Source organism: Fundulus heteroclitus, unplaced genomic scaffold (assembly GCF_011125445.2).
Source record: "Fundulus heteroclitus isolate FHET01 unplaced genomic scaffold, MU-UCD_Fhet_4.1 scaffold_269, whole genome shotgun sequence".
NCBI lineage: Eukaryota > Metazoa > Chordata > Actinopteri > Cyprinodontiformes > Fundulidae > Fundulus > Fundulus heteroclitus.
Window position 1 is genome coordinate 1 of NW_023396678.1, and position 71,287 is coordinate 71,287.

Here is a 71,287-nt window from a genome sequence, read left to right on the forward strand (position 1 = left end):
CTTCCTTCTTTTCCCCACCCTTCCTTCTTTCATTCCTTCCTTCCTTCGTTTCCCCTTCCTTCCTTCCTTATTTCCTCCTGTCCTTCCTGCCTCCCTTCCTTTCCTCCCTTCTTTTCTCTCATCCTTCCATCCTTCCTTCCTTATTTCCTCCTGTCCTTCCTTCCTTCCTTTTTCCGGTCCTTCCCTCCTCCTTTCTTTTCTTCCATCCTTCCTTCCCACTTGTTTCCTTCCTTCTTTTTCCCAGATTTTCTTGTCGTTTAGTAAACCAACCAGAAGGCCCGTTACTGCCACCTACTGGACAGGAATGTTCTGCTCAGCGCTCTAAGGAACCCAGCAGAACATCCTGAGGAACCAGCAGAACATCCTGAGGAACCCAGCAGAACATCCTGAGGAACCCAGCAGAACATCCTGAGGAACCAGGTGTTCCTGCTGACGGTATTAAAGGACCCAGACAGGAAGGAGTCCCATCAGGACCGGGCCTGAAACTCTACAGCAGGCAGCAGAACCCGGGTCCGTCAGACCGGTTCCTTTTGTTTCAGACACGAAACACCAAGAGGAGGTCAGGTGACCAGGAGGAGATCAGGTGACAACCACACCTCAGCAGGAGGATCCGCTGCATTCAGAGCAAAGATCTTCAGGTTTCACCTCTAATGAGTCACAGAACCTGATTTATTTCTAATGAAACTCTTATTTCTGTATCATCAGATCTTTCACTTTCTGCTGCATTTTTACAGCCTTAAAGAAACTAAAACTTATTGTATAAATCCTTTTACATCAATACGTTAAAAACATAGCAGGTTTGTTAGCATCCATGTTCACTTCAGTGAACATATAATAAAACACACATGGATATTTTCTCAAATGATGAACTTAAGTCATTTGAAGACCTTAGCAACATTTACAACTTGAATAAAACGGGACTTTTGTCGCTTTTAAAAAATAAAACATCACATTGCTGATGGTACAACATGAAATATCTGCTGTTTCAACAAAAACTGAAATAGTGTCTGAGCTCTTTTATCGTATATTTAAGGATCTGTCTAAATGTAACTGGTGGTTATTATAGACGGGGAAACATGGGATTAAATCTGGTCTAATGCAAAAAAATAAACCTGGAAGAGCAGTAAAAGATCAATTAGAGCTCAGGTTACATGTCTCTCCTCCTTTTGTCTTAGATGCTAAACTAATGTGGGAAATCCAACTCATGTTTCTGGTCATGTTATAAAATTCAGACATTCTGGTCCGAGATTCTCTGTGAAATAAAGAAAATATTTAATGTTAATACTGAGTGGGACCCGGTTACTATGGAGCTGAAACAGTGACAGCTGCAGCGACATTAAAAAGAGATTTGGCTTTTTAAAATTTAACTTTGTAAAATCAAACAATGAAAAATTATACATTGAAAAGTCAAACATTGTTAGAATGTAAACTTATGATGATATTATAATTTTATTCCACAGCTTTTATTCAATTAGATGTTTTCTGAGTCTCTGCAGAGCTCCTTCAGCTACGATGTCACTACAAGCTGATTTAGGTAGCAAGGCTATACTGAAGACCCCTTCATGGACCCTCCGTTTTTCCAGTACTCATCATTATTTACCTGCAGTGAACTTATGGAAAGCTCCGGTCAAGTACCGCTGCTCGACCACAAGAAAGGGTTTTATTTTCATTAATATTATCATCATCATCATCATCATCATCAGCTGATTCAGCTAATGACTGTAGTGACATGGAGCTAAACCAGTGACAGTAGCAGAAAAACGAAGGGTCCATGAAGGGGTCTTCAGTTTAGCCCCGCCCCCTAAATCAGCTTGTAGTGACATCATAGCTGAAGGAGCTCTGCAGAGACTGAAAACATCTGATTGAATAAAAGCTGCAGCATAAAATGAGAAATGTTAAGTTTTTACTTCCTAACAATGTTTGACTTTTCAGCGTTTAATTTTACAATTTAAAATTTTTCAATGTTTTATTTTACAATGTTTTATTTTTCAATATCTAATTTTACAATGTTTGATTTTTCAATGTTTGATTTTACAATGTTTAATTTTACGATGCTTAATTTTACGATGCTTAATTTTACGATGTTTAATTTTACGATGTTTAATCTCTTTTCGAAGTCGCTGCAGCTGTCACCGTTTTAGCTCCATAGTGACCCGGATCCTGGGAAAAACATTCTCCTCCAGTGGATCAGAAACAAAGTCCCAACTATAAATAAATTATTTCCAAAGTGATTCCCTTAGAATATCTTCCCAGCATCATCCGTACCAGCTCTCCAGAGAGTGGCGGCCATTGTTGGACCTCGTTCTTTTAAAAGCTCTTTAGTTCAGATCGATGTTGTTCATGAATGTCACTTAAAGCGTCGGTCCAGCCCACCTCCCTGTTTAATGACTCGTGTCTTTTAGAGCTGAAGCCTTATTTTGTTTATGTAAAGTTAAAACTACAATCAGAATACTGCAGGAATAAAAGCATTACCTGGGAGCTGGCCAGGAACACCATCACGTCTCCTTCCTCTCCGCGGCGGTGCAGATCCAGCACCATGTGGCAGGCAGCAGACGCCGGCTCCTTCCCTGACGACAGCTCCCGGTACATGATCTCCACTCCGCCCGACGCCTTCATGTCCGCCCCCCGCCCGTCCTCCTGGTCCGGGGGCTCGCCCCGCAGGCCGTCCAGGGAGAGGTGGGGGACGGAGGGCCCCAGGAAGGCGGCGAGGCGGGGGGCGAGCGTGGGGTGAGCGAGGAGGACCACCCGGAAGCCGTCGGGCCGCTGCCGGCAGACGTCGCAGAGCAGACCCAGCAGAACGTCGGTGGGAACGGTGCGCTCCTGCAGCTCGTCCAGGATGACCACGCCGTACTGCCGCAGCAGGGGGTCCGACATCATCTCCTCCAGGAGCAGAGCGTCGCTCACAAACCTGCAAACGATCCAGAATCAACCGCCGGGATTCAGGAGGGATGAACATCTGGATCAGAGACCCTGCTGTGTTCATCCACGACTCCAGGATGGAGAGAAACCGTCAGACATCAGAGAAGCTCGGCTGGGAAGAGGTTCTAACTAAACGACTCCATCTCTGGGTCACATCTGAAGGCTGATTGGGTCCAGATCAGTCGACTTTACCTGAGGATCCTCACCTGAGCGCGGCTCACTGAGGTGTTCACAAACACTTATATAAAATCATAAAATGGTCCTTCTATCCTGAATCTCCTCGTCTACTGGTACATACCGTCATTCTGATGGACTCACCTAACATCAGTCTGCGTGCTCGTTCCTTCTTAGTTTCTGCTTGCTAGCTGCGCAGTTCTAGTGCTTATGTATCCAGTTAGCTTAGCAGTTAGCTTAGCAGCTAGCCTAGTGATTAGCTTAGCATTTAGCTTCGTGTTAGCCGTTCATTGTAGCTCTGCTGCTCTCACTGTAGACTTTGAACATGGCTGAGAGTCGCAGGAATCAAAATGAATTCATGTTTATGAGAAGAAGAGGAAGACCTCAGTAGAAGGAAATAAGACCAGAGAGGATTTGGGAGATTTTTAAGATGTGATCCCCCTGAGGAGCAGAAGATCAGGTAAGACTTTCTCGCTCTTGCGAAGTTATTCAAAAAGGGACTTGGGGAAAACTTCTGGAAAAATCGCTAACTCTGGATTTTAGGACAAACTTGAGCTTCTGAAATGTGAATATTTCCCCTAGAGGAGCTTATATGGTCGTCTGTTCCCAGCGTAATCAGGCTGTTACACTTAAATCTGTTTAATCTGCCGCATTTAACAATAATATGGATTTATTTTCTCTGGTTGCTGCTGAGCTGGACGCTACACTGATTCAAAAGCAAACAGATAAAAGCCTCTAAAACGTAATTAAATGTCTCCTCCTGTTTTAACATGCCGGCTCTTGCCACCAATCAGGTGCCTCCTCAGGCCTGCAGACCCCTTACCTGAGTAAGGTGTCAGGTGTGCAGCTGTCGTCGTGCGGCACCCTGTAGCCCACCTCCAGGCCCAGACTCAGGTCCATCTCGTCGGCCACGCGCAGAGCCAGACTCAGCGCCGCCTCAGGGTACGGCTGGGAGCAGCAGACCAGGCCGTGGGAAAACTCAAAGGACAGAGCGAACTCCACGCACCACTGCGCCACCTGCAGGGGAGACCACAGGAGAGAGGGGGCGCCGCTGAGCACAGGGCCCTTCAGATCCTCGTTAACCGGACTTAGAAGTGATGAACGAGCTGCTCTGGAGGCTTTAAACGGGTTTTCTAGGGAATCTGAAATAATTCAAACACGTCTGGATCAGAGCTGTAAGCTCAAAGAGCTGAACATCACAGGATAAAGATTTTACAGCCAAAGGTCTGAGTTTAATGAGCATGAAAGCCGAGCCGGTCCAGAGTCAATATTTAATCAGAGATCAACCACAAGGCGTTTCCCTGAGAGACGACAGACAGAAGATCTGACCTCAGTTAAACTGCAGCTCAGCTAAAAGGGAGGAGATGAGACAGGAAACGAGGTCAGAGCGAACCGCCTGGGGGTCAAAGGTGACGCTCTGGTCCTCCTGATGTAAAGGGAGCAGGAAGGAGGCGGGAAGGAAGGAGGCAGGGAGGAAGGAGGCAGGAAGGAGGCAGGAAGGAAACAGGGAGGAAGCAGGAAGGAGGCAGGGAGGAAGGAGGCAGAAAGGAAGCAGGGAGGAAGCAGAAAGGAGGCAGGGAGGAAGCAGAAAGGAGGCTGAGAGGAAGCTGGGAGGAAGTAAGAAGGAAGCAGAGAGGAAGCAGGGAGGAAGTAAGAAGGAAGCAGAGAGGAAGCAGGGAGGAAGTAAGAAGGAAGCAGAGAGGAAGCAGGGAGGAAGTAAGAAGGAAGCAGAGAGGAAGCAGGGAGGAAGTAAGAAGGAAGCAGAGAGGAAGCAGGGAGGAAGCAGGGAGGAAGTAAGAAGGAAGCAGAGAGGAAGCAGGGAGGAAGCAGGGAGGAAGTAAGAAGGAATCATAGAGGAAGCAGGGAGGAAGCAGGGAGGAAGCAGAGAGGAAGCAGGGAGGAAGCAGGGAGGAAGCAGAGAGGAAGCAGGGAGGAAGCAGGAAGGAAGCAGGAAGGAAGCAGGGAGGAAGCAGCTCGTAATGAAAGCAGAGAGTCTGTGACTGAAGGAGCGTGGGCAGTAAATTAAATCCTGGCATCCATGAGCCTGAAGGAGAGGAGCCTCCATCTTAGTCAGGTCATCCCAAGACAACACAAGACTAGTTAGTCTAGTTAGCTTTAGAAAAGTAAACTACTTCAGATCAGAACCCTTAAGCATTTACTTAATTTCCTTCTTATTATGAATGGAAACAATTTACTGTTATTTCATGCTTTCTGTGTTTGTTAATATAAAAACAGAAACAATGAAGCTGTGAATGTTGGAGCTGAAGCTCCTTCCAGTGAAACTAAAGAAGTTTACACCTCTGTTAACGTCATCTCTAACATTTCCCTCTGTAATGAGGTTCTGTTCATGTTCAGCACTTTGAATCGTTTAGTTACTGAGAAATAATCAGAAATAAACCATCTCTGCCTTAATTTCCTCCAGCTGGCTGGTTTCTCCTCTCAGCTCCAGCAGAGGAGCTCATAGAACGGTTCTACCTTTATTATGAACTACAGGTTTCTGTAACACGCAGGTGTCTCCTCCACTTCCTGCTCACCTGGGTGCTCTTCCCGGTGCCGCTGGGCGCGCTCAGCAGAACCATGTTGTGGTTCTCCAGGTTCTCCAGCAGACTCTGGCGGAGCCGCCACACAGGAAGCTGCCGCCTCTCCTCCAGGAGGGCGTAGTAGCGCGAGGAAAAGGGGAGACCGTCGTAGGGGTTGACCTCCAGATCTCCCAGGCCTTCCTCCTCGCCTCCTGGTCCTCCATCGTCATCATCGTCCAGGTCCCCAGACAGGAGGGAGGAGACGGAGAGGGAGTCCAGCGCCGGGGAGGGCTGCAGCTGGGAGGAGGAGGAGGAGGAGGAGGAGGAAGGCTTGGCTGGAGGCGAGGACATCGTCAGAAATGTGGAGGGATCAGTTCAGAGGACGGAGTCGACCTGCTGGGGGGCAGAAAACAGGAATGACTGACGGAGAACAGCGCCGCAGGGGCTTCTGGGAAATCCCTGAGCGGGTCCTTCATCCAGACGACTAAAGCGGTTCTATAAAGGTTCTAAAGGAACAACGACCTGACAACTTTACATGAATACATTTCTTGTGAACAAATAAAAAGAAAGTTTAGTTAAAATAAAAATAATTAAATAAATTAAAGTTTTAACAACAGAATCACTGAGACGAGAAACATCATTAAATTATTATAGAGAACCTTCCCTCCCCGACCAGAACCTGTAGAACCGGCGGCCATGTTTGGTATGCCGATGGAAGAGGGAGACCCTTGAGGATCCGTTCGCTGCTGCTTCACGGTCACGACAACAGAACCGGAGACCAGAACCGTCTCAAGCGTGTCCAGCTCAGATAAACTGGGGGGTTCTGTTTGAGCGGATCCACCGGGTCATATTATCATTGGGAGAACTCTGGGCTCGGAGTTGGTAGGTCCGCCAAGAGACGCAGACCCGGTTCAATAAAGCAACAAGACCATGAAGTGACAGAAAGATGGCCGCCGTAGGAGGAGAGGAGGCAGAACCCCGGAGGTGGAGAACATCAAACCCATAAACTGAAAACGGGTCTAAGAGGTTCTGAGCAGCAGATTAACGTCAGGAAGAAGCTGCTGCAGAACCACGGAGAACACATCCATGGAGATCAGCAGCAGGCTGGACCCGAAGAACCCAAAAACACCAGAACTCATCTGTTCTGACAGAACCGGGAGAGAATAATGCACAGAACGTCCCAGAGAGTCCATGTGGACCCAAAAGCTCCTGCAGAACATCTTGATGATGGAGATTAAGGACGTCTGAGCTGATGGATCGCTTCCTGTTCCGTTACGCAGCCTTTGGACGCCATGATGCATCATGGGAAATTGGTGGAAGCGGTCTGATACTCTGTTCTGCTGGGGAACCGACCGACCCAGAGTCTGACGCCACCTCCTGGGATCTCATGATGTTCTCCAAGCCCAGCCTTGGTTCTGGTCCACCTGGCGGGTCCACCTGGCGGGTCCACCTGGCGGGTCCACCTGGCGGCCCCCCCCCCCCCCCCCCCGATCAGTCTGGACCTCCTGCAGCAGACAGGTTGACACCACCGCTGACCTTCAGCAGGTCCAGATGGGACCCAGAGCTGAAGACCTGGTCATAATGTTTTGCCTGATGGCGTGAGAGTCCGTGATGCTGGTCAGGGTGACGTGGACGTGGGAGTGTCACCTGATCTGAGCGGCCAAAGGGTGGAGCCACATCATCACAGCCAGAACCCGAGATGTGCCGCTGGCTGCAGAGTCCAGGTGACCCAACGAACAGAACCACGAGTTCTGATCAGCTGACTGTCACACAGCCAACCAGAACCAAACAGAACCAAACAGAATAACCCGGAAATGAGCACAGCCAGCCTGTCAGTCCGCAGCGCCCCTACCTGCGGTGAGTCATACCCGGGAGACAGGTGAGGAAACCCGGGGAGACGCTCCACCTTCAGCCCGCCGCCGCCGCCGCGTCAGTCCGCCGCCAGCGTACCGGAGAGCCGCTGGAAGAGAACCGGGAGGGACGCAGGGGAAGCGGGCATCTGTTGTCCGGGTCGTTCCTTCGGGTCCTGGCCGCTGCCGGAGCTCCACCTGACGGATCTCAGAGACAACAAGAGACGGAGGAGCTACCCGCCGCCATGTTGGCTCTGCGCTGCGTTCAGGTGTCCTCGGACACTTCAGTGTCGGCACCGACGGGGCAGCGCCTCAAAGGACACTCCTCTAACCATTTAAACATAAATAAACCATGAATACATACATGTTTTCCCTACATTAACAACTTACCACGTCTTTAAACTGCCAGCGCGTGAAACCAAAGGGAAATTACTTATTTATGAACACAATTTTGACCAATAAAGCAGATTCTGGTGAACCTTGATTTACAATAAATTAGATTTATACACGTTTATTGAGAACACGCTTTATTTGCTTTTTGTGCAATGAATATATATATATATATATATATATATATATATATATATATATATATATATATATATATATATTATTATTATTTTTTTTTTACAAAGAGTCAGGTTGGTTTATATAGCTTTTCCACCACAATAAATGACAATAAAACTCCCTTTTGTATTTAAAATGGTCAATCAAATTTGCTTTATCAGCAGAAACATTCAAAGTGTGACAAAAAACACCTAAGCATGAGAAATCAGCAGGGGAGGAAATACTTTTTCACAGTTTTGTAACAGCTTTGCAAACAGCACATCTCACAATGATTGGTGAGCTCTTTGGACCTTTTAACTTTTAGTTAATGTTCATCTACTGGAGATTTAATCATGAGACGTCTTGTTTTCATCTCACAGTTTCCTCAGATTGCCAGGGACAATGTCCACCATGCTGGGAGGTGCCATGTTGTTAGATAAATAGATTTTCAGTCAGATACAGCAGATTGAGCATAAAATCAGAAACAAAGCAGCTGTCAGATCCTTCCCAGAGTGCTTTGCAGCAAAATTATCTCAAAGATCTTTGTTGTCCCTCCATCCTGGCACCATGTTCTGGTCTGAAAGACGTGTCCAACACGCCAGAACACAGAGAATACAGAGAAACACAGATGAAAAACTTGCAGCTGTTGCCTGGATGCTTTCATAGAAATGATTAAAACGGATAATTATGAATGCTCCCGGTAATGAATGCAGTTTTAAGTGCTTCATAATTCCTACGGACAATTTCCTTCACTGTTTCTGGAGTCTTTGCTAAGTAATAAGATGGTGTGATGTGTGTAAACTTGTTCATTCCAGGTTAAAGAACCTGAGGATGTATTTAACATCCTGACAGATCACACTGTGGAACAGAAAGAGGAAACACTTTTAGAGAACCGAATAAAATTGATTTATTGTCGTAATGAGATCAGGACAGCAGCAGAAATACAAAAGTCTCAAAGAACAGCAAAAGGATCAATTTTTATACAATGTTAATTATATGAAATATGCATTTTAATCATTGCAATATTATTATTATTGTAATAATTATTACAGTTGTGCTGTTATTCCTTTGCTCATAAACATGTGAATTAGTTTTATTGAGATGTTTAAAAAACGTTTAACATTGCAACGCTTTAACAGCCGGTGTTTAATTGACGTCCCTCGTTAAGATTTGTTTGATGCTTTGATGTCTGCTGATCAGGAGCAGCTTTATGACATCACTGTTCAAACAGGCGGGTCACATGTCCACTCAGGACAGAGTCCACCAGAGACAAGAAGACGTCCATAAAAACGTCTTTATGGAGTCTGGGCGTAACAAACTCCTCCGTCCTTCCTGGTTCTGCTCACTAACTGGATCCAGCGCCTCAGTTGGTTCTCCCAGTCCGTGCACCAGTCCGGGCTCCTCTCCAGGTTCTGGTACCGAGCAGGTAACCGGTCCAAAGCCAGCACAGCCTCAGGAGGCTCATAGGGCAGACCCGCCTTCTCCACGGCTGCCTGGAACTTGGCTGGAGATGCTGTAGCAACGTAGCATCTGCAACAGAACCGACCCACAAACATGACTCAGCAGCTCCAGCTGGTGCCGACGGGAACCGGGCTCTAATCAGGCAGCTTTAATAGTGTTTAGGTATTTATATTTAATGTAATTAAACAAAGAAAATCAATAAAAAAAACATGTTTAAACAGAAAAATAACTGCTGATAAATGCAAACAGAGATAAAAGACAAAAAGAGTAAATTGGGACAGAAATAAATGAAATATGAAAAAAAATAACATCCAAAATAAAATATTGTGAGAACACTTATTCTAATTTATTGAATCAAATCTAAAACAAAATAAACAAAATCTATTTAAAGAAAACAAAACTGCTGATAAAATAACCTTTAAAACAATTGAAAACATATAAAAGACACATGGATATGTCCTAAGTGGAAAGAATTAAAATATAAAAATAAAGCAAAATTAAATTAAATATGAAAAGAAAAAACAAAAAATAAGCACCAATAACAAAATATAGCACAACTAAATTTACAGATAAAAGTTTTACCAGCTCAGCCATTTAAAATTCACCATAAAACATTTAAAAACCCAGAACTAGACAAAATAAAAAAGCAAATATATATGTTTTATTTTTTCAAACTAATAAAAGCGGACCCACCTGTTGATGGCGGGCCTGTGAGGACAGTGGTAGTGGTGCCATGCAGCCACGGCGGTGTGAGGACACAACACATAGCGGTTCTCCTCCCAGCACCTCCTCATGGTCTCCAGGATCCCCTCATCGCTCACGGCGCCGGTCACCAGAACCTCCGACAGCTACGGGTTCAACAGAGGAGAGATGAGGCTGAAGATCGACGTTCTGGATGTTCCCACCGACCCTGAGAGAGCGGTACCCGTTTACGGCAGCTTTCTGTCAGCGCGTGGCGATGGGAACGCTGGAACTCCTCCATCATGGTCTTCACTGCAGCTCCGTCTCTGCCCAGCAGCAGCCAGAAGATCCGCTCCATGTTGTACGGGTCCTACAGAACCAGAAGGTCCAGAGATGCTGATGGGTCCGGCTGTATTCACTTCAGTTGTTACATTTTATTTAGAAAGCCGGTTTACTACCAACCCATCTGAGCACGCTCAGAAAAATCTATCAGTATAAACAGAAGTTTAATAGTTTAATTAGACATAAATAAAAATATGGTTTGATTAAAATGTCAAACAAACTTTTACTGAAGAAAACAAACACAAAATGCTCATTAAAGCCATTTAAATATTTTTTTATTAAATCCATAAAATACATAGAATAAATATTAAGAAGATGGAAAACAAAAGAACATTAATTCACTATTTTTTTACTGTGTTTTTCTGTCCTGGTTTTCACTCTTATTTTATCCTGAAATTATCCTCTTTACGTCCTTGTTTTAAAGTTAAATTAAAGAAAATAATTAAATTAATCATAAATAAATAAAATACTAAATATAAAGAACTTATTAAACATTTAATGATTAAAACTAAAGAAGGCACATTAATAAAACTATTCATATTAAAGTACTAGTATATTATTCAGTTGTTTTAGGATAATAGAAAGGTTCAACCTGATTTCTTATAAACCAGAACATAAAGATAAATGAATAATATATAACATAAATCTAAAGAAAGTGGTGGTGTGTTCAAGGTCGTTTTCTGGCTGCCTAGCTGAATGTTAAAATAAACCTAAAGAAAGTGGTGGTGCGTTCAGGGTCTCCTAGCTGCCTACCTGAATGTTAAAATAAATCTAGAGGAAGTTGTGGTGCGTTCAGGGTCTCCTAGCTGCCTAGCTGAATGTTAAAATAAACCTAAAGGAAGTGGTGGTGCGTTCAGGGTACCTACCTGAATGTCTATGGCGGGAGCCAGAGTCTGGGTGACGTTGGTTGCCATGGAGAAATCGCCGCTGGTTACCGTCCTGTGGATGATGTCATTGGAGTTCACCATGGCAACCAGCTTCAGAGGCAGCCCCATCTCCATGGCGATGTAGGCGGCTGGCGGACACAAAGCAGGAGAAAACTACAAACATGGAGCCTATTCTGCATCTGCTGCTGCCACAGAGACAACATTTAACCTTTAATTCATCAGCGACGCATGTTTGTGTTCTGGTTCTGATCCGACCCGCTTCTGCTGACCCGGTTCTGCTGACCCGGTTCTGATCCGACTCGGTTCTGCTGACCCAGTTCTGATGGTGGAGGCAGGAACCATTTACATTACAGCCTGAGGGAAAACCAGCGCTGAAGGAGCATCCCTCCATCCATCCATCCATCCATCCATCCATCCATCCGTCCTTCCATCTCTCCATCCATCCATCCATCCATCTGTCCGTCCATCCATTCATCTCTCCATACATTCATCCATCCATCCATCTCTCCATCCATCCGTCCGTCCATCCATCTCTCCATCCATCCGTCCGTCCATCCATCCATTCATCCATCTCTCCATCCAGCCATCCATCCATCCATCTCTCCATCCATCCATCCATCTCTCCATCCATCTGTCCATCCATCCATCTGTCCATCCATTCATCCATCTGTCCATCCATCCATCCATCCATCCATCCATCCATCTCTCCATCCATCCATCCATCTCTCCATCCATCCATCTGTCCGTCCATCCATTCATCTCTCCATACATTCATCCATCCATCCATCTCTCCATCCATCCGTCCGTCCATCCATCCATTCATCCATCTCTCCATCCATCCGTCCGTCCATCCATTCATCCATCTCTCCATCCAGCCATCCATCCATCCATCTCTCCATCCATCCATCCATCCATCCATCTCTCCATCCATCTGTCCGTCCATCCATCTGTCCATCCATCCATCTGTCCATCCATTCATCCATCCGTCCATCCATCCATCCATCCATCCATCCATCTCTCCATCCATCCATCCATCCATCCATCTCTCCATCCATCCATCCATCCATCTCTCCATCCATCTGTCCATCCATCCATCTGTCCATCCATCCGTCCATCTATCCATCCATCCATCTGTCCATCCATCCATCTGTCCATCCATCCATCCATCCATCCATCCATCTGTCCATCCATCCATCCATCTGTCCATCCATCCATCTATCCATCTGTCCATCCATCCATCCATCCATCTGTCCATCCATCCATCTATCCATCTGTCCATCCATCCATCCATCCATCCATCTGTCCATCCATCCGTCCATCCATCCATCCATCCATCCATCTGTCCATCCATCCACCCATCCATCCATCTATCCATCCATCCATCCATCCATCCATCCATCTGTCCATCCATCCATCCATCCATCCATCTATCCATCCATCTGTCCATCCATCTCTCCATCCATCCATCCATCCATCCATCCATCCATCCCAGACCAGACGGGTATATCGTCCCTCCAGGGAGTTCTGGTTCTGACCCGGTTTCTCCTCCCCGTCTGATTGGTTAATTGTCTCCACCTTATTGGTTTGCAGTGATTAAGGAATTTAGACTTAGACTTAGACTTAGACTTTCTTTATTGTCATTTTGTAGCACAGAGTGCATACAGAACGAAATTTCGTTTTTTCATACAGCTCAGAAAGATTGCAGTAACTCTACAGGATACCTTGCAGTGAATTTACAGTACAGGATAAGAAAAATGCAGTGGTAAATCACCGTCAAATACAGGATAACTTTCAATTTAACTTTCGGATAAGGTGCAGCAGTGAGCAGTAGGCAGATTTAAATGTAAAGACAATGTAAGCAATGTAAACAAATATGCAGTAAGGTGCAGCAGTGATTTAACAATAGACAGTTGCATTGTAAACAGTTTTGCAGTACGTTTCCGGAAAAAGTGCAGCAGCGATATTGAAGGATACATACATATGTGCAAATTAGCGGGTCGAGTGTGGTACACAGTCCGTTTTTATACTTCAGCAGTTCAACAGTCTGATGGCAGCAGGGAAAAAGCTTTTGCAGAACCTGGTGGACCTGCAACGGATGCTGCGGAACCTCTTTCCAGAGGGCAGCAGGGAGAATAGTCTATGGTGGGGGTGTGAGGGGTCCCTGATGATGTTACGGGCTCGAGACACACAGCGCTGAGATGAAATGTCTTTAATGGAGGGAAGAGGAGCCCCGATGATCCCTTCTGCTGTCCTCACCACTCTCCTCACGTTCTTCCAGTCGGAGGCACTGCAGCCTCCACACCACACAGAGAGACAGCTGGTCAGAATACTCTCTATGGTGCTTCTGTAGAAGGTTGTGAGGATGGGCGGGGGCAGGTGGGCTCTCCTCATCCTCCGCAGAAAGTACAGTCGCTTCTGTGCCCTCTTCACCAGTGACATGGTGTTCATAGTCCAGCTGAGGTTGTCTGTGATGTGCACCCCCAGGAACTTGGTGCTGCTGACCACCTCCACAGCTGAGTTGTTGATGAGCAGTGGAGCGTGGTGAGGCCGGTTCTTCCTGAAGTCGACGATGATCTCCTTCGTCTTCTCCATGTTCAGGATCAGGCTGTTTTCTCTGCACCAGCCCACCAGCTGCTCCACCTCCTCTCTGTAGTCCTGGTCGTTGTCGTCTCTGATCAGGCCCACCACCGTTGTGTCGTCAGCAAACTTCACGATGTGATTGGTGGTGAACCTGGGGACGCAGTCGTGAGTCATCAGGGTGAACAGCAGGGGGCTCAGGACGCAGCCCTGAGGGGAGCCCGTGCTGAGGGTGATGACATCAGAGCTGAGGGTGATGACATCAGAGGTGTTCTGATGACCCGGACCGACTGAGGTCTGTTGGTGAGGAAGTCTAGCAGCCAGTTTCGTAGGGGTGTGCTGAAGCCCAGATGCTCCAGTTTTCCCACCAGATGCTGTGGGATGATGGTGTTGAACGCTGAACTGAAGTCCAGGAACAGCATCCGCACGTGCGTGTTCTTCTCCTCCAGGTGTGCCAGGCTCAGGTGAAGAGCAGAGGAGATGGCGTCCTCAGTGGAGCGGTTCCGTCGGTAGGCAAACTGGAACGGGTCGAGTGTTGGGGGGGAGACTGGAGACGATGTGTTCCTTTACCAGCCTTTCAAAGCACTTCATCATGATGGGAGTCAGTGCAACAGGCCGGTAGTCGTTGAAACAGGTGACTTGAGGTTTCTTTGGCACCGGAATGATTGAGGCAGACTTGAAGCATGCTGGCACTGTGGCTTGGTCCATCGAGGTGTTAAAAATGTCTGTGAGGACACCAGCCAGCTGACCTGCACACTCCTTGAGCACCTGCCCAGGTATGTTGTCGGGACCTGGGGCCTTCCGCGGGTTGACTCTCCTCAGAGTCTTCCTCACGTCGGCGGTGTCAAGGCAGAGGACCTCCTCTTCCTGATGGGGAACAGCTTTCACTGCTGGAGTGCTGTTTAGTGCCTCAAACCTCCCAAAGAAGTTATTTAGTCCATTGAGGAAGTCGGCATCAACTTCACCCACCGGGGGGGGGGGGGGCGTGTTGTATTCAGTGATCGCCCGGATGCCTTTCCACATGCTCCTGGTGTTGCTGGCATCGTGGAAAAGCTCCTGGATTTTCTGGCTGTGGTTCCGCTTTGCTAGCCTGATGGCACGGTTCAGGTTGGCTCTCGCTGTCCTCAGAGCCTCCTTGTCACCAGACTTGAAGGCTGAGTTCCGCTTTTAGTGCTTGACGGACCTCCGCAGTAATCCAGGGTCGTTGGTTGGCTCGGGTGATGATGGTCTTGGTGGTGCTGACGTCCTCAATGCATTTGTTGATGTAGGCTGACACGGTCATGGCGTACTCATCAACGTTGATCTTGTCCTCATAAGTTGCAGCAGCTTTGAACATGTTCCAGTCAGAGCACTCAAAACAGTCCTGGAGCGCCTCCATTGCTCCCTCAGTCCACACCCTCACCTGCCTCGCTGTTGGTTTTGCTCTGATCAGCAGGGGCCTGTATGCAGGAATAAGCATCACAGAAAGGTGGTCTGAAGAGCCCAGGTGGGGGCGGGGGGCTGCCCTGAATGCTCCTTTTATGTTTGTGTAAACTAAGTCTAGAGTGTTCTCTCCCCGAGTTGCAAAATCCACGTGTTGGTAAAAATGAGGGAGAACAGTTTTCATATTTGCCTGGTTAAAATCCCCAGCAATGATGAAAACACCCTCTGTGTGTGCAGATTGCAGCTCAGAGATAGTCCGATAGAGAACACCCATAGCATCTTTAGTATCAGCGCTGGGAGGGACGTAAACCGCTGTTATGATAACAACAGTGAACTCTCTAGGCAGATAAAAAGGTCTGCAGCTAATAATCATAAGCTCAATGTCCGGAGAGCAGAGACTTGTGACTAATCTAGCATTTTTACACCAGGTGTTATTGATGTAAACGCAGAGTCCGCCTCCTCGGGACTTACCGCAGAGTTCTGTCTGTCTGTCGGCGCGGAAAGTAGCTAGCCCCTCCAGGCTAACGGCGTTGTCTGGGATTGATGATGAAAGCCATGTCTCGGTCAGAATGAGAGCGCAGCAGTCCCTGAACTCTCTCTTTGTAGAGAGCTCGAGTTGTAAATGGTCCATTTTGTTGTCCAGTGAGCGAACGTTGGAAAGCCAGATGGATGGTAGCGGCGGTCTGAATGGGTTAGCCTTTAGCCTCGCTGCTAAACCTCCTCGGCACCCGCGCTTCTTCAGCCGGCTACACCGCTTCCGCGTCGCTCTCCTCCGGCGTGAGCTGCTCGTCGAGGCCGCCGCTTCACAGGCCTCCGGGGCTGGTACCCGTAGTACGCCACAGTCACGTAAGCAGTCGAGCGTGGTATTTAAAAGTCCAAAAACACAACTTGATCGCAACTCCAACAGGCGCTCGCGGTCAAGTACTGATCGGCTGGGTAGATGAGTGGTTTCCAGCGAGTTTGGCGGCATTTTTATGCATTTTTATGCAAAAAGTCTGCGAGTTGGTACAGAGCTGTGTTCGGCTGCTGCCGCCAGGGGCGCCGCCGGAAGTCACTGCTAATTAAAGCTAATTTTTACTGTAATTATTAATATTTCTGCTCATAATCAGGAGGAGTCCAGCCTTCACACCGAGGAGCAGCGCTGCTGAAGATGTTTAGGATATTTACATCATAACTACTCTGATGAAAATCAGCATCAGAACATTCCCAGGTTCTGATGGGAGAACCTTCCTGCTCACCTGTGATGTTCCCGGCTCCTCCGGTCGGAACCACCACCTCCAGCTCCGGCAGCTCCTCTCCGCTCTCCTCCACGCCGCTGAGCTGCAGGTAGGCGTAGAAGAAGTGGGCGACCTGGACCATGATTCTGGACCAGTTGACGGAGTTGAGGCTCATGAGGCCGTGGCTCCGGACCAGATCCTGATCGGCAAAGAGGCGCCGGATCGGCCGGTCGATGTCGTCAGAGCTGCCGTCGGCTGCAGGAGGACACAGAGCTCAGGTTTCTAAAGCCTGACCTCAGAGCTGAGGGCAGCTTCTACCTGCAAACACGTGGACGTTGTCCTCCAGGCAGGTGGTCATGTGCTTCTCCTGGACCGCCGTGATGCGGCCCTGAGGGTACACCACCAGAACATCCAGACCAGGAAGACCTTTGGCGCTGTGGACGGCCGAGCCGCCCGTGTCTCCTGATGTTCCTGAGAGGAGAAGCAGATCAGGAGGACGTCAGGGTGAGTTTTAGTTAAGGACCTCCATCAGACTTCTTCTCTAACCCTGAAGGTCCACCTGCTGACCCAGAACTATAAAACAATGAATTTAAGCTCAGAGAGGACCAGGAACCCGGCAGCTCCACCAGGAGGAAGCTCACCAACGAGGACGACGGCTCGGCTGCGGTCTTTCTGCAGGAAGTAGCTGAGGAAGTGCACGGTGCAGCTCATGGCCAGGTCCTTGAAGGCCAAGGTTTCTCCATGGAAGAGCTCCAGAACCGACAACCCGTCTTTCAGCCTGGTGATCCGGACGGCGTCAGGAACCGAGAAACCTGAGAGAGCTTCACCTACCAGGACTGGAAGACAGCAGAGAACCAGCAGAGAATGAGCCTCTGTGTGGTTCTGTTGGACCAGCTCAGCTCACTGCATGGTTCTTTAGCCGACCCGGTTCTGTTCCATCACATGTTCCTGTAAGGAACACTCATAACAATCCAGAGAAACTCAGAAAAACTTCCAGGTTGCAGATAAATTGGTGAAAACTGAAACATCCACTTTTCACCACTGACCACCCAGGACGTCCAGCAGGGGGCGCTTTGAGCCAGAAAGGCGCTATAACCATCATCCTGTTTTTTTTGTTTATTTATTATTAATTAATTAAGTTATTAATTTATTTATTATGACTCAGCAGATTTGAAAAAAGCTTCATCCTGTTTTTATTTGTTTATTATTAATTAATTTATTTATTATGACTCAGCAGATATGAAAAAAGCATCATCCTGTTTTTATTTGTTTATTATTAATTAATTAATTTATTTATTATGACTCAGCAGATATGAAAAAAGCATCATCTTGTTTTTATTTGTTTATTTATTATTAATTAATTAAGTTATTAATTTATTTATTATGACTCAGCAGATATGAAAAAAACTTCATCCTGTTTTTATTTATTTATTATTAATTAATTAATTAATTATGACTCAGCAGATATGAAAAAAAACATCATCCTGTTAATGAAACGTCTCCTCCATGCTGCCTTATTAACGATGCTTTAATTAAATCACGTTTGCTGGTATTATTTTACAGGTTTCTGCTCTAAATGTTCAGAAAACACAGAACCTGTGACATAATTGTGCATTAATGTAGCCTCAGATCAATAAACCTGTAGTTTTATTCTAGTTTCTCTCTCCTGAGAGTCTCTCCTTTAGTCGGTGTGGATGTAACGATCATGCAGGACGGGTTCTGGTACCAGACGGGTTCTGGTAGCAGAACTTCTCACCCTCCAGGTGGTCTCTGGGGATCAGCGGAGCAGGGATGAACAGGGAGGAGACCTCCAGAACCAGCCTGGGGTAGGTCAGCCCCCTCCAGCACCGCAGCGTCTCTGGACTCAGCACCGGCAGCGTCTCCGGCATGAACATCCCTCCATCCGGGGCGAACCCGGAGAACAGAACCTCCCTGAAGTCCCGACCACGGACGGCACCGCGGGTGCTGCAGTACTGCATCCTCTGCAGGAGGGAGGAGGCAGAGGAGACATCAACACGTCTGCAGCTTCTTCACCGCATCACAGGAAGGTTCTGCTACCAGAACCGGGCCAAAGCAACCAGGACTGGACTCTACACACAACAGCTGCTGGTCTGACTCCTCATTTATCACATTTAGCAGAAATAATCCATTTAAATCATGTTCCACACTAATTATGGTCACAGCACATCTGCTCCTCTGTTACAGCAGAACCGTTTGGACGGAACCAGACGGGACAGTTAATCAAAGAAGAATCTTTTAAAATAAACTTCCTGCCTGATTTTCTTCTGCTTCACATAAATAACATTTATAGAAGCTACAGAAGTTCTGAGCTGCAACAGAAAGAGCTGGAATAAAAGGTCCAAACGGTCCAGAACCTGTTAAACAATCTGAGAGAGTTCTGCCTGCAGCCCAGGACTTACCTGGCTTTATTTAACCAGAACCTCCTTCTTTGGGCTAACAGAACCTGCTTCCAGGCAGATTCTGTTGTTCTGCAGCTGAAAAGTTCTGTTCTGCTTAAACACAACGACACGCGGTGCAGAACCTGAGGAACCATAAAAGTTGGACTTTGACCCGTTCCAGACATGAACCTGACAGGAATAAACTTTCTGATCTAACTCCATGATTAACCTGGAGGTTCTGACCAGTGGAACCAGAACCAGAATCAGAACCAGTGACCCGGACCGGACCGGTCACATCCGGGTCATCTGTGCACATCTATGGATCCAGACATTGTTCTCTGACTGAAACCAGATTTTTATTAAAATTAAAAACAAAAGCAGCAACGATCAAACTGCTGCAACATTCTGATGCATTTAATGAACAGAAAAAAAAATCTGAATTTTCAGCGTCTGACCTGCAGATCAGAGCCGATCGAAGTAAAACTGCAGATTATTTGGTAAATCTGTGATCCAGACTGAAACCAGAACATGAAGAGAACTGAATGAGTCACAGAGATTCAGTTCTAAAGTCTGGATCATCTGGATCCCAGGAGGAGAACGCTTCTGGAACGAGGAGTTAAAGAAATCACATCTCCAGTTATTAACTGTTAATCTATGGAGTCACGTTTATGTTCATACTAATCTGTCTGATTCTAGCCGATCCGAACCTTTCACTGCCAGCTGGTGGCAGCATTCCGGTCCGGACCCGAACCCTGAACACGTCTGCTGCAGCTGCTAAAAGCAAACTGACCTGATGGGTTTAGAACCAGCAACTCAAAGCTTTGTTGCTGGATTTTCTTTGTTCCCTCCTGAACAGATTTAATCAGAACTTCTGGCTGCAGAGAAACACCCAGAAGGACTTTTCCTCTGAAGCCCAGCTGGAGCCTGCAGAACTCTGGGTTCGTTCAGACTGGGTCAGAACACAGAACCAGAACCCCATTGGTACTGCTAATTAAGCTCCATAAATGACTCCTGGCACATCTGACACGAACTCAGAACCAGAACCTGTTTGGTGATATTTCAGAACAGCCTGACCCGGTTCGCTTACCTCGGTCTGTCAGCGGTCCGCTCCATCACAGTCTGCCGGTTCTGGATCTGACGAGCAGAGACAAGCGGCAAGAGAGGAGTTAACGTTCAGCGACATGGTTAAAATCAGCCAATCAGGGCGTAGCTCTACAAGAGAACCTGTGCAGGGTCGCGAGTTCGATTCCATCAGTCGGTGTGTCAAGTTTGAACGGAAAAGTATCTGTCAATTAAAGTGTTAATGAAAATAAGACAATCAGTTTTTCTTTATTGTCCTGCAGTGGGGAATTCGGGTGTGCCAGTGACAAACGGACAGGCAGTTACAGTTGTTGAAATAACTTGTCAGTCATTTAAAAAAACTGTTTTAAAGGCATTTTTCATGAAAACCAGCAGAGGACCGGCTCAGCAGGGTGGGGCTTAGCTGTAAATTAGCCACAGAGCAAAGCTTTGCCGTCTTCCTCCCTCTTCTCTGTCTGTGTATGAGCTGCAGATTATTTCTGAACACTAACGAATCGGCTCAGCAGAGAATATGCAACATCTTCACCATGAAAAACTGTTGATCAGCTCCTTCCCTCGCTGGCGACTAAATGGGGCGGACCCTTCCTGACCGCCCCGCGTTTCTATTGGCTGAAAATGAGACCGGAAGTCCAACCGGACATGTCGAGACAGCGAAGCAAACTGAGAAAATAAATGCAGTTTAAAAAAAAGTCAAGCTGTCGTATTAGAAAAAAAAAAAAAATATGATAAAACATAATTTGACAAAATCAGTAAATGTTTTAACATTCAGGAGAAAAATGCGTGTTTTGTGTTAAAGCTGATAAAACTTTACCAGATAAACCAGCTCCTTAAACCAGAGCGTCAACTCTTTAAAGAGTCCCCTTGTGGACATTTTAAATATAATATATATATATATATATATATATATATATATATATATATATATATATATATATATATATATATATATATATATATATATATATATATATATATGGATCTTTTTCACCTTCCTTTTAGATAAGTCCTGCTCTATATTAACTAGAGTACCTCACAATAATGAGCATCAGCTGGTACACATTATGGCTAAAACCTTTAAATTTGTCCTGTATTAAAGTAAAATATACATTTATAAAATTGTAACAATTTATTTTCCCAATGCTTTGATATTTGTATGACAGGCATGAGAGTATCAAACAGGAGCTTTCTTAAATTGAAGCCCCGACAGACCGGATTGGTTCAGAGGACAAAGAGGACAGTCCACAAGCATTATAAACAGAAACGTAGATGCACAGGTGTTGTCTATGTGTGCGTCTAACTGCATGTTCCTGTATGGATTTGTGCAGAGAAATGAAAGCTATAAACTGCCTGAAGTTAAAGTTAGAAGCGGCCTCAAAGGAACGGTGCTGGAAGTTTGGAACCGCAGGTCCAAATCTGTGGTAGTGCTTTGCATCCTTCAACATGGCCCCCAACCCCCGTCGTTAAAACATTGTTACACAAATCAAAATTTCAGCTGAGAACCCTTCAGGGTTGGAAGGTAGTGTTGGAATCAGCAACATTTCAGCCGATAAAACGTCTTAATCTCATCTGGCCGATTTGATCTGACTCTAGACTTCATCCAGTCAGCTTCAAGCAACAGAGAACAGGCCTAAAGTCGTTTTTCCTGCTGTGTATTATCTACGAATTAATCAGCTATAACTTATGTTATTCATGTAGAAGTAGACCATTTAAAAGCAGGATATGTCCCTATAAAAATAACAGGACAGCGGTTTATTGAGGGCTGCAGGCGGGGTCACTCCTGCCATAATGGATCGCTGAGATAAATGTTTATTAGTCGAATGTGTTAACCTCATGGGTTCTGACAAACAAATCTTGTGAATGATAAAACAAAACACAAAATACTGAACAACAACAGTAAAAATACAGAAGCTCATTAAAGTAAAGCAATAGAAGATGCCTTAACATCAGCTGAGAGAAAGAGAAAAGCTACACACGTTTATCTTTTCATGGGTCCGTCTTCATTTATGTAGACTCGTGAGAAGGAAGGGGGGGGGGGGCTGCAGCTGGAGTGGAGGTAGAAAGGGGCGTGGCTTGAGACACATCTTGTTTTGGTCTATAGACAGAACTCAGGCTCCACCTAGTGGTGAAATATAACTTATTGTTCCTTTAATTATCTTTAATCTGTTCACTCTAAATTGCCTTTAGGTGTGAATGTGACCATGGTTGTCTGTCCTGTGTGCCGGTTATGAACTGGTCCTAGATAGCTAAGAGTTAAAATCCATGAAAAAGCAAATATGTCAGAAATTTACTAAACGATCCAAAAGAACATGAGGTCAGCACAAGTCTAACGCAACAACATAAAAACATAATAATAATTGGAAATACGTACACCAAGGCTAGCTTACATTCAAATCTTTTACAAACAGCAAATAAACTTGGAGAATATTCAGCAGTTATTTTATCTTAGGTGGACGTTGTTGTGATGCCTTTAAAAGTTTAAAATTCATACACTTATTTCATCCCATTGTCATTTTTTTCTCTATTATACCATTTGAGCCTGACTCTGTCTCTGTAACTATAGCTAGCAGTAGTACTGTTGTCTTTGTTCACTGATCAGGGTACCAGGGAGGTTATTCTGGGTTCATCAGCCAACACAACCTGGCATCCCTGCTTTCTACTGCTGACAAACTAAGGCTGGACCATACAGAAAAAAACATATCGATAAAATAGAAAACATATTGATCAATATTGCTAATTATCAACAAATTCAAAACATATATTTAAATGCAGCCCTGGACATTTTATACTGTTGCTTATCAACTTATTTTTAAATAAAGATACAAACACTGAACTCAAACTCAACCATTTATTCAACCTACTTTTTACCAAAACTACAAGTTTTTATAAAATGAAAAAGAATGCGTGCTCTCTGACCTCTTTAAAGGGGGCGGAGCTTGGTTCCTGGGTCTGCGTTGTGATTGGTTGGGAGGATTAATGATGTAATATTTACCTACATGGCTAAAATGCAAAAGGAAGGAAACTGTTATTCTATTGACCTTTTTTCTATCGATCTATATACGTTGTTATTTAATTTTGGTCCAGTCCTATGCCAACCATCAGTGTCTGGACTCCAGACTTCAGAGCTTCTCCAGATGTTCCTTCTTCTTCCTGGAGTTAACTCTGAATGTGGCTCATCAATGTCATGCAGAGCTTTGCTGCATGGCGCTCTACCCTTCTAGCTGGTGCTGCGAACCACTTCCTGTCTCTTTCAGCACACCCTTAATCAAAACTCTTTCTCACCACCGCAGATGCTTTGCAGCCATGACAGAAAACCTGTTTATTTAAACACGTACGCTTAAAAACCATAGAATTATGATCTTTCCCCTATTGTAGCTCACCGTTTCCTGCTGCCTGTTGCTCAGTTCAGAATGATGTTTAAAATTTAACCTTGAAATGTTGAAAGTTTGAAATGATCTTATTAGGTTTCGTGTTTTTTCAGAACTTCAGCAGGATATACTGAGGGTCGGTGGCACCGCCGCCTTCCTGCTCAGCTCTACAGAACATCCAGCAACCAAGGAGAAAAGGTAGAATTGGTTTTATTGTCTTCTGCATAACATGGAAACCGATGAAAAATATTTTAAACTATATTAAAGATGTGTTCTAAAACATCTCCAGCTCATCAGCTATGATAACCTTATGAAAACCAAACTGAAGGTGTGAACTTTTTTCAGTTATGTGTGAATTAATTGGTATAAATTGACAGAAAATAAATAAATTGACAGATGTTTGTAAATATTTACAGTTTCTGGGTTTTACAAAATACTGGACCTTTGGAGCAGTTTTGGCAGCTGTTAATTGAACCAGACCATAATACTAAGAAAATAAGCACAGAAGATTAAAATCATGCGGAGCGTATGATGCTGCCTCATTTTTCCACCTTTTCTAAACCGAAATTCGATTTTGTGCCTCGTTTATAATACTATGGTTTCACTTTCTTTGAAGAGATGTTCCTAAACTTTAGTGAAATTTCTATAATTTCTATTTCAGATGTAATTTTTTGGAAGCACTAATCATGTCTTCTGTTAAAAATTATATTTGTCTGACCCTCACAGGTTTCTGATTCGGGGAGCACGATGGCACAGTGAGTACATCTGGACAAAAAACTAATAAATAAACCAAATGATCCTCCTGGTAGTTTTGTGATTCTGTGAGTCATAAAGGCAATTATTAAGAAAGTTAATGTTAACTGCACTAACTTTGAGGACTTCTCCCACCCCTGGTCCCTGGATTATCAAATACATCATTGATTAGTGATCAGTTGTCTAAATCTAAGTCTAAGTGATTAGATGAAATCTCCTGGGTTTCCTTAGATAGAAACTTTTCAACCAGTTTGAATAATAAACTCATCTTGACTGCATTGTTTAAAAACTTGGATAACATTTGAACGTATGAACTAGACTTTGAATTGACTGTATTTCTGTATATAAACTGGATTTTTAAGTTGTCCTTTTTCTAAAGAGCATAGTGATATAATCTGTAGGGAATCTGCTTTATATAAAAATAAACTAGTTTCAACACATTCATTTCTCATAAAAGTTTTTTTTTTTTACATACATAGAAACAATCTGCTTGCTTAACATTTTAACGTAAACCTGTAATCCTTCATCCTGTATCATCCCTTCTCTTCCCCTTCCACCAGTGTCCAAAGTTTCAGGTCTTAATTAGAAAATGTAGATGTTAATTTTGTCCAAGTGTAAAGGGAATTATTAACCCTTTCTGATGACAGTTCCAGCAATGCAATGTCCATATAAAATCAGAGCCAGATTTTACGAGTTTTATCCATAAGAGATGGCCCAGTTACATCAGGAAGACAGCGGATAACTTTGGTTCTGGTGTTGTGCCGATATTGTGCTGAACAGCGTCTGTCAAATATGCTCTGTGACAAAACTTCATATGTAAATAACTACGGTTAAGGTTCTCAGAGGCCTAACTGACACAATGCCAGTCCAGTTAGCAGCGTTCTGCAGCCAGATCTTCATCCCAAGCTTTCATTTCTGAGGAGGTCCTGATATTTTAGTCTTATTGGATACATCGTGGGACCAGATATTAACTGGGTGATCAGTCAACTCTAATAGGTCACGTAACATTTTCATACCGGTCCCTGTTATAAAATGGGTTCCCTTCTACTAATAAGGTGGCTATTATTGGACAGTAGAGAGGATAAATACTCCATCCATCCATCCATCCATCCATCCATCCATCTAACCGTCCGTCCATCCGTCCATCCATTATCTATGCATGTTTATCCCTCCTGGGGTGGTGAGGGGTGCTGGTGCATATCTCCTTCTATCAATGGGTGAGAGGCGGGGTTCACCTTGGACTGCTTTCCTCTGGAAAAGGTGGAGAGCATTAAGACAGAGATCTCTCGGTCTCTCGGTAAACGGTAGATTTATCAGCAGTCGTGAACAAATTGTTGAACCAAACACTCTTTAGTGACAAAACCTAACAGTTTTCTGTGGAAAATGAGAAAACGCATCAATGACAAACAGAGCAGATTTAAGTTATTAAACACAACACGCTCATCTGTGTCTAGAAAGCTAAAGTGTCCTTTTTCTTTTCTTTCGTTTCTAAATAGCAAAATGGTATTTCAGTTTGACCCACTCCGTTCATAGTGGTCCGACCTTCCTGTTTCTCCTCACCCCATGTCCAATCAGTGAACAACAAGGTCAGAACTCCACTTAAATCCACTCGGTCCTGAAAAGAACCGTTGCTGAAATGCTCGCAAGTGGGTGGATCTGAGTAGTGCCTGGCCAAACTGAGCCAGTGGAAAAGCGGCTTAATTAGTAGCCTACTTGGGAAGGAAGCAGGATTATTGAACCTAAAATATATTCAAAATGTATTCCGGGTAATACATTCATTTTAATAACTGAAATTCTGTCTGGGACAGAATCTGGTGTTTCCATTTATTAATGTCCTCTTCAGTCAATTCCACTATTGGCATATAATCATGTATTGCAACCACTGTTACAGTAAAAGAGTAATAAGTAAAAAAAAAATACTGCAGAATCAACCTAAATCGTTCTCATTTCTCCACCAGGATGTAATACATTAGATTTGTAGTGCACTTTATATTTATACAAATCCCAAAGTGCTACATAGTAAAAAAGAGGTTAGGATGTTACTACTAGATGTTACTAGAGTGTAGCCCGTGTTTACTTCCTGGTTCCTGAGCCAATCACATGAGAGTTCCCAGGGTTCCCAGCACAGAGCAGCATTTGGTATTTTATGTTGGCTAAAGAGCAGCAGCCTGCAGACATAGAAGCCAAAGAGAGAAGTGGACCAGAACCAGAACAGAACATCATCATAGACCCGTCCTGTGGAGGTAGAAACTCCGTGGAGTTTCACAGCAGCAACGGACCATTTAGAAACGGCATATTATTATTTTATTTATTTATTTTTTATTTATTTTTTCCAGTGTCCTGTCTGGCAATGTGGCAATAAGAATTTATGTCTTAATGCAAAATAGAGCTCGACAGATTTTACTTTCACAAGTGGAGCAGTACGGCTTTTGCCATAGTGCTCCGCTTGATTTATGCGTGTTATTACTGTTTCACCGTGCAGTGTCTACGGTGAAGCACCCTCGGTGGACCCAGTTCGTTTTACCCAGTCAGGCGACCCCCACTTACTTTACTACCTTGAATGTAGGACGCATAAAACAGACAAGTATGCTTTTAGTTATATTTTATCTAGGTAAAGACAGAGAAATAGTTACAGTCACACCAGCGCTGATGGGCCCCTGATCGGCAGGAAGGCCTTCGAGTGCTCATCACTCAAACATTATAAAGGGATCTCGGGACACACCCATACAGGGGTGGTACACATCCAAACTGTGACATCAGCAGAGAAACTGTGTCACTTCCGGGGTGGTATCTGATAGACATGTGCCAATCTTTTGGGTCAGTGCCATGCAGTTCTGGGATAAACAGCTCATTCCACTTGACCTTGTTGATATCCTAACAATGTAAATAGTTTTATTGTGATTCATGCGGGGAGTATTTCAAATTATGTGGACACTACAATGGGAAAGTAGGAGAGTAAAGGAAGAACAACAAGATCTGCAGAGAGATGCAGATGATGCACCTAGCAGAGACTTGAGATGTTCTTGGGAGAGGGAGCAGTTCGGACCTGAACCTGACAAATAATAAAAAAAAAACCACAATCTCATTCACACCTTCCCACCCTAGTGCCCCACGGCCCACGCCCCCCAGGGAGGGTACCAACATGACCCGCACGGGCCACCCAACCAGAACCCCCCTCCGCCCCTAAATGCCTAACAGACCCACTCCCTCCCCCTCCATACCCTAGCCACCCCTCCCCCCACCCCTTTTACGGAGAGCAGAGGCGTCAGCCCCAGTCCCGGCAAGCCACCTGGGCCCCACAGCAACCCTTCGCCAAGACCCCGGACCCGGTGGCCCGCTCCTCCTCCAGGCCCCAGACTCCGTGCCGCAATCGGATACCGGGGGTGTGAGAGAAAGACCCAGATCCTCCCTACGCCCGCTCAGATGTTCTGTTGTTGCATGTTGTGCTCGGGTGTGTTTAAAACTGGGAGCACCAAAGAGGGTGTCTGGCACAGTCCACCCCCCCTCCGGAAGGTAGCTGGTGCCAGCGCACCCCCTCCAAGCAATTGCCCAGAACCCTTAATGTGTAAATGTGAGAGGGGGTGAAGGGAGCCATCCGAGGTGAGGCTCACACAATAAGCCCCCCCCCCCCCCCGATGTCTTAACCCCCCCTCCACACCATGGCCTACATGTATGTGCGTTGTGAAAATGTTTTGAGTAAAAGTGTCTAAGATTCATGATAAAATTGGGGTGAGGGACATCATCAGAAAGTGGCAACCTCCAGTGACGCCCCCATCCCCAAGGTCCTACATGTGTGGCGGTGTGATGGAGCAGGCAGAGGGAGGAGTCCGGGGATGAGGAGAAAAGGACTGGGGAGCCTACTGCAGTCCCAGGGAGCCAGCTCCCCTGCTGACTCTAATAGGCACCCCCGCTCCCCGAAAGCCCACTCGGAGAGGGGGGCCCGCCAGCCGCACCACCATAGTCCGGGGGCCAGGGATAGGTGGTAGGGCCCGTGAGCCCCCCCCCCAACCCACCCACCAAACCTCCTGGCTTCCCCAGAGGTTAAAAAATGGGGGGACCCTGGCTAGCCAGCCCGCATGAACCATCCAGAACCCCCCCGAAGAAACCTGCACTGGGAGATGGCATGGACCAGGACCAAGATATAGGGGGCCGGACACGGAGCCCTTCAAACATCCACATCCACCCCCCCACCCCACCCCCCCACCCCTAGATGTAATCCCTCCCCAACATTAACATTTAAACAACTCACCATACATACAACAATAGACATCCAGGCTGGGTTAGTCCCCACTCCCCTCCCTCCCCTCCCTCCCCCCACTAGCAGAGTGCCAACACAAAAAGGGGGGAGAGCATCTGCCCTGAAATGTTAATGTCCATGCCCCCTTACCAGCTCAACAGGCCCCGAGGACCCCCAGCACACCACAGACCCCATGCAGGGGCAGACACCTGGGCATGCACCGGCCCAGATCCCAAGTGGCATACCCCACAGAACCCGCCCGAGAGTGGCACAACCCAGGGACCCTCGACTACCGGATCCACCCCGGACCCACCCAGCAGCAGCACAGCTACCAGGTCAGTAACCCACATCTGTCACCGCGGAACTCCCCAAGAGCGCAGCAAGTGGCCACTGTAGGCCTCCCCAAAGCCTCCCAAGCCCCTCCCAGATGGGGACAACAGACCCCGGGGTCAGACCCACCAGGCGCCCCACTCCGAGCGCCCCCCAAAACCCGAAGACCCAGGGACCCCCCTAGCCAGCCCCCGCGCCCCACAGGACGCATCCCACAGCCCTCCATTCCACTAAGTGAAGGTGCTAATCAAAGGAGCCCAAAGAGATCGATCTGATGCTGATGCAGATGCAAAAGATCTCTATACTGATTGATACTGAGATTCTCCTTACTTTTCCAATTCATGAGGATAGTTTTCTTTGCGATACATAATGCAGTGAAAACCATGTAAACTATTTTATTCCCCAGAGGGCTTTCCTCAAAATTACCGAGCAAGCAAACTGATGGGGAAGGTGTAATTAAATCTGAAAAACTCACAGAGAAAGAAATGGCAATTAGAAGGATTTTATTGATACAATATTTTAAGTCTTTGGCGCTCAGACCTCGGCAGGAACATTAATGCTGAATTATACTTCAATATGCATAAGTAGATGTATGAGAACAGGGATGTTCCCCCCCAGGTCTGAAACTGGTGGTGGAGTGGAGATAGAATAAGTTTGTTCAGTCCATATGATGATCTGTTTAAGATAGATGTCCAACTTGATAAACACAGGTTTGCATGAACTGTCCATGATGAGCAAGCTTGAAGCGACTGTGGAGAGGAAAAACTCCCCTTTGGGAAGAAACCTCTGGCAGAACCGGGCCCAACATGGTGGTCTTCTGCCGGACCGATAACAGGCGATAGGGAGTGATGAAGACTGAAGGGAGAAAACACTCTGATGGGTTGAGGATGGAGGAACGTCATGGAAGCTAGATGAACTCAGCTACGATGGTGGAGAAGGGGTTGGGGGTGGGTTGAATCGGACATCTGATTCGAAATCCAACATGCAATCCGTTTGCGCTTGCTGGTTAGCAGGCTGAGACGTGGATTTGAAGTTGCTTTTAAGATGAGCGCGGGATGCTGATTGGCTTCATGGAGGTGCGGTTCGTAGCTGATTGGCTCACATCAGAGGCGGATCGGACTCTGATTGAATGGAGGCAGGCGATGAGTTTCTTCAATTGAACTTGCGCCTCAGCTTCATTTTTACAGCTCAAGCACTTTGATAAGTCCTTACATATCTGTGTCCAGAACCTCTGGACTGGTGTGCATAACCATAACGCATGAATATAATTATCAGGATGATTGCCTATGCAGTGTGGGCAGATATTAGATTGTGCCAAACCCATCTTGAATAATCTTTGTCCTGTGTAGTGTACTCTGTGAAGGATTTTGTATTGTATTAGTTGTAAATTGGTGTTTCTAGTCAATTTGAAAGTTCTTAGACATGTCTGAGCCCAGAAGTCTTGTTCAAAGCTAACTGATAGTTCCTCCCACCATGCTGTCAGAGTAGAACTAATGTTAATATTTTTAAAGCATGTATGCCGTTTTATATTTGAGCTAATAAACGGCAAATCTGAAATTGTGATATTATTGCACATTCCCTGTTCTATATCTAACCAAGGCTCATCTAAAAGACTATTTTTTATCCATTTAGTGATATATTGTAGTCTATTTGCTAAGTAGTAATTATGGAAGTTAGGCAGATCTAGTCCCCCTCTATCTTTAGTTTTCTGTCGCATTTTTAAGCTGATACGGGGTGGTTTATCTTTCCAAAGAAATTTAGAGATGGAAGAGTCTAGAGATTTAAACTAGTTAGATGATGGTTTATTGGGGATCATTGAAAAATAAGTAATTAATTCTAGGTAAGACCATCATTTTAATTGAAGCTACCCTACCCATGAGTGAAATTGGAAGCGATTTCCATCTTTCAAGCTCCTCTTCTATCTTTTTTAAAAGTGGGGTGTGGTTAAATTTTAGTAAATCTGCCAGTTTAGACATCACAGTAATACCCAAATATTTAATATTTCCTGATTGCAATTGTAAATCTAGAGGGTTCTGAAAAGAGCAATTAATTGGCAGTACCGTAGATTTAGACCAGTTTATAGAGTAATCTGAAACTTTTGAGAAAGATTCTAGTAATCTGCCATAGTATAGATGCTGATGTGAAAAACAAAAAACAAAAAACAAAAAAAAACTGCATATTAGATTGGCAGGCTGTTTGCCAATTTGAAACACTAGGTGTCATTATTACTCTTTGCTCCTCTAAGTCCTATTCTAATGGCCAAGTAAGTCGCTTCTATCATTATAATTATTTAGCAGGGTGGTAAAGATACTCTGTAGTTATCAATGTTAATTAACATCAGTCCTGACTTAGAGTAATTAACTTTGTATCCTGATAGAGGACCAAATCACTCAAGTTTCTCTAACATGCGTAGGAGAGAGTTTAAAACATGTATTCAAATAAACTGCAGATCTGCTCCAAGGTTTGGCCATTTAAACCTCTGTTGGTCTGTTTCTTGGAGACAGAGGTGATGGTAGAATGTTCCCACCTGCTTAGAGATAAGAAATCCCTTTATTGTCCCACAATGGGGAAATTCTGGCATGACAGAGAGTTACACACTAAACCAGTAATGAAAAAGATGCTAATCCTGAGTTAAGTCCCCCGTTCCCTCCATCACAAATTTACTCCTGCACCGCTGTGTCAAACAGGGTCTCTCTCTCTCTCTCTCTCTCTCTCACAGAGTCTCACTTTTCTGAGACAAATTCTTTTTGGCTAAAGATTTGCTCCGTCCTACTCCTTCCTCTCTGACTGTCTGCTGATTCTACAAAACCTTCCTTCCCTTTCATATCCATCTCCTTCCTACGTTCTACAGAAGATTTAACGTGTCACCCTGAAGTTTCAAAACTTATTTGCCTGAACAAAAAGTCGTTTTAAATGGTTAAATTGGCTAGGCAAATTAAATACGCCACATATTTAAGAACTAAAACATTTCCAGGATATAAGAACTGCTCTAAACATCTTCTCTGCTTTCACAGGAACAGAACCGATTCATCAGGGTTTGGAAACATCATCTCCAAAAGTGATCTGGTTCATTCAGGACCTCCTGAGGTCTTCCAGCTGAGAACAAAGAAAGAGAAGATTGGTCATCTGACCACAGTAGCTGTTGGTGAAAGAAACAAAAGCAAAGCACATAAAACCATCCTGCTTGTTGGAGAAACAGGAGCCGGAAAATCCACTCTAGTCAACGCTCTGTTCAACTACGCCGTGGGAGTAAAGTTTGAAGATAAAATCTGGTTTCAGGTCGTGGAGGAGGACAAAAGTCAGACGTCAGAGGTGATCGTTTATCAGATCTTTGGTTTTCAGGACCAGACTCTGCCGTTCTCTCTGACCGTCATCGATACTCCTGGATATGGAGACCCACAATCGCCCGGTCATAATATCAGGATCAACCAACAATTAGTGGAGTTATTCCAGTCAGATGGTGGCATTCAGGAAGTTCATGCAGTAGGTCTGGTCATGAAGGAGGAGGAGAGTTCAGTTAATGACCGGCTGAAGTACATCTATGATGTTATTTTGTCTCAGTTTGGAAAAGATGTGGAGAACAACATCGTAGCTCTCATCACAAAATCAACTGGAAAACCACCTAAAAAAGTTCTTGAAGCTGTAGAAGCTTCAAACATTAAATGTGCCAAAAATGAGAAGAATCAAGTTACCTGCTTCCAGTTTGATAACTGCCAGGATGAGGAGCGAACTGAAGATTCAGAATTATCTATAGAGAATGCTTGGAGAATAACAGAGAGAGGAATGAGACAGTTCACAGCCTTTCTGGGTAGATCTTCCCCTCAGCAGCTGAAGGTCCTGACAGCAGAGGAGAAAGAACGGCTCAGACTGACGGCCTGCATCCAAAACCTGCTGGAGAGAATCAGGTTCACTGAGTTAAAGCTCAGAGATGTAGAAACAACTCAATGGGCTCTTTGTAACAACAGAGACCAGATGAAAAGTGATCAGAAGTTTACTGTCAGCATTCCTGAGACCTACAAAGGAACAGAACCTCTCGCAGATTCAAGGTGTGGTTTTGAGACGGCCGTCTGCTGCTCTGTCTGTCAGGAGAACTGCCACTACCCTGGATGCACAGAGGCTTCAGATGCTCAGCAGTGTGAGGTGATGAGGGGGGAGGACTGCTCTTCATGTACCAACAAGTGTCCCGCATCAGACCATGTGAAACAAAACTGGAGATTTGTGATCAGGACCAGGAAAGCTGAGAAAAACAAAGAAGGTTTATTACAGAAATATGGACAGAAACAGGGAGGAAAGAAGAAGCTGAAGCTCTCAGAAATCCTTGATACAGAGAAAATTAAACTAAAAGTAGAGAAGAGTCACTTAATAAATGAAGCATGTATGTTTTTTATGAAACTGTATAAGTATGTTAAGAATGAGGAATCGAGTGATGCCTCGGCGTCCACTTATGTCATGTTGGACCTCCTCATCAAGAAGATGAAGGGACAGGAGGATGAAGAACGGCTGCAGAAACTTGAGGAAATCTACGGCCGAATGGATGAGAGAACCAGAACAGCACAACAGTTCAGGTACAGTTACTCTCAAAACGTGTCTTTGGACTCTAAAATCAGTCATTCATGTCAAACTGGACAACATAATAGTTTACAGAACAGTGTTTCTGTCATTTAGTTTCATGTTCTGAATTGTTTCTGTTTCACTCTTTGGTCACTGCATTTGAATGGAAATGTGGATTTTAGATCTTAACACCTCACCCTTCAGTCTGAACCAAAATGGCAGCAAGATAAAAACAGAAAGTTTCTGGATTAAAGACGTGTTGCCATAGCAACACTAATACAGGTTCACCTGTTTTTCCTCCTCTCCTTGTAGGGATTTCTCATTGCATCCGATGTGTTCTCTGGCTTCAGGGTTTAATTTTTGAATAGAAATCTAGGATAAATATATTCTCCTCAATTAATGATGAAAAATATGCTTCTCTAACTCTGCGAAGGGTCTTGTTATACAACAATAGACTGTCCCTCCAGATTAGGTAGGATTCCTCTTGGTGTGTAGAGCGCCATTTTCTCTCCAATTTCCTAACATTGTGCTTCAAGGAACGCAGCTCTGAATTAAACCAGGGAGCCAGCTTCCTGTGAATAATCACCTTCTTTTTCAAGGGAGCTACATTGTCTAATGCAGAACACAATGAGGAAGTCACACTGTTAGCAAAGACATCTATTTGTGAATGGGAAGAAACAACATTGCTGCTATCTGCAGGGTATTTCTGTGATACTGACGATATTAAGAGGGGGACAGACTCTTTAAAGTTTGATGCAGCATTGTCCGATAAAGATCTACTATAATGGAACACTCTTTTGGGGGTGGAGAACTCAGTTAAATTAAACTCAAATGTTATTAAAAATGATCAGATAGGACAGGGTTGTGAGGAAATATTGTTAATTCTTCACAATCAATGCCATGTGTCAACACAAGGTCTAAAGTATGAAGCCAAGAGTGTGTCGGTTTATGCACATTTTGAGCAAAACCAATAGAATCTAGGATAGTTTTAAAGGCTACACTAAGGTTATCACATTCAGTGTCAACATGAATGTTAAAATCACCCACTATAATAACCTTGTCAGTGTTTAACGCCAAATCTGGCCTCCAGAGTCCGTTTATCTGTAATCCCCATGGTAACCGATATTGCAGTCCAGTCTCTGTAATGTCATACTCTCTAACAGCTGTTTAAATTATTGTTTAGAAGTTTGGGGAACTTGTTACAAGATGTTACGTGTTGTTACTTGTTACGTTTAATCACTCAGCAAAAATGATCCATCAGAAACTTTCTGTTCACTTTTTCTCAACTCATTCAATTTAAAATTGCAAGAATTGGTAAATTCTGAGCTGACCCAAATAATGTATATGGCATCAAAAAGTCCCTGTCAGATAATATCTAGAATTTATTTAAAGTCAGAGATCCTTACAATCTGAGAGGAACTTATGAAGTATTTCAGCCAAAAGTAAGGACAACATTAAAATCAATGCCTGGTGGTTAAAGGTGTTCTGCTACGGAAAAGCCTTGCAGATAAAATAAGGTTTAAAATATATGCAAAGAAAAACTACTTGGAGGAAAGTGGTTTGGGTATGCCGTGTACTGCTGACTAAACAACCACATGCATCTATAACCAGCACCATGTGTGCAGGTGTCTAGATTTCATCATCTACAAAATATACTAGTAGATAAAAAAAATTACAGTACAGGTTTATGATCATTTTATATGGGAGTTGTATAGAGTAGTTTATTTCAGATATACACTGTACCTTTGCTTGGCCTTCTGAATGCCTTTTTTAAGTTTGCCTGTAGCCCCCCTGTTAACATAGAAGGTGCACACTTCCCATTGAACACATATGAAAGAAATGATCAATCCCAAAAAAGGTTATAAAATAAAGTTTTCGGCTTCAGAATAGAAGCCCAGTTGTTTTATTTTTTAACCTTTTTTTGAGTTTCATAGAGAACCAAACAATCAAAACTACGACTTCAGGGACAACTGAAAGATAAATATATTTAATAAACTTTTGTTTTATCTTGTGCATGTCTTCTGTGTTTGCTGCTCTGGACAACAGCTCTTATCACCCAGATCACAAACTGCTGGCACTTTGGAGAACCACATTTATTTTAGGGTATTTCTCCAGCAGAGGCAAACTCTGTGTACATCTCCTTTAATCTCGTCCAAATTTTATTCATAGAGCGCAACATAATACCGTCATTCTTAAGTCAAACACATGTACTGAATAAAGTTTCTTTTTTGCAAACTTTGACTTGGAGGGATCATTATTTATTCCATTATCATTAGATCAAATGGATATTGTTTGACTTTTATATACATAAAGGTTTTTCCTTTTTTCCACAGGATGGGAATTAACTCCTCTCATTTGGAGACCTTGATCTCAGAGAGTGTTCAGATCCGTGGAGGACCTCCTGCTGTCTACCAGCTGATGCCAAAGAAAGAGATGATAGGAACTCTGACCAGAGTGACGGTTGGTGAAAAAGATGAAACGAAGCTAAATAAAACCATCTTACTGGTTGGTGAAACAGGGGCAGGAAAGTCCACTCTGATCAACGCTCTGTTCAGCTACGCTCTGGGAGTAAAGTTTGAGGATGAAGTCTGGTTTCAGATCATAGAAAAGGAGGAGGGATGTTGTCAGACACAAAGTCAGACATCAGATGTGATCGTGTATGAGATCTTTGGTTTTGAAGGTCAAACTCTGCCGTTCTCTCTGACCATCATCGACACTCCTGGATTTGGAAGCACCAGAGGCAAAGAAGAAGATGACTCCGTCAGCAGGAGATTGTTTGACTTGTTCCGATCGGAGGACGGAGTTCATGAGATCCACGCCGTAGGTCTGGTGATGAAGGCGAGTGAGAACCGACTGAGTGACCATTTGATGTACATCTACGATTCAGTGATGTCTCTGTTTGCAAAAGACCTGGAGAGAAACATCGTCGCTCTGGTCACACACTCTGATGGAGGAACACCTGAAAACGTTCTTCAGGCTCTGAAAGCAGCAGAAATTAAATGTTCCAAAGATGAGAATAATCAGCCAGTTCACTTTGTGTTTAATAACCAACAGAACCAGCAGAGAAACATGTCAGAGAAAGATCAGCTCAGTTTGAAGCACTTCTGGGACTTTACAAATAAAAACATGGGTCGTTTGAGAGACTTCCTGGAAAGGACCGAGACGCAGTCACTGAAAACCACCGTGGAGGTTCTGAATGAACGGATCCGACTAACCACCTGCATCCAGAACCTGCAGCAGAGAATTGAGCTGACTGAGCTGAAACAGAACGAACTCAGACAGACCGAAGAGGTTTATAAGAAACACGAAGAAGAGATGAAGAAGAACGAGAACTTCACAATAGAGGTTGACGAGGTCTACAAAGACAAAGAACCAATCAGGTGTGGAAAGTGGGGTCTGATGCTTTATAACGGCGCCGTCACCTGTTCTGTCTGCCAGGAGAACTGCCACCATCCTGGATGCACGATGGCCAGGAAACCCAGACACTGCAAGGTCATCAAGCAGGGCCGCTGCACCGTCTGCACCAACAAGTGCCTCGCATCAGATCACGTCAAAGAAAAGTGGAGATATGTGATAAAGATCAGAAAGGTTAAGAAGACCCTGGAGGATGTGAAGGCGAAATATGATGACAGCAAAGCTGAATGTGAGACCAAGTCAGGCCTTCTGGAAAATCTGGAAAAGGAAACCATCAAACTGATAATGGAGCGCTCGTTGCTGCTGGATGAGGCCTACAATCATGTTCTCAGACTGGAGCAGATCGCCCTGAATGTTGACTCAGGGTCCACCTTTGACCACCTGGGCTTCCTGATTGAGAAGATGAAGGAAAGAAGCGACCAAAGAAAGGTCCAAGTCCTGGAGGAGCTGAAGGTCAGGATGGAGGAGGTTAATGAGAGCCGAGCCCAAGGGCAGAAATCTGGGAAGATGGTTTAAGTTCTGACAAAAAAGGAAAAAGGCCTTTTATTTAGACCTCTTCATCTGTGTTTAAATCCTTTCATACACAATTAGCACTCAGAGAATATATTACAAATTAAAATTAATATTTATAACCATAAGCCACACATTACCAGGTGTAAGATGATATTGTTTAGAATCCTTTTAAGAAATGCATTTTATCACTTTTAATTATTAATCAATTTATTGAAAATGAAATGACAGAAGTGAAAGTTTTTTAAACATCTTCTTTCTTCTTGTTTTCATGTTTTAATGAGTCTTTATGCAAAACCTGTAATGAACTGAACAGGTGGATTCATTATTTAGGAGAAATCGGGTAACATCAACAGGTCTGTCAGAAAGAGAACGCTGGACAAAACTCACCAACTGGCTCGTAATAATCTGGCACTGATGTCTGGTCTGAAAGCTGGTTATATACTAGTGGGAGCAGGTGGAACAGATCTGAGGTGATGAGGAATGGGGGGAGCTAAGCAGGTGTGTGACATGAGTAATCAGACCAGGCATCAGTGCCGAGATCATGACAAAACCTGGAGATGTTTTCTGCCTAATTATGCAATACATTGCATATTATTGCATATTATTAAACATTATTATTTCTGTTATTTTTTTCTGGAAGCTTGTCATTTTAGATCAACTTTCAAAAACTATATAATGTTTATTTTTTTAAACCTGTCATTTTTTAATATAAACTTTTATCAAGTTTTAACTTTATGTTGCTATAATAACATACGTACAGGTGTTTTGTTCTTCATTTCAATAAAGAAACTGTATTCAGCAGTTTGCCATTTATTATTAAAGATGGAGCATCTTCCATGTGACTCCACTGGTTGATCCCACTGAGCTATATTATACACTGGAGTGCTAATAGCCGCTGTTAGAACGAGTCGCTTTGAAGCCACCAGCCGCCATATTGGTACTCCCTATTTCCCCCCAGTAACTAGGGAATATGTGCGCTACAGCATCGAATAACGAGGATTTTCTCATGTTCAGGGGGGACTTAAGAATTTTAAAATGTCAAATGTCATATACTTTTATGTTATGTTCTAAAACTATCAAGTACTGAGAAAGTAATGTGCTGAAATATTTTGAATTTTATTCATTTAAATATATATATTTAACATTTATAAATATATAAATAAACTATACAAAAACATATATTTACATATGTGTATACATATATATACATATATACATATACACATACTTATATATACATATATATATATTTAATATGACTAACATGTAAAATATTTCAGCACCTAATTTCCTAGTAGCTGATAGTGTTAGTACATCCATTGACTGTAGTATTACCTGTGAAACGTTTTCACACAGCCAGAAAACTGCTTGTTGTTGCAACCAAATCCTATGGGATTCTGTGAGAGTAGGGAGGAGCAAGATGGCGGCCAGTGACTTCAGTTTTTCGGCAAAATCAGAACTCCAGTGTATAATATAGCTCAGTGGTTGATCCCCATGCTAAATCTCTGATCTGTAATAACAGTAATCACTTATTGATAGAACCGGTACTGACCCCTTGTGGTAAGACGTGGAACACAGATATCACCACATCCCATTTTCTCTGAAGCGTAAAAACTAAACTCATCACAAGTGTCAGTATTTACCTTAGGCAACTTTTCATTAAACTACATGGACTACTTATGTTATCATTTGTAGTAGCAACAGACATCATAACTTCTTAGTATCTTACTGCTTTGCTGTTCTGTCATAGAAAGCCTTTTGTTTCATTTTCTGATGTTTCAGCTTTTGTTCCAGCCTTGGGTATTTCTTTAGCTTTGCACAGGTTGGAAGTGTTGTTCGGAGCATTCTCTTCATCAGCAGCTCAGCAGGTGACAGTCCGCATTCCAGAGGTGATGCTCTGTAGCTCTGTAGAGCCAGGTAAGGATCGGAGTCACTGTGTGCAGCCTTTTTCAACAGCTGCTTCAGGATGTGAATGCCTTTCTCTGCTTTGCCAATAGACTGTGCATACAGTGGGCTAGATGTGACTTTGCGAAGTCTTGCCACTCTTTGCTACTAAAGCATGGTCCATTGTCACTCATTACTGAATGCGGAATGCCATGTCTGGCGAAGATGGAGTTGGCATGTGTAATGACACAGTTGGACGATGTACTTGAGAGTAATGCCATCTCAGGGTAATTTGAGAAATAGTCAATTACTACTAAATAGTCTTTTCCTTTCAGGTGGAACAAGTCCATTCCTACTTTGTGCCATGGTGTTGTTGTCACATCAGCTACAGTCATTGGCTCTTTTGTTTGTTTGTTTCTGTATTTCTGGCATGTCTCGCATCTGCTTATCATGTTGTGAATGTCTTTGTTATGTCCAGGCCAGAATACTGTGTCTCTTGCCCTTCTTTTACATTTTTCAATGCCTAAGTGTCCTTCATGTATTCTCTGCAGTAGCTCCTGTCTAAGTGTACGTAGGATGACTATTCTGTTTTGTTTTAACAACAGTCCATTAACTACACTCAGCTCACCTCTGACATGGTAGAACTGTGGACAGGATCCTGCAGCCCATCCCTTCCGCATGTTCTCCATCACGCACTGTAGCTCTGGGTCTCTCGCCGTCTCGTCGATGATCTGCCGGGTCTTGGCGTCAGACACAGGAAGTGTTGCAGACACCATGTTGACGTGCACCTGGACATCTTCTTCAGTCGTGCTCGCACAACCCTTGACAGGAGCTCTTGACAGTGCATCAGCGAGAACGAGGTGTTTGCCTTGTGTGTAGATGAGTTCAAAGTCATACCTCTGCATGCTCATCATCATGCGCTGCATCCGTGGTGACATTTCATTCAGGTTCTTTTTTATTATTGCAACGAGTGGACGATGGTCAGTCTCAACCGTGAAGGTGGGTAGGCCGTATACGTAGCTGTGACACTTTTCAAGGCCAAACACTAATCCGAGACACTCTTTCTCAATTTGTGCATATCTGCACTCAGTCTCTGTCATAGACCTAGATGCATATGCTACAGGTCTCCAGTGCTCACCTTCAGCTTGTAGTAGTACTGCACCGATTCCATCTTTCGAAGCATCTGTAGACACCTTGATTCTTTTGGTTGGGTCAAAGAATGTCAGCACAGGTGTGGCAGTGAGTGCATCTTTGAGTTCTTGCCACTCGCGCTCATGGTTGACTGTCCATTCGAAGTTGTTTTCTTTGTGGAGGAGCTCACGCACGTTAGTTGTTTTTGCTGAGAGATTGGGTATGAATTTCCCGATGAAGTTTACCATTCCGATGATGCGTAGGACACCTGGTTTGTCTATGGGTTTTGGCATGTTCAGTATGGCGTTGATCTTTTTTTCATCTGGCTGTATGCCCTGAGCTGAGAGCTTGTCTCCAAGGAACACGATCTCTTTAGCAGCAAACTGGCATTTGTTTTTGTTCAGCTTTAATCCATTCTTCTGTATTCACTCTAGAACATTGGTCAGTCTCTGATTGTGCTGCTGGATTGTGGATCCCCATATGATGATGACATCTACATAGGCTCTTACTCCATCCAGGCCTTCAATGATGTGCTCCATTGCCCTATGAAAGATTTCAGAGGCGGATATTATTCCAAAGGGGAGCCTCTGAAAACAGTATCGTCCAAAGGGTGTATTGAACGTGCACATCTTGGTTCTGCTCTCATCCAGTCTCAGTTGCCAAAAACCTTGTGACGCATCAAGTTTGGAGAAGTATCTGGCGCCTGCCATCTCACTGGTGATCTCCTCTCGCTTGGGTATTTGGTAGTGTTCACACTTGATGTTTTCATTGCGGTCTTTTGGATCCATGCATATCCTCAGCTCTCCATTCTTTTTCTTTACGCAAACCATGGAATTAACCCACTCTGTATGTTCTTCGATCTTCTTTATCACACCAAGGGCCGTCATCCGCTCCAGCTCTTTCTTCAAGCTGTCTCTTAGTACCAGTGGAACTCTTCTTGCGGCATGAACAACTGACTGTGCGTTGTCTTTCAGCTGAATTTTGTATGTGAATGGCAGCATACCAAAACCTCTGAAGACGTCGGAGTGAGTCAGTCATGCTGGTATTGATTCGATACACTCTTTTCACGAGCTCCAGGCTGTCACAAGCTTTTTCTCCTAGCAGTGAATGGAATCCTTCAGGAACAACTGAGAATAGCAGGTGATGCACTTTATCCTTGACTGTGACTTTCAGCTTGCATGTGCCTAAGCACTCAATGCTCTGTCCATTGTAGTCTTTCAGTGCGAGTGTTTTCCTCTGTATTTTTGGTTTTTCTCTCATTGCCTTCACATCTGACCTGCTGACCAAATTTGCTTTTGCACCTGTATCTAGCTTCAGTGTAATTATAGTCACATTAATTTGCAGTGGTGCTATCCATTTGTCTGATTTAACAGCGTTTATCTGTGCTTTTGGTTCATCTTCACAGTTCTCCATGGAAATAAAGAATGTGTCGCCTAATTCCGTATTTTCCACGACATTCACCGATTTTCCTCTCTGTTTCTCTTTTCGTTTTGAAAAACACTGTTTGGCAAAGTGATTCTTGCCCTGGCAGTTGCTGCGTTGCTTGCCGAAAGCAGGGCATTCTCTGGGCTTATGCTGTGTGCCGCACCGTTTGCACTGAAACTGTCCCGTTTTCTGTCCACTATCATTTCCTCGACGTGCATTGTGGTGCTTGAATATGGCGCCAACGTCTGCCGTTTCTCTCAGATTTGTATTGCTAGGTGCTCTGATTACCCCGTATGTTCCTAACAGAGTGGTGGTTCCTAGAGTCTCTAAAAGTAGAATGGGAGGCAGATCCTTTAGCTATCAGGCTCCTCTCCTGTGGACACAACTCCCAGTTTTGGTCCGTGAGGCAGACACCCCGTCTACTTTTAAGACTAATCTTAAAACTTTCCTTTTTGACAAAGCTTATAGTTAGAGTTACCCTGAGCTATTTCTATAGTTGCGCTGTGATAGGCCTAGGCTGCTGGAGGACATCAGGATCTATTTCTCTCACTCTACTGATTTCTACTGTTCTCCAGTTTTGCATTGCATTACATTGAAATGACTGTCGTCATTTCAATTTTTAACTTTTTGCTCTCTCTCTTTTTCTTCATAGTAGGTACACCTGGTCTGGCGTTCTGTTAACTGTGACATCATCCAGAGAAGACGGCTCACCCGCTACTACCATCTAATGTAGAACAGATTACTGGATCAATGTGAGCTTCTGTGCTTTTTTGTTTCTCTTGTTGTGTCTCTGCTCTGTCTTCTGTAACCCCAGTCGGTCGAGGCAGATGACCGTTCACACTGAGCCCGGTTCTGCCGGAGGTTTTTCCTTCCCGTTAATGGGGAGTTTTTCTTCCCACTGTCGCTTCATGCTTGCTCAGTATGAGGGATTGCAGCAAAGCTATGGACAATGCAGACGACTCTTCCTGTGGCTCTACGGTTCCCCAGGAGTGAATGCTGCTTGTCGGGACTTTGATGCAATCAACTGGTTTCCTTATATAGGACATTTTTGACCAATCTGTATAATCTGACCCAATCTGTATAATATGATTGAACTTGATTTTGTAAAGTGCCTTGAGATGACATGTTTCATGATTTGGCGCTATATAAATAAAATTGAATTGAATTGAATTGAATTATTAACTGCTGCGTTAAACTTTGAGGACATGGAATGCAGCAGCACCCACAAAGGTTCAAGATGGCGGCAAACACAGCTGTGGACACAAGCACTGATGAAATAAGGGTGCAGTATTTTCCAAAAACATCCAACCATGAGTCCGACATGGACGTGTCCATGCCAGAAAGCTCCTTCATTTTACCATTCAGTGACCATGGGCCTTCGAGGGCGACAGTGAGACTGCCGTCTGAGGCTGTGTTGTTTGGAACAAAAGTATAACATTGCTTACCAAAAATTGCACAGACTCCTCCTTTTTCTGCCAGTAACATATCTAGAGCAATTCTATTCAGAAAAGCCATGAGTGAAGTCGCAGCCAGTTGTCCATGTACTGCTTCAAAACCACTCTGTGTCCAATTTCCTAGTCGTTGCACATTGTAATGAATGTAATTTATTCTGTCCACGTTCTTGTAAATAGTACACCGCCAGCCAAATTTGTATTCATCTGGTACCCCTCGTGGGACCCCTATGGCATCTATATATGTGGGGTTGCCAGCTGCTTGCCACGAGATGTCTCTCTTTGCTCTAAAACTCCACTTTTGTGGTAAAGCGGTTGCTACTTGCATCATTAGTTCCGTGACAGTCATGGGGTATACTTTAACAGGTAACAGGAGAGAGACTAAACCACATGTTCCTGATACATTTCTAGGTAATTTATCAAACAACCTGTCATCTCCACACCACCACCAGATGTCCGCTCTAGAACCAGGGGAAAAATGGTGACTCACTATGACTATAGTTTTACACCATGTTGAGGTCAAATTTCCAAACTTCTGTCATCCTCAATCCTTAAATCCTCAAAACCTGCTATCCTCTTTTTAAAAATGCCTATTTCCTAATTAACAGTGCATGAGGTAATGAATTACTTTGTCATGGGAGAAAGTTATTATTCAACACTCTACTGGTTTAACTTCAAAAGAATAAAATAAAATGTAATTAACTTAACTGATGAACGGGAATTTCTGTTAATAATTTGGCTGGAAATTTTGATTTTAGCCACTTATGTAATTTTATTACATTATAGTAACTCGCTGCCGTTTTCAATATTTGTTTTACTTTACTTTTAGAATTAATTGAATTGATTGGATTTTACTAATCCTTCTGGTGGACCTTCAGTTGCCTGGGTTTCACAAATATCCGTGTGCTGCAGCTCTCTCCCATGGCCATTGTCAACGGGTGTGGAGACCGCTTCCTTTGCTCAGCCGTGTTTCCTGACGGCCTGAGCGTCCTTCGCTGCTCCATGTCTGAGCAGGCGCTGAGCCAGTGCTCTGGAATCCATGCAGGATTCCCGCCGAGGAAGATTTTGTTCTGGTTCTCCGTGTTGACAAACCTCAGGTTATACCATCACCAGTCAGCTGCTTCATTGGGCGTTCCTCTTTCAGTGCCATTTTAGCGTGTGCAACCTATTCAGCAGATCTACCATTTAGAGATTAATGAGTAGATTCTGTAAGTTATCCTATGTTATCTTTAAAAAAAAATCATATTGGGTTTATTACTTCCCCTGTATCAAAATTAACCAATTTTATGAAGTTATTTTGTAATTTTGGGTGTTATCACATAAATTCACAGAGGTTTCCCAACAGCAAAATAATTAATTCACCATCTTACTTCTCAGTAAGTTAATTTATTTTATTATTTTTAATAAGGATGACAATTATCACAATCTGTTCTTTGACATCTCTAATTCTGTTTAAATTAGACCTTACTAACCCTGTTGATGCTGCTATTAATTAACTTTGTATTTTAATAACCAGTCCCAATGATGAACAACCAAAAGAGAACTAATACATTTTCCCATCTGCTTAATCAATTACCTTTTGGTAATGCCGTGCTGGAGAGTCTCAGCCCCCCAATTCCTGTGGCTTTTCCTCTCCTCTCTGCTGTCGCTCCCAGAGCTCTGCAGCTCCTGGCCTTGTGTCAGTCATGGGATTTAGGGGCGGAGAGGCACAGTCAGCATCGTATACCAAAAACTTGACTTCTTTCAAAGTCTTTGCATAACCGCTAAGTTCAATAATATTCACACTTTCATTATCTACACCATTAACTCAAGTATGTTACCTTAAATATATACCATAAATCTGATGATCATAGATTTTAAAACATCATTATCAGATAATACACAAACATCATTCAAAATTTTCCTTTTTTTTCTTTCTTTTCCCAGAAATACTCCTGATAATGACGAAGGCTCATGGATGATGTTTCCTTTTCATAATTTTCACAATTGAATTCCACAGTTCGACTCAGACACCCCAGTATTCCTAAATATTTAGCTTAATCCAATGCAAAATCTTAAAGGCAATTCGTCAACATCAACTTCAGTCCGGACTTTTGTGAATACTGGGACATCAGGCAATGTGGACAGCTAAAAAACTTATGACCCTTGTTTACTATAATAATTTCACATTGATCCATTACGTTATTAAGTTACTAATGCTTATTAAGTTCCTATGCTCCACTTATCTGGAACAACCTTCCAGAAAACTGTAAAAGTGCGGAAAGCCTGAGTTCCCTTAAATCAAGATTAAAAACACATTTGTTTAAAATTGCCTTTGACTGTTCTAGTTAAACAGTTTTACTGTTTTCAATGTTCTTTTTTGTTACTACATTCTATTCCTACTTGCTTTTATTCTATTTTCTATCTACATTTTATTATTTTGCTATATCTTAATCATGTAAAGCACTTTGTATTGTCTTGTACTGAATTGTGCTATATAAATAAATTTGCCTTGCCTTGCCTTGCCTATTAACATTATTATAAAAACATACTGCGACAGCACAGGCAAAAGTCAGACAATTGTCAGTAAACTACCTTTACAACATAGATTAAACATTTACACAAAATACCCCTAAACAACACTTAGACGTACACAACATTTAGACAACACTTAGACAAACATACACAAAATGTTGTAGATAATCTTGCTGGCATTTATTCTACTGATTGCTATAGTTAAACAGTTTTGTGTTCTTATAAGTTGCTAGTCAGCCATTATCTAAATGCATGTGTGTGTGTGTGCCTGCTTACACACAGCAAGTTAATGCTGCATTATGAATGAAGCAACTGTTAATGCTTAAAGCTCAATGTGCAATATTATCAGCTTTTTACATGCACCTTGGTCGCTTAGTCACCTACACACATGAAGTGATGTCTCTCACACACATCTCAACATCTCACCTTCCCGGAAATTTGTGATTTCTCCTTCATGGACCAGATGGCCAATTTTTTTAAATTTTTTTTTACTGTGCGCACATACAATTTGGCTCATATTTTAACGGACGCATAATAAAAGAAAAAACAAGAGTAAAAAAAGTTCATACTGCACAAGCTTCAGAACAAGACCTACTGTTTCAAATTTGATCGAAGGCTCTTTCACCTCATTTCCTAAACCAGAGTACTCAACAAAACCAGACTGCAGTTAACTCTTTAAGGATACAGTTTCACTGGATTCACGGATGATCCAAGAAAAGCCTTATTTCTCTTCTTCAAGCGCTTACATTTACAGGGCCTCTCCCAACAAAACTCCAACCAGCTGTGACCGTTTCTAAAATCAACCTCTCACAATGATTTTGATTCTAAAAAGTTATAAATATTAGATGAAACTTCAGCTAGACCACGAAGGTCAGAGATCGTTTCATTCTCAACAACCACTGAAGCGTTAAAATGGGGCTTGCCATTCAAGCAACTGGGAGTAAAAACTAAATCAATCAGATTACCGGGTTTAACAATTATGTTCCTTCACGGTCATCTTTTGTATATTATGGCATCGATTTTCCGCGTGGAAAACTACAGCTGGTGGTCGCGAAAAAGAGCAACAATGCCTCACTTGTCTTGCCTCCAAAAACAATACATTCTTTCCAAAGCAAAACCTATGTCTGGCAAATCTTATGTTAAAAAAGGAAAAAGAGAGAGGGGTATATTTAACTTACCTCCTCTTTTCTGTTTTCTCAATGGGCCCTGTTTTGCCACTGCTTCTTTCACAGCTTGTGGCCATGAGTAATTATGCCAAAAGGAAGAGCAATCAGAGTTATTATGCTATTATGCCACAGAACCAGTGGTGCTTCGGTGGGCGTGCTGCCTTTCCCTTTGATTCAGGTGCGCATAGTTACGTTACATGCAATTTAGGTGTGTTCTTTTAAGGGTCATTTAAAGAAACTTGTAACATCAGGGGCTTCAGCTCAGCTCATCATTTCTCCTCTTCCCTCTAAGGAGCCTTTTACAGTCTTTATTTATTCATTTTCCCCAGATTATCCCTCACATGCAGTGCACCAACAGGGGAAAAAAATGAACCCACCCCACCGCCACAAACTGGTATCATTAAGTATAAATTATGCTGATATTAGACATTGCCAAAAAAAGTGTTTTTTTTCTACTGTCGCTTAGGAACCAGAGGCAGAGCTTGAAAAGATGTGCCTATACTCATCAGTTTTGGGGTTGCAATGAATAAAAAGTGCTGTATTTCCGAAAGGATCCCCCATTTAAGACTATTAGTGGGCTAAAAGCAAAACAGAAAGTAATCATTCTGTCTGATCCGACCACAAACAAAAGTACATGGAGCTGAAAAGAGGGAGACATCAGCAGCTGGATAAGTGAAGATGCAGCATGAACCCCTGTGTGCTTCAATTGTCACAGCTGAGAGGAAAATGTGGGACCATGGAGGCTTGATGAAACTCAGCCTGATTCACTAATGAGGTTATAGATCTACACCAGAGGTCACGGATTACCGGACCACGGTCCGGATCCGGACCCAGCTGCTACCTAATCCGGACCCAACCTGATTTAAAACATTTATATATTACTGCATGTTGTCCAACGACAGTGTCTAACTCAGGGGTTAAAGTTCTCCGTCGCTGCGACGGATTTCCGTCATTTGGAAATTGAGCGCAAAAAGTTCCGTCTAGACTTTTTATTCAAGGTTTTAAACACAAGCTGCTCTCAACCAATCAAACCTGGCAGAGCCGGGACATTAGCCAATCAGAATGAGAGCAGGGCGGGTCTTTCCAAAGCGGACATGGCCAGTCTGAGGTTTATCGGTGTTCATCATTTTAACCTTTGGGAGAGCATTTTAAACTGACCACAGATGGTATGAATGAAAGTAGCGGTGGTCAAAGGTTTTCTTTGGATTTATGCGAACCAGCAGGTCAGAAAGTTCAGCAGCTGACAACAACTTCCCTCGGTAAGCGTCAATCTGCTCCTGCAGTTAATTAATGAATTATTTCCACCTGTGGCCATGTCACCTGTCAGCGTTTATTCCCTCGCTGATAAACGCGGCGACCAACCAGGGATCTCCTCGTGATTCGCTATTCTGTTTTATTTAAACACAAAGAAGAGTAACGCGCTAGCTCAGGCTAATTTAGCGTGACCCTTGAAGAACAAGAGTCGGACTGTGAAACAATGTGCCTCATTTGACTGGGTTCATTCGGAAAAAGTAAAAAAAAAAAAAAAACCTGCGCTGTTCTGAAACAAAGAAGGCAGAGCTTCATCTGCTGTCAGTATGCAGCAGTGATCACCTGATGAGCAGCTGCGCTCCAGGACACTAAATAAAATGACAAGGATTTTGATGCTTACAGATTGTTAAGAAAACTACATCAAAAAGATAAAACAAATAAACTGCAGCTACAACATGGACTGGAGAACGGGTTCTAACTGGGTGAGGCCAGAGAAAGGAAATTCTCAGAGAGTTTTTTTATTAAGTTAAAGTGGAGCGCGGACACCGGGTTCATCCTGGACAGGTCTCCAGTCACTGGGCTAAAATATAACCATTTTATTAAACTTCAAAAAAGTTAAATCATGCCTTTTTATAAACTGTAATGATTAATTGGTGAACAATAACAGGCAAAGCAGAGATTGATTATTGTCATGTGCAATCTGTGTCAAATTAAAATGTATTATGTCATGATAGTGTTGGTGATGTGTCCTGCATTTCCAAGGCTGTGTTTCCCTTGTATGATCATAAAATTGGTTTATATTGAATGTGACAGGGAGCCAGTGGAGTTGATGTACAGGTGTGAAGTAGATGATGTAATGATGAAGCTGCTGTCTTTGTACTAGCTGCAGTTTCTGGAGGGTTTCTGGAGGACAGGGAGGAAAGGGAGCTGGGATTGTAAAGTGGACTGTGGACCAGTTTGTCAACAGTGTGAAGGAAGAACTTGATGCTGCAGAGATGAAAGTAACCCAGATGATGATGTGGATGTGGAAAGTGATGGAGAGGCTGTCCAGGATGACGCAAAGGCTCTAAAGCTGAAAGGTGGCAGAGATACAGGAATTTTCAATGGATATTTTAAAAGTATCAGATTTAGTTGACTTTGCACACTAAGCAAGTGAGCCAACTAATGCGGCATGATGTCCACGGCCCCAGGAATATATGGGCTTGCGAGAAAATGTTTTCAGTCAAACATTATTTTTGCTTCAACCCCTGTGCTAACTTCACTTGTTAATATGGCAAAGCCCTCCGGAGCGTTCCCAAACATATCCGCTTGCTCATAAATACGGAGAAAATAGGTGATTTAAAGGCGCAGAATGAATGAGCACCTTGATATGTGGTTGAGGTTGGCTTTGTTGCCAATCAAACCCAGGTGTAAAATCCTTGCAGGGCAGCCTAAAGCTCACTTCTCTCATTAAGCCATAAAAATGAAATTAAAAAAAGTTCAGTTGTTTTATAAAAGATGTGAAAGTCAAGAAATTGTCTATATACCAAACTGTGAAAGATTGTGGTTCTCTATTTCTAAAATACAAAAACTTTCTATTTTTATGTTATTTTTTTGTTTAAAAAGTCAATATATAAGGTGGATGCATAAACATTTTATTTCAGTGTTAAATACTGTTTAAAGTAACGGATTGTAATAAAAAATGTGTCCGGACCTTTACTGGTTGTTGATTTTCTTTATTCGGACCCCGCTGATTTTTAATTAGTGACCCCTGATCTACACTGATAAACAAACCCGTAGATTAATGATAATCTGTAGTGTTTTCATTGCCTGGATGTGAATCTGATCATTCAGATTGTGCATATTTAAAAACTAGTAATTCAAAACAAAATAAAATGTTAAAGCAAGATATCATGGTGCAGGTATGGCCTGCCTGTCTCAGGAACTTTCTAGCACCTTCCTCCCCCCGGCTTGCTACAGCTCCCTCCACTAATCAGCTACACCTGTTCAGCCTTCAATCAACCCGGACTCATTCCACCTGCCAGCCTCTCTATAAAAGCCTCCCCCAGTCAGTTCCTCACCGCCAGTCTGTCTTCAGTCATCTGGTGCACCTCAGCCAGAGATTTTCCCACGTCTAGTTTTCCTATGCCTGCACCTGTCTGCACCTCCAAGGGTTCTCCCTGCTGTGCTGCCGATTCTCCTGCTACTCCAGCGTTTCAGTGCTCCGAAGTAATCTCTCTGCTGCGCTACTGGTCCTACTGCAGCCCCTGCACCTCCAAGAACTCTTTCTGCTGAGCTGCTGATTCTCGGCGCTGCACCTGCAGCTCCCCAGGTCTCTCCAGTCCCCCAGCTCCTGCCATCTCCTTCCTCCTGCTTCAGCCCGGTAACAGACTCTGGTTCTCTTCATCCACAACCCATTCCTCATTCAATAAACTCTCTAAACTAAGCTCTGTATGTGGTGTGTTCGGGTTCATCAGTACTGTCAGGGTTCTCTGTGTTGTCTGTTCTCTACTCTCCTCCACAGGTGGTTCTAGTCAGCTGGGGGGTGTGGCCCACACCTGTGGCCCGTTTGGAGCAGTGCTTCACTGCCGTCTTGAGGAAGGCACAGACAGATGGAAGACACCAGAGCCTAACCCAGTCGTGTTCTTATTTTTGGATTACTCACCCGCCTTGACGTCTCGTTCGAACCAGCCTCCCAAGAGTCACCAACGCTCAGATGTTGCTCTGGCATTCCCCCTCTTACTCCCTTGGAATTACCAAGCTGGGCTCGAAGTTCCCCTCTGCTGGTTCCCTCCGTTTTTTGGTTAAACCATCTGTCGCTTCTGCCTACCGTGGTTCGCTCCGGATCCCTCGCCGACTCACCACCAGTCCGCCCTCCAGTTGCTAGCCACCAGTTAACCTCCGTGAGCACTTGACCTCAGAGTTCCCTCTCTCACTACTTCCCCGTTAAGTTCGTCCAACTAAATGGTAAGCGGCTCGGCTTTTGGAGACTTCTCTCTGGTTCTACCTCTCATAATCATTCTCCTCTCTCTTCCCACAGTTTCTCCAGCACTGACGTTCAGACCTCGATAGATCCTGTCTATTGTGTCGATCTCTGCAGCCTGAACTTTCTAATAAACATTTTTAACTGCGCTGGTCTTCCCTATTGTGTCTGCATGTGGGCAAAACATATTAAAACCATGACAAGTACAAATCTGACACAAGAAAAATGGAAAGTAAAATGCTCCACAAGAACAAAAAATAAAAATGTTAAAAGCTAACATCTCAGACTGTGTTTTAAGAGAACATTAAACCCAGAAATTAAAATCACCTGCCTGATATGTAAAGCTACTTGAATCCAAAGTTTTGTGAAACTCTTTGTTTTTCCGATCACTAATAAAACTGTAATTAAAGTTATGAACATTTACTAGGCAAATCTGAGTTCTAAAACTGGTTAGACACCCCTCTTCCAGGCCAAATAAAGTTAATAACTGTTGGTTAATAAGCCAATTGTTAGTGCTAATCAAAGGCTGAAAGCCCTTGATCAAAACCATTTTAATTTTTTGTTGTTGTAGCTATCCTTTGATTTTGAATACCATATTACAAATAATTTGTAATATGCCAGTTATAATTTTTAATAACATTCATAATCAAACAGGTAGACTTGCACAACACTTTTGGTTCCCTGCTCTGTATTAATTTCATCATTAAATTATCACCACTTCATGCTGCTTCTTGACTTTGTTCTGCACTGTTGTCCAGCAAAAAATGACAGTTTCCCTGTCAGTTCCACGTCTCCTTGGAAATAAAGGTTATTAATCTCAATGATGATTTTTCTGGTTTAATAAAGGTTTAATGAAAATTTCCCCCTCTGCTCTGCTGGCTCACAGCCCCCTATTCCTTCCATTTAATCACCTTCTACTCACATCCCCTGTGTAACTTGCTTCACCTCCTCCTGTCTCCCCTCCTATATATTTTGTCAGCTCAGCCATTTCTAGTTGTCAGGTCCTACAGCGTCAAAATCAACAACACAATATTTTAATTTAATTACCTTTATTTATATTTACCACTTCAGAACATGTAATCTCAAGGCACTTTACTGCATTGACTCAATTGATTTGCCATAATTAAAAACATCTTCAAAATTAGCATTAATCATGATTATTATATTTAAAAAAACTGTTGGGATAGTTTTACAGATCACCACTTTGATTTTAGAATTGAGAAAAAAATACATAAAATCACAAGAAGATTTGTCTGCAATTAAATCAGATTTTCACCAACTAATCATTCAGCCCCAAACTCTGCTTCCCACTGATTTTATAAAAATAAAATGTTTACACTGGTAAATATAAACTAAATAATTATTATATTACGAAAAGTATAAGAAAAATATAAATTTATTTCCGTGAGTACCTAAATCCAAAATAGGGTAGAAAAACAACTCTGAGTACTTCCCTTTGTTCATTAATATATATTAAACATTTTTAAAATAACACAATCCTATGTAATGAAATTTGAAACATTAAATAACACAAAATGATCAAAGTATTTCCAGCTCCTCAAATATTTTAAACAAACATACAGAATCCATGATGTTAACTTGGTTACAAATTTTCTATTTTCGGACATTTTTAAAAACGCTGGTTGTGTTGATGTGTTAAATTCACAGAATATTTCAAATTGTGTCTAAATTCAGAAAAATGTACTACAAACAGAATCTATGTAAAGGATCCATAAAAATAACATATTGGAAATATGTTTTAAAAACTCAAATACAATAGGAAAAGAAGTTATTTTCCTGTATGTTAGTAAATCTTGAAGTTATTCAATTGAATTCAATTTTATTTATATAGCGCCAATTCATGAAACATGTCATCTCAAGGCACTTTACAAAGTCAAAATCAATCAGATTATACAGACTGGGTCAGAGCTGAATATAAATTTGTTGTTTCCCAATAAAAAGAAAGTAAATATAAAAGAGTCAAAGTTTTATATAAATGAGCCTTTATCACCTTTTATCACCATGTTGTAACCAACCGACTGTTTTTAGGATAGTTTGACTTCCAAGTCTAGGTTCTGGAGGAGCCATGGTCCAAATGGGTCCAAGCTTGTTTTATGAATCTGGCACGGTTGGAATTCAATTCAATTAAATTAAATTTTATTTATATAGCGCCAATTCATGAAACATGTCATCTCGAGGCAGTTTACAAAGTCAAAATCAGTGGAACCACTGAACTATCAGATTTAGCCATATACTTAGCACAACTTTTAAAATTGACTTTGTAAAATTGGTTAAAATTGTCAATGAGAGGCTCTTCTAGCACTATTTAACACAGTGGCTTGAGTAGTTGTCTTTAAATTGGAAGATTGTGGGTTCGATTCCACCTTCCCCCATCCCATGTCAATGTGCACTATATAAAGAGTCCTTGCTCTATAAGATTATTCAGATGGAGCCTTTATATACACTACAGGAGCGTAATTTGGTCACTGGGTGGAGGTATTGAGTCCTAGATTACAGTGTTTTGCCAAATTAGGCAGGAAATTGCTTTTGGTATAAAAATGTTAAAACAAAACAAGAGAAAAAGCTTTTGAAAAACGTTCCCTTTCTGTCTTTTAGTTTCGCAATAAATAAAAAATGACAACATGCTTAAAAGTATTTATAGTATCATCATCTCACATCTATTATTTCACATCTGATGGTTATACATATTTACAGCATTTTACTTTGTAATATAGTCTCTGAGTGCTAACTGGTTATGAAACAAAGATCATGCTGCACTCAGATGAACAGATTTAATTCAAACATCTTGTTCTTTCATTCCCGGGGATTCCTTAAACATTTTCCTGACTCTCTGCTGTTGTGGTCGACTCTGATTTTATTCTAGTCTTCAGTTTCTCCAGGACTTTGACCTTTTCTTTGTCACCATTTTCCTCCAGCATCTTAATCAGAAAGCTCAGGTCGTCAAAAGTGATCGTTGAGTCAACTTTCAAGGCGATCTTCTCCAGTTTGACAATGAAACCGTAGGCCTGATCCAGTAGCATCGACAGCTCTGTTGTCAGTCTTAGGATGTCAGATTTAAGGCCATCTTTTTCATTAATCAAATTATATTTTGCCTCCATATCCTTCAGGGTCTTCTGAACTTTTCTGGTCTGTGTCACATATCTCCATTTTACTCTAGAATGAACTGACAGAGGGCACTTGTTGGTACAAACTGTGCAGTGACCCTGATTGAAGGGGTCACAATCTATTGTATATCTGTGTATAAGTTGACAGTTCTCCTCACAGACATTACAGATTATATTTGCTTTATATAAAAACCAAAACATTTGATTCTTGACTGATTCTTTGACTTTGTAGACCTCATTATCTTCAATGGTAAAATTCTCATACTTCCTCAGATTCTCGATGCAGGCGGTCAGTCTGATCTGTTTATTCATAACCTCCACAGTTTCCTTCAGTGGCTGAGGTTTCATCTTTTTCAGGATGTCTCTCAAACGATCCATTTCTTCATTTGTAAAGTCCCAGGACAACTTCAGAGCGAGCTGATCTCGCTTTGACGTGTTTCTCTGTTTTTTCTGTTGGTTATTAAACAGGAAGTGAACAGGCTGATCATTCTCATCTTTGGAACATTTAATATCTGCTGCATTCAGAGCCTGAAGAACATTTTCAGGTGTTCCTCCATCAGAGTGTGTGACCAGAGCGACAATGTTTCTCTCCAGGTCTTTTCCAAACAGAGACATCACTGAATCATAGATATACTTCAGACGGTCACTCAGACGGTTATCAGTCGCTTTCATCACCAGACCGACTGCATGAAGTTCATGAACTCCATCTTCTGATTGAAACAATTGACGCAATCTTTGACTGACCAACTTATCTTTTTCTTTACCTCTGGTGTCTCCATATCCAGGTGTGTCGATGATGGTCAGAGAGAACGGCAGAGTTTGATCTTCAAACCCAAAGATCTCGTACACGATCACATCTGATGTCTGACTTTCTGTCTCACTTCTTTTCTCATCTTCTACAATCTGAAACCAGACTTCATCCTTAAACTTCACTCCCACAGCGTAGTTGAACAGAGCATTGGTCAGAGTGGACTTTCCTGTCCCTGTTTCACCAACCAGTAAGATGGTTTTATTCAGCTTCGTTTGATCTTTTTCACCAACCGTCACTCTGGTCAGAGTTCCTATCATCTCTTTCTTTGGCTTCAGCTGGTAGACTGCAGGAGGTCCTTGATGGATCGGACTGTTGTCTGACATCAAGGCTTTAAAATTAGATGAGTTACCTCCCCTCCTGTAGAAAATAACAAACTTTTATTCATTAAATAAAATCAAACTACTTTACAATTTTACATAATAGGATAATGGAATAAAATATTATTTATTCAAGTAAAATGTTACATAAAATGCAGTTTATTACATGTTTGTGTTGTGAAAGCTACTAGGTGGTGCTCTATTGATGAAACATCCAGTCCTATCATCCTCCATAACCAGTATATCTATCTGTGGTCAGGAATGTTTTGACCACAGGTAGATATACTTAATATGTTTAGAACAGTGCAGCACGGATCCTGATGAGAAACTACGACCAGATCACTCCTATTCTCCATTGACTACACTGGCTTCCTGTTTCTGCTAGGATTGAACACAAGTCTCCATTCTCACCCACCAATGCATCTATGGAAACGCTCCACCCTACCTAAGAGAACTGCTCCCCCCTCACTACACCATGATCTGTCCTCAAAGAAAACCCAAACCTCCTTTCAGTCCCCAGAACAAAGCTGAACACCATGGGTGATCTGCCTTTTGATCAGCCGCTCCACAGACTTTGAATGCCCTCCCTGACTATCTGAGAGAAACACAGACAGTTGAGACTTATAAAAAAGGACTAAAAACATTAATTTAAGTTTTAAGCCTACACAATAATGTTGTTGCACTATTTATTCAACACGCCATGTGGCTCACTACAGTTGGAAATATTTGCGCCTATTTTCTATCTTACCGAAAGGTGGAATTTGACTTAATCAATATGAAAAAGATACAGGCAAAGGGGAAGGAGAAAGTACCTTCTCTATTCATGTGAAACTCTTTAAATTTAAACAACGACGAAATATGGATCAACCTTTTCTCTATATAATATCACTTACAGCCACAAGCACGGCTGAGAATCTTCTGGATCATCAGAAGACAGTCTGACTATTATGCAGTGTTGTAGTACTCGAGTCCGAGACTCGAACTCGAGTCAGAGTCATTAGCTAAATTTAGAGACTCGTGACTTGACTTGGACTTGAGCACTGATGACTCGAACTTGGACTCGGAATCCCACATTTAGATCATTCTGACTCGGAAATTGAGAAAAAGACTCGATTTTTTTTTATATCATTAGGCTATAATTTTAATATGTGATTAGAATATTATTTGGTGTATGATTTTAATATCTAAATGTCGTACCGCGCACGTGACGTCACCATCTCATGAGCAACGCCCCAGTTGCTGCTAAGGAAGGGCAAACAGTGTGAGAGCGCACGTAGCAACCAGCCATTACACATGCAACAGATACAACGATATGACCGACTTTTCAGCTGTTAAACTATCACAAGAGGATGTCCAGGCGCCCATTTTACTGGTAGAACTGTGGAACAACATACCAACGTTCAGCTCAAACGATGGATTGAGTGTCGAGGGCTTGGAAAGACTGGAAAAACGGGCCGAGTTGATAGGAAGGTAAGTCGTTGTTTTTCTCCTGCTCGGCGTTCATGGCGTCATTTGCAGTTTTTTTTCTGTTTGTAGTCACCGTCCAGGAATCGGTATAAATTTTCCGGCCCGCCGAACAATTTAGTCCGGTCCGGTGGCCAAATGCATTATCATTATCCAACGGCTGTATCTCCTCGCTGCATCGACCGATATGCATCAGATTTGTTGTGAGTCATGGGGGAACGCTGCCGAACGCGTTTGTGGGAATCGCCCGGTGGACGGGCGAGGAAAATGCGTGACAGCATCTGCTGTGGCGGGCGGCCGACATATTAACATCCTTCATATGCCGCCTATCAGCGTACCTCGAGTCGCTGTTGCACGTTCCATAACAACAATGTTTAAAAACCACGGTTAGGAGATGTCTTAGACTTGGAAAAAGCAGTCGTTTTACCGTGTAAAACCAAGGGTAACTACAGGGAAAGAGTGGAGGAAAACGCATATTTGCCCTGTACGTGATATGACGTCACGTTCTAAAAATAACTCGCTAGCGGAACGCCATTATTAGTGCAATGGAATGTTACTGCTTCATGTCATACATCACACGTCACGGCATGTTCCTACAACGAACTTGGATCAATAGTGACTCGACTCGGACTTGACTCGGATGAGTAGTGGACTTGACTCGGACTCGACTAAGATTTTTTTTAATGACTTGGACTTGAACACTGGAGACTCGAACCTGGACTCGGACTCGAGGCATAGTGACTTGACTACAACACTGCTATTATCACACTAAAAAGGAAAAGTTGTTCTGCAAATTAACCTCTCAAATGCATTTCAGAAGTCATGGATGTGTACAAACTTACAGAACAAAAAAGAGACTGAGGTAATGTTTGGCCACATTGATGACAGTTTCCAGCATCCGCTTGAATATGGAATATCTGTGATGATACGTGGCATAATTAATAAAAAAAGAAAAGGATAACAAACAGGAACAAAAACTTCAAAGTCATAAAATGTCAGATGAAACCTGTCACAGAGAAATCATCAACCACTAAGTCATATAAACTCGGTTTACTAAACATAAGATCTCTGTCAGGAAAATACCTTTTAATTAATGACTTCATTATTGATAATAATCTTGATATAATGTTTTTAACAGAAACATGGCTGCATGAATTTAGTGAAGCAGCTATACTGATGGAGTCAACACCTCCAAACTACAATTTCCTTTGTGAAAGCAGACAGCAAAGTAAAGGTGGAGGAGTAGCAACATTGTTTAATGATTCACTAAAGTGTAAAAAGGTGTTTTTGGGAAAATTTGACTCTTTTGAACATTTGGCTCTCCAGGTAAAGAGCCCGGTAAGAACTATGTTTCTGAATGTGTACAGGCCTCCTAAGTCCACATCAAACTTTTTTAATGATTTTAGTGACCTGCTGTCTGTGACGTGTTGATTATGACTGTTTAATTATTGTGGGAGACTTTAACTTTCACGATGACAACCCTGAAGACAGAGAGCAAAGAACTGTGTGACACACTTAGAAACTATGGTTTAACTCAACACGTTAAACAGCCAACACACAAACAGGGACATATTTTAGACTTGATCATCACTAAAGGTCTAAACATTTCACAGGTCAATGTAACTGATGTTGCCCTATCTGATCACTTTTCTGTTACCTTTGAATGTATCATTACCAGTGACTCATTTAGCCGAAGGGACATCGTAAGAAAACGCACCTTTAAGGACAATGCCACAGAAACTTTTATTCAAGCTTACTCTGCTACTTTAAGCTTGGGCTGCAACTCAGTAGATGAGCTAGTAGATAACTTTCATTCTAAAGTCTCAGACATCATTGACATCATTGCTCCAGTTACAGTGAAAGTTCTTTCCGGGAAGAAAAAAATCTCCTTGGAGAAATGCTCCAGCAGCTAGAGGTGAAAAAAGGGAATGTCGGAAAGCTGAACGCAGGTGGAGAAAGAACAGACTGCAGGTTCACTACGACATCTATAAAGAGAGACTTTACAGATATAAAGGGGAGTGGTGGCCTAGTGGTTAGAGCATAGAGCTTCGGTCCCAGAGGTTCTGAGTTCAACTCCCACAAGCTGCCTTTCTGGGTCCCTGAGCAAGACCCTTAACCCCTGATTGCGCCGCACAGTGGCAGCCCACTGCTCCCCTAGGGGATGGGTTAAGATGCAGATGAGAATTTCTCCATTGTGAGATCAATAAAGTTTAATTCTTTTTTATTATTATTATAACTTAGAACTGAAAAATGCAAGAGAGTCTTTCTTCTCTGACATCATCAACAAGAACATTAATAATGCTCGTGCCTTATTTGCCACAGTCGAGAGCATTTTTGTATAGTAACGGAGTAAAAATACTTCACTACTGTACTTAAGTATATTTTGTAGTACTTTATACTTTTCTCGAGTATACATTTTTTTGATAACTTTTACTTTTACTTCACTATACTTCCAAACTTAATTGCATACTTTTACTCCGATACATTTTCAATGTTTGCTTTAATTACTCCTTACAAAAAAAGCGAGCGAGAGAGAGAGAGAGAGAGAGAGAGAGAGAAAGAGAGCGAGAGAGACACTCACGCACGCAAGTGTTTTGACCTCACCTACTGATTCACCCCTGAAAAATTATTAATTCAGAGTATTCCTGCGTGTCGGTTTTTGGCTCTGCCAGACGTGCGTACATGCAAAGGTTTGTCCTGGAGCGCCTCCATTTCAAGCGCTTAGCGTTCCAATGGTGTCATTTCAATGCTGCTGTGTGCAAGCGGGGTGTGGCCTGGCGCTCCTCGCAGCCAATCACTAACGCGCCTGGCCTTTGATTGACAAGGTGGACACCATAGACATAATATAAGAGTAGACCCCGCATTGACTGCTTTCGTCTATGGCCGCTGATGGGATTTAGGGCTGCCATCTTGGGGAGGTCGACAGCTCAGCTCAGTGTTATGTGTTGACCAGGTGCCGAATAAATTTTAATCAACTATAACGCGTTGAATATCAAATCAATTTTCACACGTTTTTTTTTTGCTTAAAACTGTAGCTACTATAACAAATGCTTCAGTGTGTTTAAATAATCTCAGTGGGGTTAATAGTAATAGAATATTCTGACAGGATATATGTATGTTTCACAGCCACTCATAAATTTTTATAAGTTTTTCTATTACTACATAAACAAACACATTTGTACATGTACTGTATTTGTCATGATTGGGTTTGGTTATAGTTTTTGTTTGTATTGGATCAATTACTTCACTCTCTTGCCTTAAGTTCAGTTTCTATTTTTGGTTCTGTTTTAGTGTTTGATTTTGTTTTAGGTTATAAGTTTATCTGGCCTGCTCAGACCATTTCTGTCACCAGTCTAAGTTCAGTTCACATGCCAGCATTCTTTTGTCTTCCTGTCACTCCCCTTCACCAGTCACCATCCAATCGGCTTCAGTTTACTCCCAAGCACTTCCCTGTTCCCGATTAGCTCCACCCATGTCAGTAATTAGTTTCACTCCATTCACCTGATCACTCCCTTACTTATACCTGCCTCTGCCCCCTGCAATCTGCCACATCATTGTTTGTTTTTTGGTGCCAAGTGGTGAGTCTAGTCCAGCTTTCTTTGCCTGTTTATCTGACCCTGTTTGTCTCTGGATTTCTAAGTTAGCCTGTCCCCTGTTTTTGTTAAGTTTTGTCAGTGACTGCTTTTTGTTATTTTTGGGTTATTGGATGCAGTCTTCCCATTTTTGTCTTGATCCCCGTTTTGGCTTTGCTTTTTGTAAATAAATGTTCTTTCACCTAACCTCCGCTTGTCTGGTTGAATACTGGGTCCACCTGTCTCCGATTCGTGACAGTATTACATTGAAACCAAAGAACAAAACTTCTGTGATAACAGAACTTTTTACAGGCCAAAGTATTTGTTTAACAAATAACAAATAAATATTTTTTTTTGTTGTTGTGTTTTTTTACAAACAACTACTGTGCTGTAAAATAATGATCTTAATCATTAATATGAACTGAAGGCTTCAAATTGTGGAGATCAGCGACCCGAGTCTGGATTAATATGGGAAAAAATGAAAAATGATTATGAAAGAAATACACAGTGCAGTAGAACAAATAGTGACTCACGTGTATGTCACTGCTCTTCTGACTGACCCGCTGCATCCTGACTCCGCTTTGTAGTATTTTTTCTTCTGAAGCCCGCGGTGCATGTGTGTTTTTTTGCTGGAGAAGAACATAGTTGTCAGTGGTTGTTGTCGCTCTTTTTTTCTTCTGGGCAAAAAGATTCTTAAAAACCGACATCCCACCATGGATTACGTTTGAGAACTGTACATGAAACGGCTCATCAATGCAAATCCGTGAAGCAGGGAGACAGTGATGAAAGGTGAACCGGCGGTATAGGTTTTCTCTCTCCTCTCTCTCTCTCTCTCTCGTCCTCTCTCTCCTCGCTCATCTCTCTCTCTCTCTCTCTCCTCTCTCCTCTGTCGCTGCTCTCGCCTTCTCTCTCCTGCCCTCTCTCTGTCTCTCGCTCGTCTCTCTAGATCTTATCTATCTATCGATCTATCTATCTATCTAGATATATATAGAGTAGTATATAGATATATATATATATATATATATAATATATATATATATATATATATATATATATATGTGGGGTGGGCGATTTGCTGGGGGGGGGGTTTACCCCCCCTCTGTTTGTGACGTCCCCCCCTCTGGTCATTGATGTTTTATCCCTGGGGGGGATACATATTTCTCCCCCCCTCTTGTCTGAATAGGTAATATTGTGGATTTTAAAAAAATGTATATAAATTAGGGCTGTCAGTTTTAACGCGTTATTAACGTGTTAACTTTGTTAGATCATAATGCCGACAAACACGTGTCAAAACACACCCACCGTTCCCTAATGTCGTATAATCCCTAATTCCCCCGCCGCGCTCTCCGGACTGTGTTTCTTTTACCCTCGGCGCTTTCCGTAGTTTCAAGAGTGCTAGAAAACTGTAGCAGAACAGACCCGCGCTGCGCTCACTGTTGCCAAAGACTGTTTAATTAATGCGACTTTGGGCTTCTTTTTTCTAAAAGCGCTTCTAAATTTTATAAGTCACGGGTTGCGTTTTTTCTTGGGCATGTTTCTGAAAGTGAAATCGCTTATTTGGGCTCTAAAATAAGTGACGAAACAGCGGTTATTATGAGACCTGCCTTCACTAGACACTTTGTATCCAGCTGAAATATCCCTCCACCATAGGAGCCGACGGTAGTAAAGGCAGACAGAGCAACTCTGCACGTATTTTCTGCAGTTTACGGAGCAATAACCGGTGATAACTGCTGAAAGTAGATTACATGGTGCAGATCACCATTTTATCAGACATTGGTTCTGAAGATGTGTTTTTAACACGCTGATAACATTGCAGAAACCCAACCCATAAACCGTACTTTAATGCTTATTAATTTGTTTTCTCTGTATTTGACAAACTAAGGCTGAATTACGTTTACCTGACTCCGCCAGATAGATTTGCTCCGCATATCCATCTGGAAACCTTCCGTTGAAGTAATTTTGGGAAGGGGCGAAAATACTGGTTAGCTGATTGGCCTATGTTGGTGATAGACGGGCCAAATGAACCAATCAGATTCGTCGTCGCTCGTAACAGAGCGACGACGAAAACACAACCACAAGCCAAGCTACTCTTGCTGCTGCAGGTAAAGGCTCGTTAGCTCAGCAGAGAAATACTCTGTAATTCCGATAAAACTTGCTCGATAGCCACGCTAACGCTAGTTTCATCGGCTGAAGCCGCCATGTTCTTCAGACTGAACTGACGCGCTTCCCGTTGCGTCACACCTCAACCCGCCTCAAAGCCAACGCTGATTGGACGTTCGTTTGGTGAACGGCTCCAAATTTTCTTCAACGGAGAGTATCCAGACTGATCTGCGAGTGAAACCTTGAAAGCTCGCGAGATCAGGATGGTCTCACGAGGCTAGAATTACGTTGCCAAACGAAGGACCTGGAGTTATTACCTGACTCCGCCAGATAGATTTGCTCCGCATATCCATCTGGAAACCTTCCGTTGAAGTAATTTTGGGAAGGGGCGAAAATACTGGTTAGCTGATTGGCCTATGTTGGTGATAGACGGGCCAAATAAACCAATCAGATTCGTCGTCGCTCTGTTACGAGCGACGACGAAAACACAACCACAAGCCAAGCTACTCTTGCTGCTGCAGGTAAAGGCTCGTTAGCTCAGCAAAGAAATACTCTGTAATTCCAATAAAACTTGCTCGATAGCCACGCTAGCGCTAGTTTCATCGGCTGAAGCCGCCATGCTGTTAAGACTGAACTGACGCGCTTCCCGTTGCGTCACACCTCAACCCGCCTCAAAGCCAACGCTGATTGGACGTTCGTTTGGTGAACGGCTCCAAATTTTCTTCAACGGAGAGTATCCAGACTGATCTGCGAGTGAAACCTTGAAACCTCGCGAGATCAGGATGGTCTCACGAGGCTACTGGAGTTACTAATCAGTTGCTAAACAGTCTCATTCAGGGTACTAAGCTCCTGCCCAGTTGCAAGCAAAGTGTAAGACTGGAATGACCTGGAGATTTAAAACCTTTTTTCCAGGCTTAAACTGTATGAATATGGATATAAACAGCAAGCAAAAATATTCAAATAAGTTATTGTTGGTGTGAAAGCTCAGAATTAGATGTGTGTGTGTGTGTGTGTGAGTGAGTGAGTGAGTGAGTGAGTGAGAGAGAGAGAGAAGAAATGAACAGAACTTGTGACTTTATTGAAATGTACAATTTTTAATAATTTGTATGTTTTTGCGTAATACCATGTCTATCTTTGTTTAAGAGGCAAAAAATATATATCGGCATGAAAACAGGTATTTATTTACACATTTGTACACATGGTGTAAACATCATGGCGTCATGATTAGTCATTTAGCCATTATAGTCCAGAGTTTAACATTTGGCACTAGGATGTTTTCATTCCAATTCTGAAAAGTGCTTGAAAAATCACAAAAATATTTTTTGTACAAGCATGTATTTTATTAGTTTCATTTATTGCAAAATTGCATATTAAAATGCCCAAACAGGCTATTACACTTTCAGAAATAAAAGGATAAAAAATGCGATTAATTTGCAATTAATCTCGAGTTAACTATCGACATTATGCGATTAATCACGATTAAAATTTGTAATCGTTTGACAGCCCTAATATAAATACATGTCTTGTGTCCTTCACATTTGTTAATTAAAATTTTTGTTGTCTGTTTTTAAAGAGTGGTTAAAGTAAACTAATACCCACTCCCGAGTCCAGACAGTAGATGGGACAAGTTTAAAAACAATAGTCTAACCTACTGGATCTAGCTAGCTACCTGAAAGAGCAGCTGCTAGCTAACCAAGTAATGAATGAGAACGTGTGGCAGCATGAACATCAACAAAGTATTTTGTCATATTTCGGCCCGAAAAATCAACAGAAAAGGTCAAGAGTAGATGACGGGACAAACAGTCATGATAATGTTACAGGACGAACTTTGGTGATAAGGATTTGCAGGCAGCGTCACAAGACAAGAAGCAGCAGCAGCCGATTTCTCCACCCTCCGTCCCAGGACAGGTTGCATGCTGTCTCCAGCCAGACCGCTTTCTAAGATGGAAAGCTGTCTGGCGGCAAGCATGCAGGCCATATAACCTTGTTATGTTCATATATGTTCGAGACTAAGTCACAAAGACTTGGACGTGTAGACCTGAATCTCTCTACCTAATATTAGAAAAATCACATCCTAATCAAAAATATTAATTATATATTTTCATCTTACTTGTGAAACGTTATCCCTCGAGTAATATACAGTATAAGAACACTAGATGCTGACTAAACAACTGCTATTTTTTGTTTAGACTTTTGCTTAGTTATAATAGTATGATTAGGGTTCCACAACATAATACTGCTATTTATTTGACTATTTCTACTTCTAGAATTAGGATAAAGACAAATAAAACAGAGGAACACTATTTGCATTACTTTTATTATACATAGATTTCCACACTGTCCATTAGTAAATTAGTACAAACCAGGGGCAGAGCTAGACATTCTCATCACCAGGGATTTATCCACAACATATTTCATCATTACGAGGGTAACTTGGTACACCAAATAGTAAGAAATTATTTATTTCTGTTGATGTGATCACAAAATTAATTTAATATAGGCCTTTACATATCCTAAAGTTTAATCTGCTATTCTTTAATAGTCATACTAGTATATACCAATAGTACATTGATATATTCTCATTTGAATGATGAAATGGACAACCACTCAGGTTACAATTCAGTTTTGGTGTCACCCATCTTACTCAGAGTACAGTATTGGGTCCTCCATGCTGCTTATGTATAAAGGTTTACTGCACATTTAAACATTGATAACTCACTATTGTTAGGGAAATAACTAGTTGTCTGAGAAGATGTAGGTAAGGAGAAGCTGTTATCTACACTTCTATGGAGGACCAAGTCTTCCATAATTAAAAATAAATACAGAAATAAATAAATGCTCAATAAATAAATATGCATACAATTATGTGCCACCAAAAATATAATAAACAAATAAATGTAGGTAGAAAATAAATTATACAGTGAGACAAAATGTATATATCTCCTTTAATTAGCCACTTTATTTATTAATTACTTATTTTTTTTAAGTATTTATGTGCATGTTAAAATATTTTTGTGTTTTATTCTTTCTTTGTATTTTTTTGCCCTATTTATTTCTCCGATGCTATTTATTTCTGCCTGTCCTTTTTACATTTCTGTTTGTCCTTTTTACATTTCTGTTTGTCCTTTTTACATTTCTGTTTCTCATTTTTACATTTCTGTCTCTCGTTTTTACATTTCTGTTTCTCGTTTTTACATTTCTGTCTCTCCTTTTTACATTTCTGCCTGTCCTTTTTACATTTCTGTATGCATTTCTGCCTCATTATGCAAATGAGGAGGGGCTGTGTCTTAAGGGCTCAACTTCTTCCCATTGGTTGGTTAGCATTTTACTGCGTCGGTCAATCTACATGGCTTTTCCCCGCACTAAATAATTGTTTAGTAGTTTCAAACTCAGCAGGCAGACGTTCAGTGGCCGACCTCTTACGGGAAGCTGCTAATAGACTGGAAGAATTAGAACGCTGTACATTTGGGATCTGAAATGTTTTTCGGTGGTTTCAGATTCGGCTTTCCAGATCAATAACTCATCGGCGGATGATTTATTCTACAAAACAGACACCTCTCAGCAACCACCGCAAGGCAGACACTGAGCTACAACCGTAGTTTCCTCAAAACGAGTCTTAGTCCGTGGGCCAGAATCTGTAGGACATCTCCTTAAAAAGTTTCGTATGAACTGTCAGACGGCAACTTTCTTCCACTGGAAAAAGTTGCTACACATAGCAGTGATCTCAAAACACCAATGATCCCACGTTTTCACTTGCACATTAATAAGTTATTGCTGATAAAAAATCTAAACGGTTGCGCTCCCGTCCGAGAGGTCACGTGATTCGATTTTTGCTGCTCAGCCAATCAGATCGCTGTATTGTCAGCTGAGTGCGTTCAATGTGTAAGGTGTTGTGAAAATTTGTTTCCAGACGAAGAAAGACCAATAATAGTATTTTCTGGCGCCAGTTGGCAAAGATCTTGATGGCAAGGAAAAAGAAATAGCCCAGACCATCATCCATTTTCTAACACGCTTATCCCTGCTGGGTTCGGACCGGTGCCGATCTCCAGCTGTCAATGGGCGAGAGGCGGGGTATAAACTGGACAGGTCGCCAGTCCATCACAGGGCAGAAATAGCCCAGACTTTTGCTCATTTTACTGTGATATCACCAAGACCTGTTGCGCTAGGATAGTACAGATGTTGTGCCAAACAACTTATCCCCGCCAGAATTTGGATCCCCTGCGTCGGGAGAGTGTTTGAAATCAATAAAAGTTTTAACCTTCAGCTTTGTGAAGTCTAAATATTTTTAAACATCACATTCTAATAAAATGAAATTGATTTTTTTTAAACTCCTAATACATTGTTCTGTTTTTAAAATCGACATATCTCGTTTTCTTAATATAGTTAATATCTCTATATGTTCTTGGTTGAATTAAAATCTTATTAAATCTGATAATTTTGGCTGTGCCTTTATTCAGTGTTTATTTGATCACACATGAAATCTGCTTTATATGATCTATTCATGCGGGTCGAGCTACCAAAAAAGAAAAAGAAAAAAGATGAACAAGTAGACAGCTGTGACTCATGAAGGTGGATTTTTGGTTTAAGCAGACAGACATGCGACAATCTAATAACATAAAGCTAATATGTTTGTGACACATGTGAAAATGACCACAGAGCCGTTTACTTTCTCATAACATGTTATACTGAGTGATCAATCGAGCTTGAAAATGTAGCATGAAAAAATTAAATATGTGAAGAAAAATGTTAAAGGCTTCAATAAATGGTGAAATGTATTGATTTAAATTCAAAAATACTTATTTAAACACAAAGGAAAATTTAAATGTTGGGTAAAAATGTGAACCTCTGAAATTGCCACACTGGGTTTCGATCCTGCAACCTCTTGATTGGCAGCCACACACCTAACCCACTGTACCAAAGACCAGTCCCATGCACAGTTCCGAATTATGGAGAGGTCAACTGTGTTGACGAAGGGGTTTTTGGTTGATTTTGTCACCAGAGTAACTGGAAATGGCGTCAAGTACAAAAAGCCCGCTTCAAGGCGTCGAAACGAATGTTTTGATGTATAGTATGTGGGGGTAGACCCTACGGTTCGGCCTGTATTAACGGTGATGGACCCTTATTAGGTGGATAGTATAAGGCTCCGCCATGCATTTTCAATGCATAGGCGGGCGCCTAATAATAATAAAGAAATCCTTATTGGGTGCATAACATAAGGCCTCCGACATTAAATAAACGACTCACCTTCACGTAGTTGCAAGGAAAACACCCAATGGAACCCTTCGTCTGGGTTAATTGGACTTGATTCAACAATATCCTTCAGTAATTTAGGAAAAACGGCAGCACAGCACAGCAAGCAATAGCAGCCACAAAAGATGGAGGAGTTCACCTCTGACCCGGAACTCAAAGAGTACTGCTTGTTGTCTGCTCACACAGCGCCACTCGTGGACAGTATAGGAACTGCAGGAACGAAGTACGTCTTTTTCAGTAATCATTGTTGAATGATGATAATGCATTTTTCTAGCGATGATTTCTGTCACGAGGACATAATGCAGTGTTGTGCTGGCAGCCATCCCAACTAATAAAAATAAGATTTAAGATTAAAATAGTACATCATAGTAGTAAAATAAATACAATTATTGAGGTTTAAGGACAAGTTTGGTACCTGCATTAAGGTTAATTTCAAAAGGTACTTGTAATTTTCAGACTAAAAAACATTCTAAAAAGATGTTCTAATTCAGTGAATATGACTGGATATTTAAACAGAAAATAATAATGAAATTAATTATTCTTTCAACTAGAAGTTTTTGAGTATGACTAAAATTCGAGGCAGTGAAGGAGGGTAACTGATAAGTGATGGCTGATGGTGGAGAGCTTGCAGGCCTGGCTTTGGTGGAGAAGCAGCAAACAACTGTGGCAGGAAATGTGACTTTCATTTCAATGCAATGCAATGCAAAACTGGAGAACAGTAGAAATCAGTAGAGTGAGAAAAACTGGCCCTGATGTCCTCCAGTAGCCTAAGCCTGATTGTAGGATGTCCCTGAACTCTCGTTACATTACAAAGTTTACAATAATGAGAGCCAGTGAAATGCTTGAGGCAGGATTTGACAGGAAAAGGAGGAGATTAAGTATTAATATAAAATAAATTAATAAACAATACATAAAATACTTTAATGTTTTCTTAAAACGTCTGAATACAAACTGTCCCAAAACATGTTAAAGAAATTCCTTTATCATCATTCATTTATACCAGTTGTTCAAGTTATTTAATTGTTACTTGTAAAAAAAAAAATTATTATTATAAATTAGAAATGTCCCATGCTCCTGAATGCACCATAGCTTTCTGACACTCGCGAACGCATCACACTGGTCTGAGAACGCAGCGCGGAGTAGAGGCACGTTTCTGCTTAAGACAAAGCTTTGCCGTTTGTAAAACTCATGTCGGCTGGCACGGTTTATTGTTCTGTGTGAATGACAAGAGACCACAACAAATGAGCCTGCTAATGAGCCAACAGCCAACAGGAGAAGGTCTGCATCGAAGCAGCATGGAAAATTGGTGTTATTAAAACATGATTAAATACTTCAATGTAGCATGAAAAAATAAAATATGTAAATAAAAAAGTTAAAGGCATGAGGTGAACTGTATTGATTTAAATTGAAAAATCGTTTTTTTTAAAGCCAAAGGGAAATGAAATATTGGGTGAAAATGTAATTCTCTAAAATTGGCACAGCTTGGATTCGATCTTTCGATCTTCTGCTTCGCAGCCCGACACCTAACCCACTCGACCAAAACACCAGTGTCGTGCTCAGCCGAGCATTATTGAGAGGTCAATTGTGTTAAGAAGTGTTTTTTGCGAATTCTGTTCCAACTGTAAGTCGAAACGGCGTCAAGTACAAAAAGCCCTGATCGCGGCGTCGAGACGCACGTTTTGATATATAGTTTGTGGGGGTACAGCCTACGGTTCGGGCTGTATTAACGGTTACGGAATATTAATAAACAATAATAATAACTAGAATCGTTCAACTTCTGAAGAAGTTGAAAAAGGCGCCCGCCTGGTGGTGGGCATGACCGCCAAAGGCAAAGCTTCCGAGTTCCTTGGTCGTAGTCTCTCATCGCTTGGGGATTTTAAATCAAACCTTCTGAGTGAAAAGGATTTGTCTTCATCAAAACCTGCCGACCAGGAAAACTTTGCGTCTGCAGAGCTGCAAACTGCGTATTTCGATCTGAGACGCAGCTAATGAGCTAATTGGCGACAGCCGACAGTCAAAGTTTGCCATTCATTTGCTACGGTAGTCCTAAACCACTACTGACGTAATACACTTTTTGGCCACAAGCGTCATTTTGGGGGCGTTGTTTCCACCTCTTCTCTTAGAGCCGTTTTTAATAGAAAGAAGAAAAGGCAAAAACGGTCCAGACAAAAGGTCGTAATTTGTAACCTCTGCCTTACATAAACACTAGAATTAAATCTTAATAAATAAAAGTATAGACAATTATTTCAGTAACTCAATTGAAATACACTATATACAGGAGTTTGACAATGAAACTGAAACACCTCTCATTTTAGTGTGGGAGATTTCATGGCTAAATTGGACCAGCCTGGTGGCTATTCTTATTTAATTGCACATTGAACCAATAAGAGCAGAGTGTGAAGGTCCAATTAGCAGGGTAAGAGCACAGTTTTGCTCAAAATATTGCAATGCACACAACATTATGGGTGACATGGGTGAGTTCAAAGGAGGACAAATTGTTGGTGCACATCTTGCTGGATGTGTCAAAACTTTCTTCAATTCAATAAAAACAAAACTGAAGTAATAATATTTGGACCAATAGAGGAGAGATCAAAAGTTAGCACACAGCTTCAGTCGCTTCAGCTAGGAACCAATGATCAGGCCCGAAACCTTGGTGTAGTGATGGACTAAGACCTGAACCTCCAAAAGCATCTAAAGACAGTTACAAGGTCGGCTATCTATCACCTGAGGAACTTTTCCAGGATTAAAGGACTAATGTCTCAAAAGGATCTGGAAAAACTAATCCATGCGTTTATATTTAGTAGAATTGATTACTGCAACGGTGTTTTCACAGGTCTGCCTAAAAAGTGGACCATACAGCTGCAGCTGATCCAGAACGCTGCTGCACGCGTCCTCACTAAGACTAAGAAAGTAGAGAACATCACCCCAGTTCTAAAGTCCTTACACTGGCTCCCTGTATCTCAGAGAATAGACTTTAAAATACTTTTCTGTTAGTTTATAAATCCCTAAATGGCTTAGCACCTAAATACATCACAGACTTGTTATCAGTGTATCAATCATCCAGACCACTAAGGTCTTCTGGCTTCAGCCTACTCTGCATACCTAGAACCAGAACTAAACAAGGAGAAGCAGCATTTAGTTCCTATGCTTCGCTTATCTGGAACAAACTTCCAGAAAACTGTAAAAGTGCAGAAAGCCTGAGTTATTTTAAATCAAGATTACAAACACATTTGTTTAAAATTGCCTTTGACTGTTCTAGTTAAACGGTTTTACTGTTTTGAATGTTCTTCTTTGTTTCTACATTCTATCTCTACCTGCTTTTATACTATTTTCTATCTACATTTTATTCCTACTTGCATTTATTTTGCTATATTTTAATCATGTAAAGCACTTTGCATTGTCTCTGTACTGAATTGTGCTATATAAATAAATTTCCCTTGCCTTGCATCTGTGACCAAGACAGCAAGTGTTTGTGATGTATCAAGAGCCACGGTGTCCAGGGTAATGTCAGCATATCACCAAGAAGGATGAACCACATCCAACAGGATTAACTGTGGACGCACGAGGAAGCTGTCTGAAAAGGATGTTCGGGTGCTAACCCGGATTGTATCCAAAAAACATAAAACC

The 71,287-nt window shown here is 42.3% G+C and overlaps 4 protein-coding genes across 6 annotated transcripts; 1 reads left to right on the forward strand and 3 right to left on the reverse strand.

The window, feature by feature from the left end:
- Positions 1-2,406: 2,406 nt before the first annotated feature.
- Positions 2,407-7,749, reverse strand: LOC118559309 (putative pre-mRNA-splicing factor ATP-dependent RNA helicase DHX32). Of its 2 annotated transcripts, none has more exons than XM_036129976.1 (4): positions 7,465-7,749; positions 5,628-6,005; positions 3,917-4,110; positions 2,407-2,908 (listed from the first exon to the last, which is right to left on the reverse strand). In XM_036129976.1, exons 2-4 carry the CDS (start codon positions 5,961-5,963, stop codon positions 2,422-2,424), a joined length of 1,017 nt encoding a protein of 338 aa, XP_035985869.1. In that variant the 5' UTR covers positions 5,964-6,005; positions 7,465-7,749; the 3' UTR covers positions 2,407-2,421. The 2 variants fall into 2 exon arrangements, with proteins under 2 accessions (XP_035985869.1, XP_035985868.1); XM_036129975.1 differs by having other exon boundaries at positions 5,628-6,008; positions 7,465-7,748.
- A 1,141-nt stretch (positions 7,750-8,890) lies between these two features.
- On the reverse strand, positions 8,891-20,241 carry LOC118556058 (threonine synthase-like 2). 2 transcript variants are annotated; one of them, XM_036129979.1, is made up of 9 exons: positions 20,082-20,241; positions 18,352-18,577; positions 17,237-17,431; positions 16,914-17,066; positions 16,617-16,850; positions 11,359-11,507; positions 10,395-10,520; positions 10,163-10,317; positions 8,891-9,538 (listed from the first exon to the last, which is right to left on the reverse strand). In XM_036129979.1, the coding sequence occupies exons 2-9, from the start codon at positions 18,572-18,574 to the stop codon at positions 9,304-9,306; spliced, it is 1,470 nt and encodes a 489-aa protein (XP_035985872.1). In that variant the 5' UTR covers positions 18,575-18,577; positions 20,082-20,241; the 3' UTR covers positions 8,891-9,303. The 2 variants fall into 2 exon arrangements, with proteins under 2 accessions (XP_035985872.1, XP_035985873.1); XM_036129980.1 differs by lacking the exon at positions 20,082-20,241 and adding an exon at positions 19,016-19,101.
- Positions 20,242-23,548: 3,307 nt separating this feature from the next.
- Positions 23,549-37,676, forward strand: LOC105925687. Its single transcript, XM_036129974.1, has 4 exons — positions 23,549-23,637; positions 24,166-24,194; positions 31,774-33,324; positions 35,644-37,676. Exons 2-4 carry the CDS (start codon positions 24,187-24,189, stop codon positions 37,238-37,240), a joined length of 3,156 nt encoding a protein of 1,051 aa, XP_035985867.1. The 5' UTR covers positions 23,549-23,637; positions 24,166-24,186; the 3' UTR covers positions 37,241-37,676.
- A 12,870-nt stretch (positions 37,677-50,546) lies between these two features.
- Positions 50,547-57,653, reverse strand: LOC105925745 (neuronal-specific septin-3). Its single transcript, XM_036129981.1, has 3 exons — positions 57,581-57,653; positions 54,372-55,314; positions 50,547-50,630 (listed from the first exon to the last, which is right to left on the reverse strand). The coding sequence occupies exons 1-3, from the start codon at positions 57,634-57,636 to the stop codon at positions 50,547-50,549; spliced, it is 1,083 nt and encodes a 360-aa protein (XP_035985874.1). The 5' UTR covers positions 57,637-57,653.
- Positions 57,654-71,287: the final 13,634 nt, after the last annotated feature.

Coding starts and splice junctions, on each gene's coding strand:
- LOC118559309 (XM_036129976.1), bottom strand. CDS start 5,963: ATGTCCTCGCCTCCAGCCAAGCCTTCCTCCTCCTCCTCCTCCTCCTCC. Junction 4,111..5,627: donor GCACCGGGAAGAGCACCCAG/GTGAGCAGGAAG, acceptor TCTCCCCTGCAG/GTGGCGCAGTGGTGCGTGGA. Junction 2,909..3,916: donor ACACCTGACACCTTACTCAG/GTAAGGGGTCTG, acceptor GATCGTTTGCAG/GTTTGTGAGCGACGCTCTGC.
- LOC118556058 (XM_036129979.1), bottom strand. CDS start 18,574: ATGCAGTACTGCAGCACCCGCGGTGCCGTCCGTGGTCGGGACTTCAGG. Junction 16,851..16,913: donor CAACGTCCACGTGTTTGCAG/GTAGAAGCTGCC, acceptor GTCCTCCTGCAG/CCGACGGCAGCTCTGACGAC. Junction 9,539..10,162: donor CACAGGCCCGCCATCAACAG/GTGGGTCCGCTT, acceptor GTTCTGTTGCAG/ATGCTACGTTGCTACAGCAT.
- LOC105925687 (XM_036129974.1), top strand. Junction 33,325..35,643: donor AGAACAGCACAACAGTTCAG/GTACAGTTACTC, acceptor TTTTTTCCACAG/GATGGGAATTAACTCCTCTC.
- LOC105925745 (XM_036129981.1), bottom strand. CDS start 57,636: ATGCTGGAAACTGTCATCAATGTGGCCAAACATTACCTCAGTCTCTTT. Junction 55,315..57,580: donor CTCAGTCTCTTTTTTGTTCT/GTAAGTTTGTAC, acceptor TATTTTCTACAG/GAGGGGAGGTAACTCATCTA. Junction 50,631..54,371: donor AAGATAATGAGGTCTACAAA/GTCAAAGAATCA, acceptor GCCTTCCTCAAG/ACGGCAGTGAAGCACTGCTC.